General features: G+C 30.8%; 1 long non-coding RNA gene across 1 annotated transcript; it reads right to left on the bottom strand.

Moving 5' to 3' along the window:
* Window positions 1-44,402: 44,402 nt before the first annotated feature.
* On the bottom strand, window positions 44,403-49,024 carry LOC127705727 (uncharacterized). Its single transcript, XR_007983957.1, has 4 exons — window positions 48,966-49,024; window positions 48,609-48,651; window positions 45,766-46,107; window positions 44,403-45,199 (listed from the first exon to the last, which is right to left on the bottom strand). It is a non-coding gene; the product is annotated as an uncharacterized LOC127705727 (long non-coding RNA).
* Window positions 49,025-72,089: the final 23,065 nt, after the last annotated feature.

Below are 72,089 nucleotides of genomic sequence, written 5' to 3'. Positions count from 1 at the left end.
TCGAAATAGGCTGAACGGATCATATAAACCCGAAGGCAAATATAATACAAGCCCAAACGAAAAATATAGACAAGTCTAAAATAAAAACAACATTCAAACCTATGGTTGCGTTGGATAAAAACCGCATTTTTTATACGTGTGCATGCAAAACAAATTTCTTGTTAGAGGGGTCTAAATACAGCACAAACAACATTTTTCAAAAGACCAAAAAAGTGAAAAAGTATATTTTAACAAAACGCATGTGACTAGCAGGTCGAACAACGGATGTTCTTCAATCCTGCTGACTGCCGTCGGCGATTACCAAATAAAGGGATCAGCAGATGTAACAAAATGGATCTTATTTATTAATTTAATACCAAACAGAAAACAATAAACTTGCGGAAAAGATGGTATACCGCAAAAAAAGGGTGCAAAAATTAGTATACCATATCCGGATTTCGACAATTAATGTCTCTTCAGTGATGTTAGGAATCGAAACGGTATTTGAAAGGCCATATAATTTACCTCAATTTAGGATAGACTCTTGAATCTTGAAGAGTCGAAATAGGATGAACGGATCATATAAACCCGAATGCAAATATAATACAAGCCCAAACGAAAAATATAAACAAGTCTAAATTGAAAACAACGTTCAAACCTATGATTGCGTTGGATAAAAACCGCATTTTTATACGTGTGCATGCAAAACCAATTTCTTGGTAGAGGGGTCTAAATACAGCACAAACAACATTTTCCAAAAGACATATATATACAAATAACAAGAAGCTATAACTTATTGTCAGTGAAATGCGAGGTAACTCTTATCTATTTTACGATCTGAAATGAATTTTTTGGACTAATAAATGAAATCTAGATCTGAAAATAGTCCATCTGATTTCTAAATTGAAAACACTTGGGGAAAAAAAGTTAGAACACCTTTACAACTTTATAACAAATAGTTTGTGTACAACAGCAATAGTTTTATGTACTGTTGCTTGTGATTTTATCATTTTTCCCAATTGAGTTGTCTGTTTTTTCTTGATTTATAATTTTTAATTGCTATTTGATCTTTTGTTTCTATTTTCTTCAATCGTCCTTATGGCATGTGAATATTTAATATTTTATCAAAATTAGGAATCAAGGTCTTTTTTGTTCTGGATGACCATTTAATTATTGGCAAAATTGCATATCTACATCTGGTAGATATCTACATTTTAAGTTGTAATTATGCCCCAACAAATCGATGTGTTAAACCATCATGTTTGACCATGACCGCTATTGATGAATGTTTTTCGTCATGACCTGAATCAGTGAAATAATAAATTACTAAGATTGTTATAAAACATTTCAATAACATTTCTCTGTTCTGAAAAAAATCACATGGTTTAATTACAGTTAATGACGAGAAAAGTTCAAGCATGACAAAAGTTTAAGCATGAGAAAAGTCCAAGCAATATAGGAAATGATAATATTCTAAAGAATTAACCACTGATTCAACCATATATCAGACAACGTGATGGCCGTGGATAACAAGGATAGGTGAAACAGGGACCTTTATGAAACATTTTTTTTAAGATACGTTTAAGCTGTATATATGTCAATTGGACTAGAACAGAAACAAAAAAATAAGTACTTTCGACGGCCTTAATTGCATTTTGATTTATTTAAAGTAACCGTAATAACAATTCAATAATGAGACAAATCAAGCAAAAACACACTTGCCAACACGCTTTAGAAGTCATCTTAATAACGTACTTGTTTCAATCTTAAAACTTTAGTTCATAAAGGCCACTCTTGATGTCACTATGATGCCATAATAGATACAAGAAGATGTGATATGAGTGCCAATGAGACAATTCTCCATCCAAGTTACAATATGAAGAAGTAAATCATTATAGGTCAAAGTACGGTCTTCAAAACGGAGCCTTGACTCACACCGAACAGCAAGCAACATGTATTTGGTAATTTTGCGCATATATAGTTTGGGGTTTAAAAAGATATAAGCTAGACCTTTACCCCAAAAGTTTTTTTTACACAGATTAACATCTTTGTAAATTATATTTTGTAGTAATATATTTTTTGGGGATAAGCTGTTGCTCATACCTGAAAATTAAATCAAAACGTGCTTATCTAGCCTGTTTGGTTTATATGTTTAACACTACATGTTAAAAGAAGCGTTAGTTTTCAAATATCTGAAGAATGGTATTTAATAGATTTTCGAATTAAGAGACAAACAAATAGGATGCCTTGTACCTTCTCCATTGCTGCATCTGAAACACTTAAACCTAAATCTTGGAACTTGCATTTTTCAACTTCTATAGAAAAAAAAAACAAATAATCATCGTTTGAATTTATTGTGTCCTCATATGAATATTTATAGATCAAAACAGTTTTGTTCAGTAGTTGTCGTTTGTTGATGTAGTTCATAAGTGTTTCTCGTTTCTCGTTTTTTATATAGATTAGACCGTTGGTTTTCCCGTTTGAATGGTTTTACACTAGTAATTTTTGGGGCCCTTTATAGCTTATTGTTCGGTGTGAGCCAAGGCTCCGTGTTGAAGACCGTACTTTGGCCTATAATGGTTTAATTTTATAAATTTTGAATTTGGATGGAGAGTTGTCTCATTGGCACTCATACCACATCTTCTTATATCTATTAAGGCGAGTACATGACTTCTAAGATTACATTACAATATTTTTTCTTACCTATATTTATAAACATAGAAAAAAAGCTTTTGCTTCAAAAATGAAACACATTCAATTTTACAAATACGACTATACGTTTGTAGAATAAAATTGAAGAATATGCACAATTTGAGGTTAAATGTGATAAAATGAACTGTATGTGACAGGTTGTGATCAAGATATGAGATTCTGAATGATACATGTATGAGCTAGTCAATGCAGAAAGGTACAACCTGTATTATAATCAGATGTCTAGTGTAAATATCTTATTTAGTAAATTGAAATTTAAGATTTATAACCAAACATAATGTTATATATACGATTTCCATTTAATGTCATCATAACTAGCTTGTTTGAAAAAAAATCGCATAAGTTATAGCTCGTGCATATCAAATTGAAACTTGGAAAATACAGTTAAAAGGTAATTAAAGTTAGAGTTATTTCCCCTTAAACGTTTTGCCAAATTTGAATTTTTATACGTGTGCATGCAAAACAAATTTCTTGTTAGAGGGGTCTTAATACAGCACAAACAACATTTTCCAAAAGACCAAAAAAGTGAAAAAGTATATTTTAACAAAACGCATTTGACTAACAGGTCGAACAACGGATGTTCTTCAATCCTGCTGACTGCCGTCGGCGATTGCCAAATAAACGGATCAGCAGATGTAACAAAATGGATCTTATTTATTAATTTATTACCAAATCGAAAACAATAAACTTGCGGAAAAGATGGTATACCGCAAAAAAAGGGTGCAAAAATTAGTACACCATATCCGGATTTCGACAATTAATGTCTCTTCAGTGATGTTAGGAATCGAAACGGTATTTGAAAGGCCATATAATTTACCTCAATTTAGGATAGACTCTTGAATTTTGAAGAGTCGAAATAGGATGAACGGATCATATAAACCCGAAGGCAACTATAATACAAGCCCAAACGAAAAATCACATCTTCTTATATCTATTAAGGCGAGTACATGACTTCTAAGATTACATTACAATATTTTTTCTTACCTATATTTATAAACATAGAAAAAAAGCTTTTGCTTCAAAAATGAAACACATTTAATTTTACAAATACGACTATACGTTTGTAGACTAAAATTGAAGAATATGCACATTTTGAGGTTAAATGTGATAAAATGAACTGTATTTAAAGGTTGTGAACAAGATATGAGATTTTGAATGATACATGTATGAGCTAGTCAATGCAGAAAGGTACAACCTGTATTTTAATCAGATGTCAAGTGTAAATATCTTATTTAGTAAATTGAAATTTAAGAATATTATAACCAAACATAATGTTATATATACGATTTCCATTTAATGTCATCATAACTAGCTTGTTTTAAAACAAATCGCATAAGTTATAGCCCGTGCGCGCGCATGCATATCAAATTGAAACTTGGAAAATACAGTTAAAAGGTAATTAAAGTTATAGTTATTTCCCCTTGAACGTTTTGCAAAATTTGAATTTATTGTCAAATGGATCTTATTTTCATGTAGGGATGGTGAGCTAATCCCAGCATACATTCCTATAAAAATATAACCACTGAATAATTAATAAGGATGTACACCTCTGAGGAGCCAAACATTTCTAGAAATAAACTTTTTTTCTTAAAATTTAGAATGGATTCTTTACCGATTTTTGGATTTATATGATTGTAAAAAAATAATTGGTGAAGAAAAAACCAAAAGGTGATGGACTTCTTTTTTTGCTACGGCCATTTGAAAGTACCCACTTCTGATGATTTTCCAATGTTTCATCAATTTTAACCATTTTTTCGATTATTATCATGAAAAAAAAATCAGTTTCACAATTAAACTCATGTTCATACTTTCAATAAAGATGAAGTGGACCAATCTGAATAAAATTAACTTAAAATTAGGTGTTAATATAAAAAAAATTTATACACTTTTTCGTGTCAAATTTACTATGCTGCCAATTTCGTAAATTTGGGATTTTTCTCTTTTTTTTAAACACAAAACATATTATTTCAACTTCTTTATTATAAATGATTATATAATACATATCTAAGAAATTAGAAAAGAAACATTGATATGGGATGTACAATGTTTCTGGTAAAATAATTTCATATACCCCTCACCTATTTTCTCAACCTTTTGGCTAAAAACTTGAAAATGTTATAAATAAAAAACTCTAAGTATTAATGTTCATTAATTAAAGTTTATGTAAGTGTTTATTTCCTTGCAGCTGCCATTTGTTACTTTATCTCTTAATCTTGACTTATTTATTAATGTCTGCAAATTGATTAACCGCAGTGATTTGATAGTCTACTTTGTCTGATAAATCAGGCATGTCAACTTTGAGGTCACTCCTCCCCAACATCGTCTATAGTTATCAGAAAGTTAGTTTTAAGTAGCAGTTGAAATTTTGTAAAGGAAATAGATATACATGTTTATTTTTGTAACAATTTTATTCTGTATTTATTGACCCGCCATCCTACCTTAACACCTCCGAGATTGTGGTTTGTGCTTTGGCAACATTCTATGAGGGCAATGTAATAATGGATGTTACCCATTCTTTACTTGTCACAAAATTATTACCGGAGTTCTCAGGCAGCCCTGAATAAAACGGGTAACTAGGCAGTCCTCTCGTCGGCTGAGAATCATTTGTTTGTCCGTTTTACAGTTCTGTTGGATACATGTTTTAGTGTGCAATGGGTTTTTTTTCACTCGAGGTTATCCGTCTCAGGTTGCAAAGTGAGCCCATACCCTCTAAGCATGGGATAGGCTAGCGCTCAACATGCAGGTATATAATTTTAGAGTAGGTATTACGTATACTTGAGTTACCTATGTTTGACATGGGATGGTATAATATTTCGAAGTAACACGTGTTCTTCGAATTATGCTTCGAGCTCTTGTCAATACTCTCTATTAAAGTCTCTCTTTGCTATTAAGTTCACATTGTTTGAGGTTTCATCTACGAGTTATGTTTCTGTTTGATGTATACTCAAGAGGCTCATAACTTTCTTCTTATGGTCTAAGCTATTTGAAGTCACAGTAATACATCTACACTCTATCGTCTATTGCAGTTGCAGCGATAGATGCTCGAATAATGTGAATTTAATTTCTTTGATGAGATATGTATTTTATTTATTGTTTAAATACATATCAATCATAAGCATGTTGCCCGTAACGCCAATTTTTATAATTTTTATATTTTTATTTTATTTATTGTGTTTTTAATTTGTTATGTTAATATATTTAATATTTTTCATTTTTCATTTATTTTGATTTTTTCCATTGGATTATTATTATCATTATTATTATTATTGTTATTATTATTATTATTATTATTATTATTATTATTATTATTATTATTATCTTAATTTAAATTACTTTACATCAGTCGTTCTGGGTCTGTTTACATAGCAGGTTTGATTAATAGCGCGGAGATGCTTCTAACACACATTAAATCTTAAATCAGCTAGGGGAAGGTCATCGTCCGTTCATATCTGTCTTTGAAAGAAACACGGCACATAAACTTTGTTGTAAATACACAAATTGTTCACAGAGTTAGGATTAATTAAAATATTTTTTCAAAATTCATTGATATTTTCCATTTCTATTATATGTTTTGGAAATATTTTCAGAACAAGATATCAAACGTCAGAAAAATACATCCTTAATTAGAATTCGAAGTAGTTGACGAAGGTGACAAGTGCCATTTTGGCTGATTCAAACAAAGAAAGCATTTGATTCAATCATATTTCAGTAAACAGAAAGTCAACACAAGTCCTCTGGAAAGATGTGTATTTTTTGAAACAATCAATCGATACCTCCATCGTGTCATACTTTTTTCATATAATGTGTAAGGCTATCCAAAAAAAAATCTAACTGTATTTTTACAGAAGAATTTCGTCCATGTCAGTTAAAATGTCAAGGAACGAGATCAATGCGTACACGTGGAGCAAGCACAGAAAATGACACATGCCAGTCAACATGGAACACTGCTGACCAATGCAAAAGAAATTAACATTGTTTTTATGGGTTGACTATTTAGAACATTTGGGAAAACGCGAAAATATAACACCACGAGTTCGGCTTGAACATTGATAATTTACTTCCTGATTCACATTTTGCTTTACCACTATACAACACCAACCCATTGTTGTCTCCTTGTAATGCGAATATACATTTTTCTCTAAAATCTTACTTTAGAATCTAAATTACTGTGTAAAATATCTTATTTCAGTGCTACAGCAAATAGCCTGAATTTGGGCGTGACAGCTGATATATGTTCGGCATTGGCAAATTCTCCTTAAATCAATTAGAAGTTCGGCGGTTTCATTTAAAGCACAGCAGAAAAGCGAACATAATAGTCTATAGTAGCAACCAATTTGATTGGTTAACATCATTTTGGATTGCTTTTCACAATAAAACGAATCGATCTATTGTATGGTTGACAAAAGTGCATTCTGTTTCGTATGAAATCAACAAGGTCGTTAGTATGAAGTAAGGTGTACATTATTAGTCACGCCTTAAAATCCCTGAACAAATATAAACCATTCACTTAAACATGCAACAACAACACAAGTTCGATCAGTTGCTCAAAATACATTTGTTAAAAAGCTTCCTACTGTGAAATAGTAATACAATGTAATTCAATAGAATGAACGTGTGTACGCTAAACACACATGCAGTAGACGTAATATCTTATTCTACAATTACTTGACGATTAGGTTAATATTTGATTTTAATACGTTGATTCACTGGTATATATTCATAAAAAGAAACGTTTACAGGATGCATACAAAATAAGAGAGTCTCACTAAACATTTCAATTTAAGACACTGAAGACAATGAAAGACTGTTTGCTTTAAAATTTAAAAGTTAGAAGATGTGGTATGATTGCCAAAAAGACAAAAGTCCACTATATACCAAATGACATAATAGTTTACAACTATAGGTCAATGATTATTGAAGCTAATGCAGTATAGCGCTGTTGTTTTAGTGGGTTTATTTATTCAGTCTTTCCATAGTGTAACATACCTCTACAAATACAAACTTATTTCAAATAAAATTATTGAAATAATCATTAAGTCTGGTAATTATATTTGAAATGTTTTACCCCATTTAATAGATAAAAAAAATCTATAATTTAAACATATCCTAAATAATTAACATATTATTATTAATTTTAGAAAATCATTCGTTGACTATGATATTCTCCGAACATTGTTTTCTTGTATGAACTGGCTGTAGTTCATTAATTTTAAGGGTTATTATAATTGTATCAAAGGAGAATTTAGTATTCGTATTTGTACTTGTCTTGAACTAACAATGTAGCAAAGCATCTTTGAATACCCCTTTAATAAATACATTATAGCAGGTGTATACCAAACCAAGCATATTCAAGTTGGTATGGTGACTGTTAATGCATAATGCTGATGAAGGAAAGCAACTTTATGATTTTGCATCTTCATGCAGTATACAATATATTGTTCATGATTCTGTTTTGATCCCGACTAATAAACATATTTCTTTTAAAACTTGCCACGTAGGGAGACTCGCTACTGTGTATGTTTCCTAAATATATATGAATCTATGACTGAAAATCAAATATTAATCTAATCCGGAAGTAGTTGTAGGTAAAAAAACATGAAGTCGATATCTTGCACATTGGTATAACAATTAATTTTCAATTGAACAACTGCTATAAAAAAATATGTATAGGTCAGCTATCCGAGTTGTCTTTATTGCTACAGACATGCACACGTTGTTGGGATCACAATCAGCATGTTTATATCACATGTCTTTATTTCGTTCATACTACATGTGTGTTACTTTAAGGCAGTACATTATTTAATTAACAGTTTATCTTTTGTTTAATTTAGATATTAAGGCTGATATTTTGTTAATATTATCATTGTCCTACAAGCCCTTTAAAAAAAGTATTGCACAATGTTAGCTTGTTTTTAAATTTAATATTTTGCATTGTGAACTGTGTCAATAATGTCACTAAAGACATCATGGTGGATATTTATTGTATTCAATAATCTTAGAGATGTTCGGTACATTGTTAACAAATATAAAAAAAAATATATAATTGTTTTTGATATGCTGGGTTTTCCAGTCTAGGTTTACGCAATGTTTAACAAATAAACGAAACTGCAATAAAACAAGAGAAAGCTATGTCTAAATTGCAACCTGTTAACCATGATGCTAATCTCTGGTTGGTCGCTCATTTCCTTTTAATATCCCTGTTCATAATGTCAGAAATGTACTATAGATTAATTTTCGCTCCTGTTGAATTGCATGCAAATTCCTCCGTTTTTGTTTTTAACTTTTTATATCTTTTGTATTTTGTATCTTTATAATTGATTACCAGGTTATGTCTTCCCCTCCAACACAAAGGAGAGCGCAAAATTAAGTAAGTATAACAGTTGGACTCTCTTACATAAATTATATTATACATATTGACTCATTTTTAGATGAAAATTAATTACACAGCCATTTCATTCGGAAGACAGAATATAGATCTCTTCTTTTATAAAAAAAAAAAAACGATAACAGAAACATCTGTGCCTTGGCCTTACATGATCATTTGATATAACCATTTATAAATAATTAGCGTTGCGAAATCTGTTACTTGATATACATGCTACATATTCTTCATTTAGTGGTGTCATTAATTACGAAGTATACTGATTTTTATACTCCCGACACGGCATTCTGCATTAAGTGTCACCAAATATACTTAAACCTTCTTGATTTGGAAGGAATTATAACAACATTTAGATTGAACATGCCAATATTTTTTGGACGTTTATAACTATAAATTTTTAACTTTTTCTCGAAATGCTAAATGTTCTTGAGACGTGACTCTAAAATACGAATCATGACGACAACAAACGCAGTGTCAAACATTTAGATGTAAAAAAAAATCGGAAAACACTCAAAAAGATTATACGCGAAGCACCGGGTGTGGCACCGTTTAAGTCAACCAATTCATCTAAAGTCCACAACACCGCTATAGTCCACAACAAATTTCCGCTAAAGTCCATAACGCTGCTAAAGTCCACAAACTTTCCGCTTAAGTCCACAAAATGACCTCCGCTAAAGTCCACAAGAAAACGCCGTTAAAGTCCACAATAACACGTTCCGCTAAAGTCCACAAAAAACACCGTTAAAGTCCACACTTTTTTTTATTATCAAAACAATGAATTCTCTTTGTTTTTAGTACAATGCAAAGATGGGAAGTTATTTTTTTTTTATCAGTTTAATACATGAAAAAAGTACAGTATCTGTAGAAGATTTTGTTCCATTAATTTAATCTTTGTATTATTATGATCCTATCAGTGAATAAAACTGGCCAATTTGGACATCATTTCTAAAAAGTTGTCTAGTCATAGTAAATTGGTTAGTTACTACATAATTACTGCATTCTTTAAGTACTGTTTTTTTTCTTTAAATTCTTCTAATTCTTTGTATATAATAATCATTTTTTGACGTAATTAATGACGTAACTAATGTACATAGCAAACGTATCGGGACAAAAATCAGAATAAAGATGTTTATTGAATCTTTTGGAACGCCAATACTGTCTTGTTATGCCAATTTTCATTATAGGATGTACTTTTACCTTTATATGATGTGCACTTGTCATCATATGATGTGCAAATATCCTTATATGAAGTGCAAATATACTTATATGATGTGCAAATATACTTGTATGATGTGCAAATGCACTTATATGATGTGCAAACATTCTTATATGATGTGCAAACATTCTTATATGATGTGCAAATGTACTTATATTATGTGCAAAGATCCTTATATGATGTAAAGTTTCCCTTATATTATGTGCAAACATCTTTATATGATGTGGTTGTGTCATTATATTATGTGCTTGTAATCTCATATGACGTGGTTTGGTTCACTTCATTATATGATGTGCTTTCATCGTCGTTATGGTAAATGAACATGATTACGATTAGAATGATTGCTGTCTACGTCATAACTGATTCCGATCTGCTTCTGCGGAGTAACTATTAATCCGGCTCAAATCTGTAGCTATCGTTTGGAAAATGGTTGAGATTTAAAAAAAAAAGATAAACCTTGGCATGTTAGTACCTAGTTTCAAGATGTAAAAAATCCCATCTGATATTGTTGGAAAATTGTCAAAATATATATGAATTGCAAAGTTTTGTTTTAATCGACGGGTCTACAATAAAAAACATACGGTTAAAGTTATAAAATTTAAGAAATAACTCTTTTATGTCATGCTCTATGCTCATTTTAACAAGGGAAGGAATTATATTTGTCAGTTTCTGTATAACTAACGTTAGCATTTTTTCTACAAATTTCTAGTCTGTTCATTTATGTACATTTTGCCTTGCTGATCATTTCAGCTGTTCGAGTTTCTCTTTATATATTCTCAAGATAGACACAAAAGAATGGCCAAAAATCGGACTTTGATAGAGTAATGGCTCATATAAGGGACCGGTCATTTGTAACCCCAAACGGGGGAATAGGAAGAAATAAAGGGGCATTTTAATTTTATCATTTTTGGAATAGAAAGGTGGCATTCAATTTTATATAGTTATAGATTTGCCGCGGTATAATGTTATGGCGATGTCTTCGTCTTCCGTAGGCATCAATGTTTACGCCTCGTTCCGCTCGCCTCAATTGTTAAAATCAGAATCCTTAGTTTCAACAATTTCTTCTAACAGAGAATTTTTCATCTGAAGCTAATATTGAAAGGAATTATCTAGTATTCACGCTTTATTTAACTTACAAGAACCGATTCGTCATTAAATTGAGGTGGCGTCTTATCAGTTCTGTTATATTTAGTGTATATATACGATCTTTATGCGACATTAAAGACTCTAAATGGAGATGGGTTCTTCTAGGTATCAGTGTAAGCATTTGTCAGACTTTTAGTGAGAGTTTGGCATTCAAGTTTTCTCCGACTAAAAGCTACGTCTTACATTATTCAAAGAATAACAAGAGTGTTTCAAGCAATCTTACTTTATATGATGACATCATACCACTCGTGACGTCTGCCAAACATGGCAGTATTCTTCTGAACTGTAAATTTAGATCAATGGACCAAACATTGAATGCGTGCAGAGTGTTGAGAGCTACTGCTCTTTCAGTTCTAAATTCTGAAAGTCATCCATCATTTATAAACCCTTTGACGTGTTCTAAGATTATACATCAAATATGTTACAGCAAAGCTCTCTATGGTTGTGAGTTATGGAACAATTTGACTCAAACAGAACTTACGATGTTAGAAAGATCTCACAGATTTGTATGTAAAATTATCCAAGGACTTCCGAAACGAAACCGTTCTGATAAATGTACAAGTCTTCTTGGTTGGTTTTCAGTTGAAAGCATTATCAACAGATGTAAACTTTTATTGTTTGGTAGACTATGAAGATTGAAGTCTTCTGCGTTACCAAACCGAATAATGATAAGCAGACTAATGGAATTCAAACATAAATTTATTCCAGAAGAACTTGGTTTTATACCTGACATCTATAAAGCAGCCGAAAAATATAACATGACAGATTATATTGTGAATTTGGCAAATACTGGTTCTTTCCCATAAAAAAACTGGTCAGTTATTGCAAATCGGAATATAAAAGCAAATGAAGAAACATGGTGGTTATACCAAATTTCAGACGATTATGACTTGTATATGTTTAGACATATTCATTCAGCAATTAAACCGCATAAAGCATGGACAATTGCTAAACAATTTCCTGAACTTCGTTTCTCCGCCAAGTATGGTATTGACTTATGTTCTGTAGTACGTTATGTAGATGAACATTTACTTTGTGACAAATTAGGCACGTTCTTCTTGAATATCGTTGAACACTTACTGGTATCCTGTGATTTTACACAAGACAAACGAGATGATCTATTGCAGGACATAATTAACGTCAATTCCATTCAATTCAGTGTTTTATGGACAGTCTTTCAGCACACGAATTCACAACAACAATCCTCTCATGAAATACGTCATATGAATTAGAAAATGACGAATTGACATTTTTGTCTAAGATTTGTGTTCGTCATGTGGAACATATCTGCAAAGGTTTCCACAGTCGATAGACGATGTGTCCGTTATCGCTATTATTGACAGTGCTCATTTTTTCTTATATCAACTTGAAACAGTAACTTAAATTCTTTGTTTTTAATTTCCTGAGTTATATATTTCATGTACACCAAATCTCTATGATAGAGGAAATAAAGTTATATATATAGAAAACAACGAAAAATAATGTGTTATGCATTTCAGAACGGATAAATTCCAAATAAAAAAGAAAATATTCTATGCTTTAAACTGTATTTGTATCGATAAGTATCGAATATTGATGTGTTGAATGGGTGTCTACCAAAATGTCACAATGAAATCATCTTCATTTTTTCTTTGAATTATTAAGGACAAGTTGTTACACATCTTCAAAACGAGTAAAAACAAGATCCGTTTTTTCGAAAAACATCACCATAATATCAAATTCCTTTACAAAAGGAACATTTTGATATAAATAAACTATAAAGTAAAGAGTAATGTAAAAATCATCAAAATAAAGCGGTCGCATGGTGGTCTTCCAAAATCTCACAGCATCGCTAATTTGACGTTCACTAAATATGTACTACAGGCAACGTATGTTTGCGTTATGGTGTTTTTGAAACGTATCTATTTTACTAAGAGAATACATAAAATATGAATTTATTTTTTAGTTCCCTTCGTTGAAATGTGTTCCTCTTTTCAATATAACAATTTTGTTTTCAATAAAACCTGATTTGAGTACATTTCAATGATCGAGACAGCAACTCAACAACAAATATAATACATATTTACTCCATTCCGGAGACCAAAGTGAAAAATTAAATATTATTGCATCATACTTGTATAACATTAATATCTTTTAAAGAATATTGATCAATTTTTGACTTATAATGAATTAACGCAAACTTTGGCACAACAGTGTTTGTGCTGTACTATTTCAACACTGTTCCAGGTTAGGGAAGGGTTTGGCGCCAGCAAAGTGTTTAACTTCGCCACATTCTGTATGAGCCTGTCCTAAGTCAGGAGCCTGTAACTCGTTTGATGTCGTAGTTTCTGTAAAACATATTATTTTCCCATTTATTCTTATGTAATTATATCAGGCCGTTACTTTTCTCGTTTGGATTGTTTAACCCTTTTTTTATTTCGGAATCTTTTATAGCTTTCTGTTCGGTATCGATTTTGCTCATTGTTGAGGGCCACACGGTGATCTATAATAGTTGTTAAATTCTCTGGTAGAAAATTTTCTCATCGGCAATCATACCACATATTTTTTCTATTATTTATATAATTGCCTAGGCCTGGTTTGCGAGCGATCTAGGAAGTGTATCTAAAATGATCACTAGGATGTCAACACAAAGGTTGTAAATTCGATGAACCCCGCTCGAAGCAAGGCCGTTCGACTCCAATCCATATTAACTACTTCTTTATTGTTCCGCACTCTCTTATTTAAAACAACATATTGTTGTCTTATTCCTTACACTCACTTTATTTCAACTTTGGTGGAGAGTTGACCTATTGACAATCATACCACATCTCCTTATTTTTTATACTGACTGTTTACTTTTTCCGTACTGTGTAATGTAAACTATGTATTTGTTTTCGATAAATATACTTGTACTCATCATGGGTAAGACACAATACAAAACCGCATCCGAGTATAGTTTATTCAGTTCATCTTCAACGCATTCTGAAACAAATACATTTTCCTTTTTGAAAACCAAACAAACATGCAAACAAATGAGTGATGGAAATCTGCTTAGCACCATAAAATACGCGGAATTCTTTATCATTATTTTGATTTCAAACAAGAACATTATGGTTTAAAATCTATTTTTGAGATTAACGGACCGTTTTGGCTGTTGCAGAGCCTACACACTGATTGAATTTCTTTCTTATGTTTTATAGATATTTGCAACGGAAATTTCAATGTCAAATATAGGTTTCAAGATTGGCAGTGACCCCAGCATATAAATATTATTAAAGAGAACGCTATGTTGGAGTTCTTGTGGATGTTTAAATGTTTACTAAAACAAATACAAAAAGAACACCATAGCTAGATAACTTTTCAGAAATGTTGTCTGTTTGATTGATAGAAAATCGCAATACAAAGATCAAATTTATGGGGATCAAAATCAGATACTATAATCTTTTCATTTATTAAAAATATAATTCAAGCTAATAAGAAATACTTTCCAAGAACAAAAGTCCATGCTTTTTATTAGATTTATACTATCGGGAGTATAAAAAAGCGAATTGATTTTTTGATAATAAACAAAAAATTGTGGACTTTAACGGTGCTTGTTTTGTGGACTTTAGCGGAACTTGTTATTGTGGACTTTAGCGGAGGTAATTTTGTGGACTTTAGCGGAAAGTTTGTGGACTTTAGCGGCGTTAAGGACTTTAGCTCAATGTGTTGTGGACTTTAGCGGTGTTGTGGACTTTAGATGAATTGTGGACTTTAGCGGTGCCACAAGTTTAATTTCTGAATGATGTTTTTCTTTAATATGTTACATTGATTGTTATAGCGAATATGACATATATATTTGGCATGTGGGGACGGTATTGATTACTGAAAGTTTATCTACTAATACTGCCTCCGGTTTGCAATAATGATTCGTTGTATTAACATTTCTTTTTTTTTTGTCATGCTATTTCAATGACATCCATGAATCTCAATTCAAAATTTCAGCATTTTGAAATAACAGGGTTTTGAAATGTTCCTTTGTTAATGATGGGCTACATAATTATGAATATGTGCGTTAAGGTTGCAAATGAACTGTCAGATATTCCCATATTTAATCAGTGGATTGTTTTTACAAAATCTTGTATCACTGCAGTTGTATGTGTTGAGTTTTTTTTCTGTGAACTGTTGCTATCTATAAATGAATCAATAACTGGAAATTTGTACTTTTATTATGAGCATGCTAGTACTGTTGATAAACTGTCCACTTCAAGGTTTGTGAGTTTTAAACATCAGTAACATAGAAAATCACAAAAAGGTTGGCAACAGGGATAGAGAACAGGATACCTGAACTCCTACTACGAAAAGGGGGAGTCTTGTCAATTTCTAAAAACATTGCTATCTACATCACAAAAGCATAGTATATATCAAAATGTTGTTATAGGTGTCTTTTCCTGGTATTAGCATGAAGTGATTATCTAACCTTTAGACTTGTCAGATGTGATGCATTTGTTTCCATTACGATCGAATACAACTACGTAGTATTTATTCATTTTCGCTATACGGACGGACATTTTGAAAATGTATTGCGTTTAAATGGTTGTATGATATTCATACTAAATGTTCAAACACAGAAAATGACACTAAGAATCATTTCATTTCTACCTGTTGGATATTTATATCGAAAATGAAATTTTACAACTAATTTTAGAGCAATTTCCTATTTAATTGGTCTCATAGCTTCTTTCGATGTTCAAATGCCCCTTCAAAATCACTGACGATTGAATCTATTTTCCATACGACCATTTTTAATGAATTGAGGAGGATTTTACATGCCTTTTTTTCAATACAAATGTTGCAAAATTGTTAATGTTTGATGCATAATACGAGCAAGTAATTGATTGTATATGCATTTGTCCTTGCATATTCAAGATGACAATTGTTATAAGACATCAAAAAACGATAAATGTCAATGTTGTTCTGGCATGACGTTCAAAATACTGATTCAACGGAGTTAATAAAAAGAAGAGGAATTCTATAACTAGTATTTGTTATTTGTTATTTATTAAACATACCTTTAACTTAACTCAAAATAACTCCATTAACTTTGTCTGTTATAAACTATTTATTGCCGTATAACAGAAAATATAAATACATAAACAAACGCTTGAACAAACATCTAATTGGAGACAAGCACAAGAATATTTACATGCACTTGCATTGCTGTCAATATCACATATTTTTGTATTTTATTTTCAAGAAATCGTATACATTTTGTATATAAGTGTATGTCTGCAAAAGTATTGCAGATATTGTCAAATGGTTCTTATTTTCATGAAGGGATGGTAAGCCTATCCCAGCATACATTCCTATATAATTAATCGAATACTGATTAATTAGAAGTAGTTGACGAAGTTGATAAGTGCCTTTTTGGCTGATTTTAACAAAGAAAGCATTTGATTACATCATGTTTCAGTAAAAAGAAAGTCAACACCAGTCCTCTAGAAAGATTTGTTTTTTAAACAATCAATCGATACCGTCATCGTGTCATACTTTTATATAATGTGTAAGGCGATGCCAAAAAATCTTAATGTGTTTTTACAGAAGAATTGCATTCATGTCAGCAATAATGTCAAGAAACGAAATTAATGTGTACACGTCTAGCAAGCACAGAAAATAATACATGCCAGTCAACATGGAAAACTGCTGACCTATGCAATAAAGAATAACATACTTTTAATGGGTTGACTATTTAGAACATTTGGAAAAACACGAAAATATAACACCATGAGTTCGGCAAAAACATGGATAATATACTTCCTGATTCACATATTGCTTTACCAAAAACACAACATTTACACATCGTTGTCTCCTTGTAATGCGAATATGCTTGTTTCTCTAAAAACAGACTTGAGTATCTAAATCACTGTATAAAATGGCTAACTTCATTGGTATAGTAAATAATTTGAATTTGTGCGTGAAAGCTGATACAAGTTGGGCATTGGGAAATTCTCCTAAAATCAATCAGAATTTCGGCAGTGTCGTTTAAAGCACAGTAGAAAACTGAACAAAATAACCTACTGTATAAATCAATTTGATTGGTTAACATAATATTTGCATTGCTATTCATACTTAAATCAATCGATGAATTGTATTGGTGACAGAAGTGCATTCTTGTCTGTATGAAATCGACAAGATCGTTGTTATGAAATAAAGTGTTCATTATTAGTCACGCTTTAAACACCATGAACCAATATAAACCATTCACTTAAACTTGCAACAACAACATAAGGTAGATCAGTTACTCAAATACAATTTGTTTAAAAGCTTTTTACAGTAAAATAAATAATACAATGTAATTCAATAGAATGAATGTTATGTACGCTAAACATGCACACAGTAGACGTAATCATACATTTTACAAATACTTGACAATTTTTGTTTTTAATACGTTTATTCACTTGAATATATTAATAAAAATAAACGTTTGGAGGATACATACAAAAAAGGAAAGAGAGTCTCACTACGTTGGAAATCTAAAAAAAAAAAGATATATTCTTAAATCGGCCTTAAAAAACATGACACGATTATTATGATTATTACTTGAGTATTATTTTCATGGGTATAGAGTTCTCATGATACCTCAAATGATTTCAGAAATCTTTAAATTGATGACGTATGGTTCAAAATAAATGAAAAGCATATTTAAAATTTAAAACATTTTAGACAAGGAAGGACTGTTTGCTTGATAATGTAAAAGTAAGAAGATGTGGTATGATTGCCAACGAGACAAATCTACAGTAGATACCAAATGACATAAAGTTTACCACTATAGGTCACCGTTTATTGAACCTTATGGAGTATTGGGCTGTTGTAGTTATTGTTGTTTTTTTATTTAACCTTATCATTGTGTAAAATGCATCTTCACATACATCCTTGTTTGAAATTAAATTATTGAAATTAATCATTAAGTCTTGGAAGCAATTTGTTTAAGAAATGTTTGTACACAATTTAAAAAAGGGCACTTCATCAATTAGAAAATATCATGAATAGTAAAAACGTGATTATTGTTTTTAACAAATCGTTTTTTGCCTATAACATTCGCCAAAATTGTTTTCTAGTTGTCTACAGAGGAATATTTAGTTTTCGTATTTGTACCAGTCTTGAATTAACAATGTAGCAAATCGTCTTTAAAATCCCCTTCAAAAATACATTTTAGCAGTTGCTTACCAAACTGATCACAAATAAAAAGAAGTGTCGCCAGTGCTAATGAGACAACTCTCCTTCCAATTCGCAATGTATAAAAAGAAAGCAATTATAGGTCAAAGAACGTCTTACAACACGGAACCTTGGCTCACACCGAACAGCAAGTTATAAATGGCCCCAAAATGACTAGTGCATAAACAATTAAACAGGAAAACCAACGTTCTAATCGGTAATCATATTTCAGTTGGTATGGTGACTGTTAATGTGTTATATTGATGCAAAAAATCAAATTTATGGATTTAATGTGAATTTTATGTGCATCCTTCTTGTACATCTTGATAGAGTAAACGTTGTGTTTTCATTATCATAAAAAAAGGGATTCAGTACTATCCCCGAACATATTTTAATTGTCCGTCTGAATGCACTTCTCAAACGTAATCAAAAGATCGGGAGTTTCATTAAAAGCATAACACAAAACCAAACAGAAAAACTACAGTCAAAATGATTAGTTTAAACATGTAAAAAAAATTGTATCTCCGTGACATCAATACGATTGTTGTTTTGTAGTATGGTGACATGATTGATTTTTTTTGTTAAAGATCGATATTGTCTCTGAGAGCGTGTTTTGATAAACAAGAAATATTGTGTATGTACAAGCCATTTAAAAAAAATATAACTCAAACATGTCAAAGTTACCTATCAAATATCCCTTTTTCGTTGTCAACTGCGGTGTTTTTGTACTTAAAACCCAATTATCGTTTTTTTTTTATTGAATTGTAATATGATTTGTTAATTGTATTACAACATTATTAACATATCATTTAGAAATATATTAATATGCTATGGGTTTTCCATTATAGTTTTAATGTAGAAAAAAAGATAGAAACAATAAAATGAATGAATTATAAGTTAATAATCTATACATTACAACCTGGTTAAGCGTGGTGAACGATTTTTTTTTGGCTAATTTCATTGCTACATTTGCTAGAAGATAGTTTCCAGTAAATTTGACTTTCAGTAATAAGGTCAGTAAATGGTACTGATTAATAATCGTTCCTTCTAAATTTCAAATCAATTTTTTTTTTATACACCCCTCCCCCCAACAAAATGATAATAAAAGAGAAGAAAATTATGCATCTAAGATACCAATAAGGTAGTATGTTTCAACACAAAAAGTCCACAATCAGTCTGATTCTAAAATTGAGACACTTGGTAGGTGTTTTTTGTTGTTGTTGAAAGGCTTGATTTTAAGTAACGTTTGCTAGTTTTATGATTGCACAAATGCAAATGTTCCCGACTTGAATAACATAGCAGAATTAACTTGGGCGTTGTAAATTTTGAAGTTATTCATAAAAAAAAAGAACTTTTAATTGTTTTAATCCTCCTGAGTAAAATGTAGGATAGTAACTGATGTGCAATGTTTACCAGCATTAAAAGACTATCACACAGCTGATAAAATCATCCGTAATCTTATCACCACCACATCAGGCCCTGTCAAGAAACATACTGTAGTTATTCATAGGTCACCTGCCATGGGTACAAGACAGGCCAATCTTAAGGCGGGAAAATGTAATACTACTTTTTACCACTCACATGATACTTGTTAAACTTTTTTACTTATATTTTCTGCTAATTTAATGGATTTATTTTTCAACCTTTATTGTTTTACTATGCTGATGTAAATAAATATACTCATGTTTTATTGTTATTCGTAATGCAGGTTTTGAAGCAAGGAGATACTACACATATTACATTTACGCTAAAGTTGGAGTTGGTTTCGTCTGATGTTGTTATAAATCAACTTAAAGAGGAATGATGGTTGCACTTTGGTAAAGGTAAGTCAAAATTTGAATTTCCGTGACATAATGTAAGAATGTTGCTTTCCAAATGCATGGTATCATACATTAAAAAAAAAAAAAAAAAAAAAAAAAAAAAAAAACGCTGATTGAAATCTTCATTGGTGTTAAGTAAAATAACAAAACTCCAAAACGAATATTCCTCTATCAAACGGGAAAAAAGGCTCGAACACACCAAACGAATGGAAAACAAGTATCATATTGCTGACTTGAAAAAAAGTCGTATACTTGAGAGACATCCGACATATATGACACATTAACATGATTTGTTCATAATGTATGTTCTGTAGATTCATTATCATTCGTTGAATTAAGGACTTTCCGTTTTGAATTTTCCTCGGAGTTTTTTTGTTATTTTATTTTAAATTTTTGGATACAAAATTTAGTTGATTTCAAGGGGAATGGTATACCACGAATCCAAATGTTTCAAGAAGCAAACAGTTTATATTCCTTAGCATGTAGATTTTGGCAATGCCACGAAATCAACAAAAAATATGTTTTTCCTTAATCCACCAAAATTGGTATACACAAAAAAAATTGAATTCTCAGTAGAGGTATATAACCACTAATTCAGGCCCGGTCGGAAAGAACATACAAGAAAGTAGTACATAGTTTAAACAAAATAGTTCCTACGCATAGCTGTATCTTTGTCAATAGTGGGAATATTTGGGTAGTTTTAGTATCAAATGAAAGCTTGGGGACTTGGGACAACTGTAGAATCCTTGTTGAATAACAAAGAAGTATATGAAATTTTAATAGGAGGGCTCATTTGGCCTGTTGTTCAGATCAGAAGTTCCTGTTTTTGTACTATCAAACTTCCGGGAACCAGTACGCTCTAATATGCAATTAAAGGTATGTTGATTTTTTCAGCACAAGTCTGCATAAGGTACAGTTTTGACATGAAATAACTGCCATTTTATTTGAACTTAAGACAAAGTAGCCATATATGCTTGAAATTGCAGAATTTAACATAGAAAGCAATGGGGCTATGAATTAGTGGTTTTATACCTAGACACTGTTACTTTTTACAGTCTTTTTAAGAATCATAGATGTAAGCGAAGTAACTGAAACTTAATTAGGGAAACGTGCAAATATTGCTTATGAAACAACTATCCAACAGAACCCAAATGAAGTGGATTGAAGCAAACATTGGTTACTGTAAAATGAGCAAACCATATTCCATCATTCAGACATAAAATACCCCGACTTGAAAAAAAAAATGAATACAAACCAATATATATATATATATATATATATATAGAAAAACACATCCTTCCTGTATGTTAATTCAGCAACTTTTTAAATAATAAAACTTTTTACTCCACTCACAACGATGAACAATTTTTTATCCACGGCTGTCCTCGGTCTAGTTTGGGCACCACGCTCACGGCTGTCTATGGTATAGGGTGGGCTACACGCTCTCGGAGGACAACGGACGTAAATAGAGCGTGGACAGCATGGGTTTGCCGATCGTGACTAAGTCCACCTGGATTGTATTGTACTTCGTTTACAAATAATTATGACATTATTTTTTTTTAGTTGATCATGTGGTTTTTATAAGAAGTCAAAAACACAAAAAAAAAACATTTATTTTCACAGAATTAAGTATGTAGCAATTATTATGTGAAACAATTGACAAATTTTAATAAATAAAAAAAAAGAAATATTCAATAGATATTAATGGAAGTAAAGTATGAATTTTATAAATGGATTTATTTACAAACTAAAGACACACTTTCTGCTTGTGTATCTACATATATGGAATAATTTTCTTTCAGAATAATAGGTCATTATTTCGAAGAATAAACCCGGACGATACCAAGTTTCAGTGAAATATGCTTCAGAGCATAGCATAATAACCTGTATAATATTATTTTCCTTGATAAAAATGCAAACTATAATTTACTTTAACATTTAATTCGTATGATAGTTTGTTGTTACCAATTGGGGAAATTATTCTTGTTAATGTTCCATCTTTTCCTTCATACATTAGATTGAAATACAAAAGAATTAGTCAATGACGCGTATTTTAACTTACGAAACTTAGGAAGTTTTGTTCATTAATCGCTACAATAAAGGGGCCTTATCATATATGTGCGATGAATTTGACAATACAAAACTTATCATAACACTTTTAAAACAAGTCAGATCTAACACATTCGTGTGTAAGATTTTGAAATTCTTATTGATTCACACTGAATTGGCAATCATACTTTGTCCTATATGTATGGATATTCGTTTTCGTACCACGATTTTGTGCTCCCTTCGTGTCAGTTCTTATCTTTTTATATCTACATATACCTTTTGCTCTATCAAATAATCAACTGATTATATATTATTATATTATATATAGAATAACAGCCACGTACCTTGCAATGGGGTCAGGGGAGTATAGAATTAAAATCGTGTTTCTCTGTTCGACAAAAAATGTATTTCCATTAGAAAGAAAATTATTTAGAATAGTTCATTCGTTAAAATTTATTGTAAAATAATCTGCTTTTCGGCGATGAAAATGTCATTACAAATAAGGAAAATTAACAATAGGGAACGAAAAATCGTCTCTTTTGTCGTAAATTTTAGTATGGAGTTTCCCTTTAGAAATTGAAATGTCTAAATCTTGAAAAGGACAACTACTGCTGGTTATGTTAGATTTAGTTAAAGTAAGTTCATTATGGTAAATTTCGGTAGTATATTTAGAGAACTCTGGATTATTTAATGAAAACATATCATCAATAACGGTAGGTATTGTTGAATGTATCAACCAAATGAAATAATGACGTGTCTTTACGGAGTTTGATAATAAACTGATATTCATAGCAATACAGGAATAAATCTGCTATTAATGGGGCGCAGTTAGTGCCCATAGGAATACCTACTACTTGCCGATACACTTTATCGCCGAAACGCACATATATGTTATCCAGGTGAAAATTTAAAGCTTCAATCATATCTTCACATTACCAGTAAGTGTATCTAGCATACTTTCCTTTTTCGTTACAGAAAAAGGCTTTAAACGTGTTACAGCAAAAAAAAAAAATTGCAATGAGATTTTTCAAAAGACCATTTAATTAAATATTAAAACTTTTTCTTGATAAAATTGTATGGAAGTGTAGTGTAGAGAGTAAAAAAAATCATAACTGTCAACAGAATTAAAAGGACCATCAAAAGCATGTATTTATATAAAACCTCTAAAGAATTTTTAACACTCCAAAAATAATTAATACCATTATTTTCATAGCTTTATTACAAAAGTTAATAACTAGCTCTTTGATAGTAGTAAGAGAGGTAGTTAGAAGCACTGATAGATTATTAGTAGAACACTTACTAGATGCGGAGATGAAACGGAAATTAAATAGTTTTTTGTGCAATTTACGTAACCAGTACATAGTAGGGACTTTCAAATGTTCGGAAGAGGCTTTAAGCTGGGTAGCGGCAGTGATATGCATGTTTACAATTTGACTCTCTGTGGAGCGTACGGACCTGAATGTAGAAGAATTGATAATTTCGTTTTTGAGAACTTCCGTGTAGTATATGCGTCACACCACCACTACATTTTTGGCTGGTGTGTCTGCCGGTACGAACACAAACCGCGTTGCGAGTACTTTGAGTTTATTTTTTATTCTAAAAATTGGAATATCATGGACCCTATTATTAATTTCAGAATTGTATTCAAAATGAAATATTCGAATATCAACAGTATTCATATTTTTTTTTCAAATAACTGTTTAACATGTTTAACACGCATGTTTAAAAAGAATTATAGGTTTCATAGCGAGTGAACATTGGATATAGCTTGATATCAACTTGAGTTATTCAATTTTAATATAATGATAATTTGCCTTCGGCGTGTGTTTTGTTACTATTTCAATCAAATAACGAGTGTTAATATCAAGCGATATCCAATTCTCAAGAGTTGTTAAACCTATTTGTTTTATGGTCAACACTCTCTCTGACAAAACACATATTTGGAGGTGAAAAGTCTATATTTTTGTATATTATTGAAGAAGTCCGTTGCCATGGACGAAATGTACATTGTCGTAAACTTGGAAAGTCATCAATGAGCTAACGAATAGCCAATACAAATGTCATAATATCGTCTCGTGATGCTGGATAAGACAATGAAATTTATGCAGTTTTCGTATCACTTTCTCGTATCACACTCCGTGAAGTGTAATACGATAATTATCTCTTGATGCAAGAAATGGATTATAGGCCACAAAAATATGAGGATTACAACCTTTAATTCAAGATACATACACAAAATGAAAATTATCACGAGTGAAAATGGAATATCGCTTGATATCAACTCGAGTTATTTAATTTCAATCTAATAATGAACGAGCCTTTAAATTAAATAACGAGAGTTGATATCAAACCATATCCAATTTTCAAGTTGGTAAACCTATTTCTCGTATGGTCAAAACTCTCAATGTGTTAAATTAAAAATTCCGCGAAATGTTGATCTAGTCTTTTGCACATTCCAGTTTGCCGTCATATGTCTTTTTTCGGTGTCAATCTTTAACATCAAGTGAAATGTGCGGGTGTTTTGTATATTATTATAAAAAAAATCACATATGTCCGTTGCCATGGACGAAATGTACATCATATTAACCTTTAAAATCCACCAATGACCTAATAAATAGCCAATAGAAATGCCGTACTATTGTATTGTGGTGCTGGGTAATCCAATCAAATTAACGCAGATATTTGTATCTATCCATGCAAGAAATAGATAACAGGCCACGACCATAAGAAAATAACAATTAATACATTATTGGAATTTGTCTTTGAGTTTGTATTATTAAAAACGATCATACCCTTAGGATTTTTAACTACATAAACACGTTACAAACAATATGATCAAAGGTGGTCTAAAAAGATAACAAAATCCATTCAATATTAAATTTGCTCTAGAGAGTTGCAACCTTTATGTTTTTTTTTTTTAAATTTCCAAATTAAGTATTGGAGAATCTATAAGAAGTAGTGGATTCGTAAACGATAATCAAAAAGCGTCGTAAGTCGCAAATTGATTATCGTTTCCGAATCCACTACTTCTTATAGTTTGTCTAGCTGAACCCATTTCTGGTAAAACGACTGTCTGTTTTACGTTTTGACAAAAAATCCAACTAAAGACAACAAATTTCGCTCCCAAAGGTATCAACAGCCCAGTAGTCAGCACTTTTTTGTTGACATGACAAATCATTGATGTATTCATTTTTCTAAGCTGTGAATTATATATTTATAAAATGTTAAATATTCTACAGAATAAAGTTGTTCTACCCAATGTTTAAATTGCCTCAACAAGATTTTGCGCAACATTTTGGAAATGGTTGTTATAATTGCTCTTTAACTTCGTATCTGGTATTGCCTACCAACTGTTGAAACTCTTTTTATTCTAGAGTAAGTGAGGAGTCCTTTATAGAAGGACCGACAATCAGGCGTCCAAAATTATAAGCCTTTGATGAGTTTTCAGTCAAAAATGTCAAAACAAATACTCAAAATCCTGGATAAAGATAAACTTACTTGATAAATTCATTCACAGTCCTGATATGTGTCGTAAATACGTTCTGTTATATATTATGTAATAATATCAGCTTCTGAAGTACGAAGTAAGAAGATCGAATTTGAATGTCCCGTTGTTATCTTTAATCTGAATTGATCGGAATTAATAGGCCTCAACTCAGAAACCAATGGTAATGACAAAAAGTACACCTGGAAATCATTATGTGTCCTCTTTTTCTCCTTACAAATATGTGTATTCAATGGAAGAGTAACAAACAGCAATTTGCATTTTTCCTCAAAGATGAAGTCTTATTGATTGATTTGATCTTGAAGACAGAGAAGTGACACTAAAAATTAGGTCTCATCATTTATAATTATATTTAATATACTAGTACATATTTTTATATTGAGAGGAACTTTATCGACTAGGATTGCCAGTTTTTCTATCGAAGGTCGGTGGTTTTCTCTAGGCACTCCGGCTTTCTCCACCAATAAAAACTGGCCGCAAAGAAATTGCCCAAAAGCGGTGCTTAAAAGTGGGGTTAAAAACACAAGAAATAAATAGAATAAATATATTGAGCGGGGAAATTGAAATTATTTGGTTAAACTTATAGTTTTTCGGGTTTTTTTTGTAAAGGCTACTTTAATGGTTTGATTAGTATTACAAATTTATTTTTGAAGTACACTGCAGCCATAAACACTCTGATCGGTGACATATTTTTATATTCCAACTGTTCACGTTAGAACGTCTTGACAATATCAATTAACCTGAGAAAAATATAACATAATATTTCACGTAAGGCAGTATAATGGAACAAAATGATCATTAAGTGAGAAATGTTAAATTACATTGTTTTTAATTTGTTAAAGAGATTCAACAAAGAGAGCTTACACACACCTGTATAACTGTCGGTTCAAAAGTAATCAGATATTTTTTTTAATATATCAGTCTTTAATTTTATAGAAATTAAAAAGATTTTATATGATTACCAAAGATATAACGTTTCACAAATAAGCAAATGACGATGACCAGCCAGCTAAAATTACTTAATATCAGCATTGTCTAGGTCAGATTGAAAATACACTATTGAAACATTAATAAACTAAGGTAAATAATGCAGGCGCAAACACATTTCTTATTTAACAATGTTCAACTGATGCTACAAAATAGTAGTTGAAATCATTTGCATCGTATATTGCTAAGCTAACAGATTGATACAGATTACCAAATTTTTGTTTTTGTTTTTGTTTTTGTTTCGTTTTGTTTTTTTTTTAATTTCTTTTCTTTTAATTTTCATTTTTACAGATTACAAAAGTCAAAAGTTACAAATGTGAAAACGAAGTTAAAACAAGTAAGTCCATTTATCTTTAAATTAAAAAATGAACTCAAAAACATTTCTAAAAAAGCATTGCCAAATTGCTTACAGCTCATTGCAAAATATTAATGACATAACCAGTCTGCATAATTTTGAAATAACCACCATTATCGGTTAAACCATTAGCTATCTATATATAGGAAGATGTGGTATGAGTGCCAATGAGACAACTCTCCATCCAAGTAACAATTTATAAAAGTAAACCATTATAGATCAAGGTACGGCCTACAACACGGAGCATTGGCTCACACCGAACAGCAAGCTATAAAGGGCCCCAAAAATGACTAGTGTAAAACCATTCAAACGGGAAAACCAACGGTCTAATCTATATAAAAACAAGAAACGAGAAACACGTATTAACTACATAACAGACGACAACTACTGTACATCAGATTCCTGACTTAGGATAGGTGCAAACATTTGCAGCGGGATTAAACGTTTTAATGGTACCAAACCTTCTCCCTTTTTCTGAAATAATAGTATAACATCACAACATAGATAGAAAGACACACTATAAAGTATCAATTGGAAGGCTTAACTCAATCAAAAAACGTAAATTAACACACAATGAACGAATAACTTTGATCTGTGATACCTGAATGCAAATACATAGTTAATACAAATTATAAGGGATAAATAACTAAGGTCAAAAGGAAATAAACAGGTTGAAACAAAGGTAAAGTATTATACCACTCTGAAATGTTAAACAATATTTAGAAAATCATCACTTTTGAAAAAAACCTGCGTCATATTATACACAGGTAAATGAAAATAATTTTGTTGTTAAGTATACTTCTTCTTCTGTGTGTATAAAATCTTCCGTTTAGGAATACCAAGAAATTTATTTAATATCAATAAAACTAATCTAACACTTGGTACATATGGGATGAATATCAACAATAAAACTATACAATTAGTGCTAGATAAAATTTCCTGTACAGGTGCAAGAACATTATTTAGGGAGAAATGAAATAATTTTGATGTTCATAGTACGAAGAAGTGAAAATATATATTTTTAAAAATTTCACCCACATTCAAATCTTAATTCAAAGAAATCCCGTAGCCGTCACCAATAAAGTGAAAACCCCTGAACTTTAAATTGATTCATCATGCTTTGCCCTCATGCGATTTTAAATCCTTGATAAAGTTTGTAGACTAGTTAACTATTCATTACTCATTGTGGAATAACTTTATACACACCCTGGTAAGTTGGTTAATTTCAGTTAAAATGGATATGGAGACCGATGAGCTTAACCTTAATATTTCGTTTAAAATCTCAAACGGTTACAGTATCGATAAAATTGAGCCAAATGAATTAGCATTATAATATTAATTCAACTTAAGAAGTTAAGAAAATGTATAAATAAAAATAAATTGGTGTAAAATATCGACATTTAGAATAAAATTTTAAGTTAAAGTTAACATTATAAGAATATCACAACATGTGATGATATCGTCCACTATCCAACCATCAATCATCTGGAACAGTTAAACATTTATCTCTACAGTGGTTACATTTGTAGTCAAAAAAAAAAATCCAAGTACTATAACAATATTTTTGTGTGTGCAAGAAAACTCTTTTCCTTGCAAAATGAACACTATTTTAGTAAAACAAGGGGGTTATCAGAAGCAAAATATCAGAAAAATCACTTCATAGTCGAAAATTAATAACAAACAAATTGTGTTCTTGGGTTGTTTTTTCGTGGACGCATACATACTCCACCAACATTATTACTTGAAATTTCTTTTATATTTTTATACACAGTGAGATTTTCAAACTGAATTTTCCGCTTCAACATTTGCTAGCCAGAAATATTTTTTTACAATAATGATAGAAATTATGATTTGTAAATTTTATACAAATATATCATGCTTACAAGGGGCACTTGCCAAAAATACCGGTTGAGAGGTACAAATGTCAAGAGCCATTAGGCGAGGGAAATATAATGGAATGTCATGCGACTGTCATACAAGTGAGAGGTTTAGCTAGCTTTAACATGTTAAAAACCAGGTTTAATCCACCATTTTCAACATAAGAAAATGCCTGTACCAAGTCAGGAATATGACAGTTGTTATCCATTCGTTTGCTGTGTTTGAGTTTTTGGTTTTGCCATTTGATTAGGACTAACATCTATAAATTGATAATGGGGGTCGGTTGAAAACAAAACTATACGACATAAGAGATGATTTTAACTTCATAGTTGTGACCTTTCATTTTTAAACCAAGAGTTCCAAATGGTGAAGTTTAAATCATCACTTCGTAAGTTTTACGAACGCCATCACGAGTTGGTTGACCGTTATGGAATATCCGTTTCACAGATGATATCGGATATGCTCCTTATGTCGTAACAACAATCCCGTTCCCTTTTCACGAATGTGACCTTCCGAATTAGACTATTTACCGGCTTTGTAAAACATGAGCAACACGACGGGTGCCACATGTAGAGCAGGATCTGCTTACCCTTCAGGAGCACCTGCGAGCACCCCCATTTTTTGGTCGGATTTGTGTTGCTTAGTCTTTAGTTTTCTATGTTGTGTCTTGTGTACTATTATTTGTCTGTTTGTCTTTTTTATTATTTGGCCATGGTGTTGAACGTCGGATGGATGCGGCTATTGAATAAAAAACGCAAACCTCTAAACTGGCAATCTACGCTCTCAGTAAAATCGGGTTATCCCATTTTAGAACTATGTATCTTTCTGAATAAATCGCTAACGTCAAATTAATTTTGTTATTGTAAATATGAATTTTCTCTGTGACCATGGTGACTATGATCATGATGATACGTAGATTTATGAGAATAAAGTTCATTCATTCACTTTTCAATTTATATTTGTTTTATTTTTATTCGATTTCATGATAATTAAGTATATACATCTATTAAATATGAGCCATTAAATCAGCTCCATAATAAATATTGCAAATAATGTCATAAAAACTTTAACTTGATTCAGATTTTGACCCTCTATGAATCTTTGCAAAAAACTTCCGATGATACATATATATGATAAAAAAAAATAAAATATGTAATATCAAAACTGTTCAAGACATTTTTTTATCAACTTGTATATATAAAGATATAAAATAAAGAGGACGACATTTTGCACATGAGTATTTTTTAAAAATCACAGTTTCCTACAAAAGTTCGCTTCATTAACGCCATCGAAATCCTATTTAAAATATATTCAAAACACAGATTATATAATACGTGGAACACATGTGTATGTATCTTTTTATGCCCCATATATGGGCATTATGTGTTCTGGTCTGTGCGTCTGTTCGTACGTCCGTTCGTCCATCCGTCCGACCGTTCGTCCGTTCGTCTGTCCCGCTTCATATTAAGTGTTTTGGTCAAGGTAGTTTTTGATGAGGTTGAAGTCCAATCAACTTGAAACTTAGTATACATGTTCCCTCTGATATGATCTTTCGAATTGTAATGCCAAACTATAGTTTTGACCCTAACTTAACGGTCCACTGAAAATAGAAAATGATAGTGCGAGTGGGGCATCCGTGTACTATGGACACATCCCTGTTTGTATTACACTATGATTCTATTAAACACCTAGATGATCATTCATAATAAAAAATTGAAGTTTTTAAAAAACCGAAAAAAATTCCCTAACACAACAATGAAAGAAATTTGAAAGGGTGTGGATGTTGGTTTGCAGAATAGAGAATATGAATGTAAGAATATAAAGATTAAAGAAAAGTTGACCCATAAAAAAAGAATAGAGAATAATTAGGTGCTTAAACATAATGAATAAAGATTAATGGACAAAAAGACAGTTACTAGTGAAGAGAACTTTTACCTTATCGATGAAAAATGAGTAAAGAACAGATCTGAAGTAGGGATAAGGTAGAGTTTTAAACAATCTACCAATCCTACTAAAGCAATAAACAAATCAAGTTTATACCAGTAAAGGTACCAATTTTACTGCACCAGTTGTAGATACTCATTTCTGTGATTAATGCCTCTTCAGTGATGATTGACTGTTTCAAAATAAAAAAAAAATTAAAGCGTTGAAAATCAGATGAAAAGAAAAGGGACATAAAGTAACGCTAAACCGGAACAACGATGCAGAGCATTGCATTAAGGATAATCAATTTCTTTCTTACAAATGATTTAGAAATTAAAAATCACTACATTACTCTGAAATAATTCCTTTTTTTTTATCCGAGAACCGTAGTGTACTTGCATCTGGATTCATGATACCCTCGGGGATTAACAGTCCGCCATCAGAGGTATCGGTCCAGTGGTAGTACTAACATAAACGTTACCAATTTTTAATACATTACTTGTACAGGTAATTTTAAAAGTTACTTGTTGAAGTAAAGCTCATGAAAAAAAAAAATGAAAATAGATATAAAAAAATGTCAGATATTTATTGACATAATCGTTGTAAAATGACATTTCTGTCCATTGCATGATAGGGGTAAATATTTATAAAATTGGAAGGAATTCTTTTGACAAACTGTAGTTTATACATTAGATAACTACATGTATGAATTTTGATCAGTTTTGTGCACTGAATATAAGGGATTTCCATAAAAATAAAAAAAAATTAATAACATGTTATCAGTCAGGAGTTATATCACTTCTATAAATTGATGTCTGTTTGTAGAAATGTTTTTAGCTTAAAATCCGACACAAATTTGTTTTTAATTTTTAATTTTGAACATTTATTATCTACACATTGCACGATGGCGTTGCTGTATTACATTAATATTGAATTACAGCTATCGATAGTGGAGTGCAGAACTATAGGATTCATAGTATAAATGCATCTGCTTGAAGCGTTTGTTTAGAAATTGATTTCAAAATTTTTTTTTTTAGCACAGTATCATTTCTTGACATCTAGTTGTCTGTTCGTGTTTTTGTGTAGTATGAATGTCGTCTTATCAACACTTGTATCACAACTTTTTTTAATTATATCGAATGCAGATGAGAGAAGCTGTGCAGAAAACTGGAAACTGACATAATTGCAATTATATATTTTATTCCTGTTTTTTTTTTTTCATAAATGCAATTATGCATTTCTATTTATTTATTACGCGTTATGCAAAAATGTTGCTATCTACATGTATACTAACACTTATTATTTCTATGGATTTATTCTTTCTATCCTTGCTATTGTATTTTTGTATTTGCTTAAACAGTAAATGGAAATTACCAATTCTTGATACATTCAAACAAAATATAACAGGAATTGGAATGTATAAACAGCGTCTTTAATTTTGAATAGGTTAAACTTGCCCTTTCGAAGTATGATCAATCAAATAAAATCTAAGACAAATACCACGACGCAGATATATACAAAGAAATGACAGGATACAAAGCAATACTGAATGATAAATGTTGAAAAATGATTAAAGATTATTAAAACAAAACTTCCAATTTTGGCAAATTATTACAATGTCATATAAAAAACAATAATAGATAATAATGTTAATTCAATCAATGTTCAGAACCATTTGTCAACAACACTTTGTCCACACGTCTATATCAAGCAAAAGAATACGATTCTAAAATCCACATACTTATACATGAAAACAAATTAGCTACTCCGGTTATCACATGGTCATGTCCAGTTGGTCTTTTTTCAAGTTCATATGGCTTGCAACAAAATGCACAAAGTCTCATGGCGTTGTCATGTTTTCATATGAAGTTAAAGCCAAGGTCAAAATTTAGAATGTCAAATTAAGCTGTGACCTTGACCTCAATTTCAAGGTCATCAAGCAAAAATCTCAAAACAAAAAATTATAGGTCTCTTTAATGTACTGTTAATAAGTTAAATTACAATACATCTTACTTTTAACATTCAAGGGGGAAAATCTCCTGGTGAGTTTTACCGCTTCGCTTCGAACACAAATTTCCTAGTGTGACAGATCACAACGAACAATTGAGTGAACATTTTTTGTCAATATTTTAACAATGTCTTATTAGAAGCATGCACAATCAAAAACAAAAAACTTAAACATGACCTTGACCTTTGACCTTCATTTTTTATTGACCCACGGCTTCAAACCAGAATACACTAGGTTTCTATCACTTATGGTTTATGAGTTTTTATTCCATTTTTTGTTTGTGTCAAATACATAAAGGGAAATAATTCTCATATGGAATGTTCAGATCTCTTCGATGAAAATTATTCTTGGCAACCTGAGAATGTACCGCGTAATTTGGTAGAATAAATCTGTCCTAAATTTTTACGGTTGCAAAGGAGTAATACGCACAAAAAAAGTTTTCGGTTAAGATGTACCAGTTTCAAAAGCGTTTAAACTGTTCAATACCATATGCAAATATCTAAGCGACATCTTTTGAAATAACAGCGCATGAAATAAAACAGGCGGAAGAAAAAAATAATCAGATCAAATCCTTAAGATCTTTCCACAGAAAAGTGGAAAGACCTTAAAAAAATATATTAAAAACAAATTGCAAGTCTTTCCACTTGAAGCGAAATATTTTGATACGAAAATATTAAAATCAAGTTTAAAATGTCATTCCCAGTGTCAAATGACAGCTTTTTGTATGCTAATTTGAAAATATATATATATGGTTTATATACCCTTTGAAATCAGGGATATAATTTGTTACTTTTGGTGTACAAAATTTTACTTCCGGTTTTATTTGATAGTTTACTTGACATTGATTCCACAAATATATGGTTCTATATACTTTTACGTTAAATAAGTGATTACAATAACTACTTCTGGTTTACACAAGGTCATTTCCGGTTGGATTTTTCAAAGTAGAATAGCTAGCAACCTAAGGCAAAAAGACCTACTATGTTATCAGGTATAAATATGAAGTTAAAGCAAACATCAAAATCTAGAACGTCAAATTCAGCTTTGATCTTTACCTCAATTTTATGGTCATAAACCAAGGACCTCAAAACAAATGACCCTATGTCTTTATTTTATTTGGTGAATGAGTTATATCATAATACATGTCATTCTAAATATAAAAAGGTTGAAAACTCCCATTTAAGGTCAAAGTACTCTTGCAACCAAAACGTCTTAAGACATGTCGCAACTAACAATTAAGTAAGAATATTTTGTCGATATCTTATACAACTCTTGAAAAGAAGTGAAATTATGCAAACATCAAAATTTAGAGCATGACTATAACCTTTTACCTTGATCATATTTTTATTTTTTTTATTTTTAAGGGGACCGAAGACCTCAAATAAACAAAAACCTAAGAATCTATCAATTATGGTTTACCAGTTACAAATGCATTACACTTATAACAAATGCATAATGGAAAATAACTCTCATATGGAGTTTCCAGATCTATTCGTTCAAAACCAATCTCAACATCCTGAGGATATAACGAGCAAATTTGTAAAAGTAATTTTATCTTTATCTTTTACGTTTGCGAAGGCGTAGCAAACACAACAAAAAAAACAGTAATCGGGGAGATAATTCTTAAAAAGAAAAGTATTCGGTTAAGCTGTGTCAGTTTCGAAAGCGTATAAACTAATCGCTATTGCATACCAAATATCAAATCCACATCTTGGAAAGCAATAACCAAACAGCGATAGAAAAAATTAGGCGGAAGGAAAAAATTTATAATCAGAACAAAAGCAAACAAATTCTAAAGGTCTTTCCACGGAAAAGTGGAAAGACCTAATAATAGTGATGAAACATGTTGATCTATCGTTCTTTGATCATTAAACAATGAAATTGTGAATATGTCTATCGACAGCTGGCAATTAACATGGAACATACTCTAAAAATATAACTTCCACAAAAAATAAAAATGAAACTAATGAGCATAATTATTGAAAGAGATAATGGGAGCGTTAGTTTTCGGCAATCAACAGCAGAATGAACTGAAATTTCTAAAATTCACAAGTCTATAAAGAAACCAATCATAAATCATTGGTACAATAAATTCATAACAATTTTTGTCTTTGTCTAAATGTAAAGAACGGCAATATTACAACCAGTATAAAGATTTTTTCTCGATTCTCCAGTCGCCAAATAAATACTTTCAGTTATTCAAAAATACTTTTAGGATTGCAATATTATGCGATGGGTAAAATGTGTATTTGAAGTTATTGCAATATGTCAATAAGTTTGAAATGATCCTGTAATCTACTCAAATGAAGATATTATGCGATCTGTCACTAGCACACCAGATGGTCATTCTGAATTTTTATTTATATATAACGTGTTAATTATCCGCGGTTGCAGCGATTTATCTTTATCTAGCTGTCTTTAAATGACATTGTTCTGTTCTGGCATGGCCATTTAATAGTTTATTAGTACTATATTACCAGATGAGTTGGCTGCGAAATTTTTGTCATTGTTTGTATATTGCAGCTGCTTAATTGTATTCATTATTCATTGGTCATATATAAAGCAAATACAGCGAAATATATGCTGATTATTTCAATCAGGATTTGCGAAATGAAGAGTATGTTTAACGATTATAGATAATTGATGCAAAAACAAATATAGCATGTTTACATAAGACGTGTATTTGTTAATCATTTATCTAAAATCATTATATCAATAATTAAAATTTAAAATTAATATATCTTCTGTAGGTTTTAACTGAAAATATCGAATACTTGCTGCTCAAGATATTTTAACCGCTACCTGATGGACAAGAACAGCTGAGTTTAACTGAAACAAAATAAGCTAAAACTATTGATAGGTTATGGAGCTCCTTTTTGAGATATTTAATTTTAAAAGCATGGCGGGAAAAGTCTGACTCGGTCATTGTTATCTGAACAGCAATCACATGTAAAAGACTGAACAATAAATTAATAAGTAATTTTCAGTCTAACAGTCATTGTTCAAACTCATCCTTTTCGGTAAATTCAGTACCTTTCAGACAATTCGCGTGCATTAGTTGTTCTTTACCTGTACACATAAACAACATTGGTTGTCTGAAAAGATATTGAAGTACTGAATTGACTGCATGCCGACTGTGAGAAACAGTACTGAATTTAACTGAATAAGCCAGGAAATTGACTTCATGACTTCTTAATTTATTGTTCCGACTTTCGAAACCATGTTACGATAAAAATGTGTTTGAGGCATAAATGTAGTCACTAGTTTGCATAACTAAAAAGGACCTTAAATATATACAAATTTATTCCAGGTTAACATTAGTATTAAACGGTGATGTACGCTTAGAATGTAGGACAATTTTTTGTCTATGATCAAAAAATCGAAAAGGGGCCACGTTAATCAAATAACGATTAATTTACCAGTTAAAATCCATTGGCAGAAAAATTGTATGTATGTTTTACAACAACAACAAGACAGAAAGTATCAAGCAATCGATATCAAATATCAAATAATAGTTGTTCTCCCTCTTTGCATCAATGCAGTCAGCAATATAGAAAGTCGTTTATAATTTTCAAAAGGTGAGTTCAACTTCTGGCAAGAAATTTGAAATTGGATCCAAGAATTTGTTACATAATGAGAGTCAAACAGCCTGTTATGATTGTGCTTCTTTTTTAAATATTTGTTTATTTTTATTGTTATTAAGATACTGCAGGTACTTGTACATCCTGTCATTATTGTTTATGATATTGTCGTATTCTTGTCTTCCATTTTTGCTAATGTTCTTTGTCTCTATGCCTTTTGGTGTTACTTCGAGAACTTGTTTGTTGCTTGTCTTTCATTTTTGATATGTGCTTTGTCTATATGCCTTTTTGTGTTACTTTGTTACATATATGACGTGGCTCTGTACTTATACATCCCGTCATTGTGTAATTGTATTATCATGGTAAAATTGTGTATTCTTGTCTTTAATTTTTGCTTATATGCTTGGTCTATATGCCATTTTGTGCTTCTTTGTTACATATTTGTATGTTTTTTTTTGTTTTAGTGATTAAGATTATAACACAATGTTGACTGCCGTATTTTTGACATTTTTACCTATTTTGTCTGTTTGTATTGTTCATGCATCGTTGTCAATATAATGGAATTTGATGCGACTGTCATACAAGTGGGAGATTTAACTAGCTTTAAAACCAGGTTCAATCCACCATTTTCTACAAAAGAAAATGCCTGTACCAAGTCAGGAATATGACAGTTGTTATCCATTCGTTTGCTGTGTGTGAGCTTTTGGTTTTGCCATTTGATTAGGGACTTTCCGTTTTGAATTTTCCTCGGAGTTCAGTACTTTTGTGACATTACTTTTCATTTCTATTTTTTTTTTTTTTTTTGCATTGGGAAGATCTGTTTCTCTTATACCTCTTTTTTTTAGGTGTTTTAAACGACAGAAGTACATAACAAACATGGCGTCGTATAGTCTAAATGAGATTAATTAATCTATGAGTGCAGATACATGTATGATATAATGTGAGCTGTGAAATGAACGTTTTTATGGTAATGCAGCATTAGGAGAACATCCCTGTAGGGACAATAAGCTGGCTAAATATAAGAAATACATGGACAATAACAGTGAGGGGACGACTATTTGATGTTCTTGAGAGGGGAGGGAGCAGGGTGATTTTATATTTTAATAGGTCCCTAAGGCAAACAAAATGTCTATTCAAAATCCTCATGTCCCCCACCACAACAAAAATAATACGAAATGATTTTCTCTTTATTTGACACGAGTTTAAAATGATTGATTGTTTGTTGCTGATTTTAACGTCCAGGGACACATATTTTTTGACATACATTTAGTATGCAATAAATGTTAAACATTTTATATGTTATATACTAACATGGCAAACCCTATCCTTTTAAAGGTGAGTTTTTACAAGCACCATACGTGAAAAAAAAATGTTTATAACATTCACTTTGCGTGCCTTCACTAATAAATAGTGTTCATTTCTATTATGTATAAAGTTGACAATTATTTGTTCTATACGATGATGCTTGAACTTCAACCATTTCGTCTAGATAAAGATTGTTCTAATCCATTTGTCACATTCATAGCAATTATAAATTGAATTGCTATACATGTATAAAGTCTTTACATTCTACAGAAACGCACATCGGACATATTAATAAAGTGGTGTTTTCAAGTGTTTAACTTACTTCGTTTATTGACTAAATAAAATGTGTGTGTTCTTCTTCCATTTTTTTATTATGAAAAATCAACTTTGCTACAAAACCTGGTGACCCATACGTGTACTTTTTTATGATTTTTTTTTATAAAAAGAATGAAATAAACTACATTTTGACAAATTATTTAAAAAATGTTTGGATTTTAATTAAGATCCCCATCTACCTTAAAAAACAAATCTGCCAAATATGAAGATAGATTATGTCAGAAGGACTCTCTCAAATTTTAAAAGGGGGTAAAGGAGTCAAATACAAGATCACACATTTGATTTCCAAAGCAAGTAAAGGGCAACAAATAGTTGTTTAAAATATTGAAGCGGCAGAACATTTTATGCAAGATCCACATTTTTACACATATTTATGAAAATATCAATTTTAAACATACTAGTATAGTATAAAGGGCTTTAAATGTTTGTGTGCAGAAAAATATCTAACAAACGTAACGATGCGTAAAATCTCATTAAAAACAGCTGCTACTTTTCACTTAGAGGAGTGTAGTGTATCATAACAAGGGTTTTAATGAGATTGCAATGCATATACGCAGAGCTTAATGACCCTTTCACGGATGAGGTAAGTTTATAACATACAATTGAAAGTTTTATTTTAAATTACAAAAAAGATTATTGAATAAGAAAACTTCTGATGATAATGTCTGCATCTTTAACAGTTAATTAGTTTTACTTCAAAGAGGTACACCATGATACTTGTTTTAAGAAAACATGTTTCACATTGACAGTATGAACATGATCTTAAATCATATCATGTCATTGCTTAATGTGCTATCTTATATTACGTGTAAAACATTTAATGATGACATATAAAAAGCCATGGTTAGAAATGTTACCGACAAATTACAACAATCATATCGGACTATGCTTTGTTCGACTCTCATTGTGAGATAAATTAATGGATTCGATTTCAAATCTCTTGCCATAAATCAAAGTTGAATTAACCTTTTGACAATTATAAATGAGTTTCTATATCGCTAATGTTATTGTTGCAATAAGGGTGTACAAATATTATTTGATATTTTATATCGGTTGCTTAATATTTTCTTTTTTATTGCATTGTAACTGGCACATTATCAATCGTTATTGGTTTAACGTGGCCCCTTTGTGATGCGTTGATCAAATATAAAAAAACATACCTCATATCATAGGCGTACATCAATGTTTACTACCAACCTGGAACTGATTTTGCTATATTTGAGGGTCCTTTTAAGTTTTGTACACTAGTGACTACATTTCAGGCATTAGGCAAATTACATTGCAATGTAATGCATTATATTACAATTACTTTGACAAAACCATGCATTAGATTACAATTATATACATTTATCAAGGTACTGCATTAAATTGCAATTACTTTTTCAATGTAGTGCATTGAATTACAAATTACATTTGTAAATGTTATTATTAATTGAAAAAAATCAAACATTATGAAAAACAACATGAAGTTGCAGAAGATTCTAGCATATGCAGTAACTGTTACGTATACATATTAAAATTTAAGTATCAAATACAAAGTCTATTCAATACAACTATTACATTTTAACTTCATAAGGGTTTCAAGGTATACATCTCTACGTTTTCTCAAAAAAGAAATTACAGAGATAAAGTTTAATATTTATTCTAACTAATGTTAACTTCACTTTTATAAATATATACATTTCTTTTATTAATTCCAATCAAAAATATTCACTGAGAAATTCTTTCCTAATCAAATAATTAACGAAGAGCTTAATGTATGACCAAGTGTAAAAAATGGTGAAAAGATTGAATGTAAAACAAACTAATTAGTGTTTTATGACAATGGTCAATTTTCTGTTATTTAATCCAGAAATTTTAAATTCTGCTTTAGCTAAATCTCAATAATCTGTGAAAGATATATACATGTAGTATGTGTATAAAAGTAATGCCATGCAATGCAATGTAATGCATGAAATTACACAACTTTTTTCTCAAGTAATGCATTAAATTACAATTACATGTAATGCAAACTTTGCTGCATTACACATTACATGCAATTACTTAGAAAAATGTAATTCATTACCATGCATTACAATTACAAATGTGCATTACCCCATGCCTGCTACATTTATGCCTTAAACTTATCGAAACATCGTTTTGAAAGTCGGAACAATATATTAAGTCGTCAAGAAGTCAATTTCCAGAATTATTCACTGCGTTAAATTTAGTTCTGTTTCTCACAGTCGGCATGAAGTCAATTTAGTACTTGAATATCTTCTCAGTCAATCAGGTATGACTGTATGATGATTATGTTTACATGTAAAGAACAAATAATTTACTGTACCTGCACGCGAAATGTCTGAAAAGAACTTAACCCACCGAAGATGATGACTTTGAAATTTGACTGAAATATTAAAAATGTCTTATTACCTTATTGTTCAGTATTTTACTTGTAAGTGCTGTTCATATAAATTTACCGTGTTCAGATCAAAATGTTTTTACTAGGTATAGCTCTTCATATGCTTTGGTTATTTAAAATCCAAGTTTCTGTCTCGGAGCCCATATATTTGATTCTGGCATCGCAATACGGATATTTAGAAAAAATCGAAACCTATAATCACTGTCATTAGACTGAGAAAATCTTGGAGTCAAGGATGTATCTCAAATGTATATAACTTTAATTCCTTGTCCTACCAGGGCTATCCTATTCATCACTTTCAGTTATAACAGAAGTTATTTTGTGTTAGGTGTAAATGTTTTGGCATCGAATATTACTTTAGGGATATCATTTCTCAAAACGCGCATATTGTGCCTTAAAATTTATTACGTTGAAAAATAGTTTTACCATTTGGGAGATACATCTGTTGGTAAATTGTTTCTCCTAAAGGATATCACCAGCCAGATGAGTACTTAAATGAAAATAGGGATAATGCTTTAATGATACTAGAAGTTAGAATAATATAATTTGGAAAATAATTTGAAATGAAGGAACGTATCATCTACTTGGATATCTCCGATTTCCTTGTTCGGTAGTGTTTTTTTTTTTCTCGGTAAAATAACCATTTAACGTTTACTATATAGCAGAAAGTAAAGTTAAAAGATATTGTTAACTTCTTGTCTTTCTTCCTAAGAAGTTCCTGTATGAAGTCAGCCTCATAAGAATTAAAGAAAAAGTCGGTAAGAAGAAAGGCACAATTAGTTCCCATGGGAATGTCGATAGTTTGTTGAAAAACACGTCCTCCAAAGGTAACAAAGAAATCAAGCATCTTGATAATGTCAGTTTCAGAGAATATTTTGTTTGAATCAGAGTGATTCTTTACAAAGTAGAATTTATCCCTCCCTACGACAAGATACTTGTATCTACGTTGGTCATTTTTTTATGAAACAAAGCAAGCAATACCAACTCTTTCTTATAACACGTTATTATGATGATAAACAACGTCAGTACCGAGAATCGATACTTCAAGACCATCGTGTATTATTTGTGAAGTTGACACGGAATATTTATCAACAAGGTATTGGTATTTTTCGATGAATTTTTTAAGAAGGGAAACTGACATACCACTGGTTGATCAACTTTTTACTCAGACACTGGTGACGTTTTACAACTCGTAAATAATAAGCAACACGACGGATGCCACATGTGGAGCAGGATCTGCTTACCCTTCCGGAGCACCTGAGATCACCTCCAGTTTTTGGTGGGGTTCGTGTTGCTTAGTCTTTAGTTGTCTATGTTGTGTCATCTGTACTATTATTTGTCTGTTTGTCTTTTTATTTTTGGCCATTGCGTTTCAGTTTGTTTTCGATCTATGAGTTTGATTGTCCCTCAGGTATCTTTCGTCCCTCTTTTACAAAGTCTGAGTAGGAGCTGCAAGATCTTGAATACAGAATAAGTTGGTAAATGTATATCCCATATACAGGTAAAGTTGGTAAATGTATATCACATATACAGGTGAAGTTGGTATATTGCTACTTAGGTGGGAGGAATTCGAAATTTCAAAATTAAATCGTCTCGTTTGTCATATACTGGTACTGAGATGACCGTGTATGTCAAATTCGAGGTATCAGTGTAAAACTGAGGCGGAGGAAGCCGTGATTGTTGTTTGTTTTATTATTAGTTCTCGGGGATATATTAATGAAACCCAATCAGAAAAGTTTGAATTGTTAATGGAAAGAACATATCAATACCTGAATGCGAAATTGAATGACCTGACTTCTTTGATCTTCTTGTTTTTGACAAGTGTCTGAAGGAACTCCGATTCACATGAAAATAAGAAGATGTGGGCAAGGAGAGGCGCAAAGTTCGCTCACTGTGAACGATGTCATCTGGGACAACCTGGTTTCTGAATATTTCTAAAGCATTTGTAAGTAATAAATGTTAAGCCCTAATGCATATCTATGATTTGTTATTCGGGTTTGGCTTTACTTTTTGTTCATTTAGTTTTTATCTAATTTCCAACCTTTTTTAAAAACAAATTTAATGTTCCTAACAGTCAATCATCACAAAAGAGGCATTGATTGTAAAAAAGCATCTACAACGGGTGCAGTAAAATTGGTACCCTTATTGCTATAACAATAATATTGATTTGTTTATTGCTTTAGTATGATTGGTTGATCGTTTAAAACTGTAACTCTACTTTACCACATCTTCTTTTCTATATTCATTTTTCATAAATAAGGTAAACGTTCTCTCCGTGGCCGTCTTTTCGATTGTTCAAATCTCACCACTGATATCTCGTTGCAAAATGGAGTGATACAAATCCCGGTGAGCAATTACAGTAAAAAAAATAATAATGTGTTTCATGATCGGAAATCCGCAGAGGGATCCAAATAGTAGGAGCAATTATACGAAAACTACAAACTGTCACTAAGTTATATTCAAATCCAGATTTTGCCTTGTTCGAGTAATTGCTCTTCGGGATTCGGATCTTTCTGCAGATTTCAGATAGGGATCCTCGGTGTGAATCTATGAATGTGAAGAGTATAAGAAGTTATGACTGTTTATTTTTATTTGTTCCAGATAATAGTAACAGTCTGTATAAACCAATTCACTTCGTCTTATAACACGAATTTTTAGATTCCACGAGTTACCAGATTTTACAACCAAGATATCGGTAAGGGTAATTGATTTAAAACCATTTGTATTTTATGAAATATCGTAATTTAAAAATTGCTTTTAATACCAATAAAAACCAATAATCGACTTGTCTAGATTATAATAACTTTAAACGTGTTTACTGTCTAGCTGAGAATTTCGACACTTACATTAACAGATTTGTGTGAAACATTTCTGCAATTTGTTTTTAGTAGACCGTTATACACAAATGCCTGGCAATGATAACCATGACATATCTCAATATGTTGTCTATATAGCCATTGGATATCCTTTCTAAATCTCCCCCTTTCAATCATTGAAGGCACATTGAAATTAGCTAAGTGTTAAAGTTGTACAATGCAAAGCTGACTCCTACACCCATCACCTGATCAACATTACCCTTCAATAAACCGCCAGCGTATTTTAATAACTGTTTAACTCCTTCTTTACATCCCTTATGAATTATTTGCTTTCAAAACAATCTAATTCAATTAATTTAAAACTGTATGCATGCGATCTTCAATTTCAATCTTTCCAGTTGGAGATAAGTTTCACATGTTCTTTAATTGAGATAACATTAAGAAGTGAAATAAGGTACACTGTAGTTAACATGACGAAACACATCGTAATCTTCGAAATTGGCCAACAAAAATCATTCTGATACAGGTTAAACGATGATTTATACATTTTGTAATATATAACATAAACACAAAAGAGCAAATCGTTAGTATATGATTGCACGTGCATGTCAATTTTTATATTTTCATATTAAATGATTTATTATGTAGCATCTATTTTTTTTTTAAAAAGATGCGGAATAATGATAATTTATAACTAGTCCGTACAATGTTAACTGTTTCTTGAACATGACAGCAAGTGACCCTTTAACGGGAATGTTTGTTTGTGTACTTCAATGCCGAGTTATAGATCGATCTAGCCGAAGAATAAGCATTTAATATTGTCTGTAAATTGCTTTATTAAAAGTATCTCCTTAAGTCATATGCTATCGTTAATTGGACTAATTTTATCATACAAATAGTATTATTTGTTCATTTGTTAAATTATGGTTATCAGTATAAAGAAGTAGATTTGTTGATACATCATGCCACTTGATTGTAATAATTGAAATTGTGATGGCTGATTATGTTATAATTGTAATTATAAGTTTAAACTACTGTATACTGTCGGCAATGCTTTATTTTACTACAAAACTTATGTTAGAAATAATCCATTTTTCAGGTAAATATTCATTTCAATATGTTCATTGTTATGCATAATACAATTGATAACTGTTAGTAAATATTGTTCAAAGTAGGTGGATACATTGGCTTAATATAACTATGAATAAAAGTATATAAATATAAGCGTCCAAACATATAGAATTGTTCACGTTATCTCTACAGATATAGGTAATTGTATCTAAATAACAAATGTATTCACTTTTTTTTTATTTAGTCTGAAGGTGCCTTTTCCATCTGGACTTTCATAATCCCCTTGTATCATACTTTCCGAAACCATTGCAATGACAAAATCTGTACAGTCGCCTTCGCATTTGGGTTGGCGTGCATTGGGAACACACAATCTCATCTCATGTTTGTGGAAATCGACCATACGAAGTATGATAACTATTTTAATGCCAATCAGGACTCCATCACCAATAACACCATTTGGTTGTAGTTTAGTAATGTCTATGTTAAGCGTCATCGTTTTGCTCTTATCATCATCGTAGCATTCAGTTCATTGTCCTCTTAGCCCAATATTGATATTCTATAAAGCATTAACATTTTAGTATGAACAGTATACTATATTGATATTATTATAGTATAATAGTATTCAAAGACATCTAAAAAGTAATAAAGGAAACTATATCGAATATGTGTTTTATCTGTCATAAATTCAAGTGTAAAAAGTATTGTTTTTTTATCTCTCAACAGTCATAACTATAATTATGAAGCGAGTGCATTTTTTAAGTTATTTCTTTTTAGCATTCAATTGATCAATATTTCTAATAACTGTTAGTCGACATTTCAAAAAAAATTAATTTTTATTCTACAGCGTTTATGCAAATTAATTATTTAAAAAACACAAGATGCAGATTCATCATTTGCTATGTGACTCTTGTAACGCTTAAAGACTATTTGAAATATATCAATTTACATTCACCATGTAATGAACAACTGAGAAATGTATATTTCACAATATTTGTTTTATCTTTTTTGAACAACATGTAACCTATCATTGTAATCCCTCTGTCAACCATTAAAAACTGTTTAATTAAATTTGAGATTGATTTTACCTAGATAGAAACTATAAGTCTATTTTTATATACATACGTCCATTGTCAAAAAAATCCTCTTTTCCATTGTGAAGGTGCCGACAGTTTGCCCGTCTTTCTCATATATTCCTACAATTCTACTGCCTTCTACAGAGATAACTCCTTTAAAATCTTTACATCCATCTCAGCAATCTTTTTTCCCTTTGTCATTCACCAAACAGAAAATAACATGACGTCTTCCAAAATCACTTGATTTATTAAGTCTAGTGTAAATTTTGCTTCCATTTACATCAGATCCTTCAAGTGATTCGTCTTTTCGTTCTTGGTCCAGACTTAGCCAAAATGTGTTTTCCTTGTCATCGTTGTAGTATCCAGTCCATCTTCTAGATATATCTACTTTCTTTTAAAAAGAACATACAATGTTTTCCTTATTTTAATTATATCAGATGTTCATCAGATATATTATTGGAAACATTTTAATATACAAGAAAATTAAGATTACTGCACTTTAAAAAATAAAACGGTGTATTTTTCTCTTCGAAAATCAATGTGAGAAAATAAAGAAATGTTGTATTTAACTCTTGTATAATTACACTTTGGTAGTTTATTGCATAATATTTTAATAGTTTCGACATTTAAAGAGAAGTAAATGTTTAATGTACATGATGTATTTGAAGGAAGGTTCTGGAACGCCAATTATTCATTTCTTCATTGCATGTTAAATATAAATGTCAAAACAGAAAATATCCTATGTCAACAACTAAATATAAGACTGACGAACACAGTGATTTAAAAGTATCATATTTCTTGAATACTTAATTTCAGTTACAGACAATAGGTTAAAACTACCAAAGAGACTTTGAAACTCGTAAGTCGAAAATAAAACTTCAGAAGTCTTTTGATACCGATTGCCGAGCGTAGAAGATGTGTCTCTTCCATCCATAAACGGACATGTTTACAGATACATTAGTTGATGACTGATCAAACATTTAGGTCACTTGAAGAACGAAAAACTGCAGTAAAATGATAAATACATTTTTATAATAAAAGATATTCAATAGATAAAAAAGTTTACTGAATATTAGTGTTGATGTCTTTTGATTATTGCTATGTGATACATGTAATTGTAGTGACGGAATTTTTTGGGAAAAGGGTCAACTATGATTCAAATCAGAACACAAGAAGTATTTGAGGAATTGAAGAGTCTTTCCATATTTACCTCGCTGAAAATAAATCTGTCAATCTGATTGAAATCCGTAAGCTCGTTTAAAATTTAAGAATGGTTAATTCATATAAAACTGTTTTTTATTATTTTAAGTTTAAGAAAAAAAAACGTTGAATTTCAAATGACGGAAATTCTTCATATACAGGCTTTGGTTTTCACATATTTACAAAACATGAGGGACAGTAATAAAACTCATCATGTTAAATAATAGCAATACACATATCCATATAAGGTCATTGTTCTAAACAATAATTTGTAAAAAAGAGTCATATGCCATGGTATAAATCAACAGAAAAAAACATATTTTATCTCACTAGTTCCTTAAGTTACAAGAAAATACAACGATAGCAATAGGTAGCATAAATTTATGTTTTTTTAATAACGTCAAACAACTAAAATCACATGTTTTACTGTAGAAGAAGAATCAAGTAACTATAGATTTCACAAAAAAGTAAGTTGTCTGTATATTCTGTGTGCTTTTATCCCGTCATGGCTTTTATCCGTGTGACTTCTTAGAAACAAAAAAAACTCAAAAATTAAACCTTATTTAATTAACAAAATTGTAGTCGTTCTTAAAAGAGGAAGAGAAAGGGTCCAAAAAAGTGTATACAAACTTATATGTCGGTACACAATTCCAGAGCAAAACACGAAAAACCGACCGCAAGACAAACACTATCAAAGGGAATAGATGTTCCGGAATGAAAACGAGCAACCAAAAAGAAATTTTCTGATTGTTTGCCTACAGTTTTTTTGGAAACCAAGCAATTATATTTTCGCTACCCCTTTCTTTTCATACAGTGCAACAAACATTGATTGTAAACGTTCTCAAGAAAACTGTTACTACAAATTAATTTATTTACTCAAAAAGGTAAGTTGTGGTACTTAATAGCACTGTAAACATTCTGTATATTTCATATAATATCAAGTATAAGTAATCTTCTGGTCTTTTCAAATACAATCTTACGATTAAAATTGATCGTACGTTAAACTGAAATTTTCAAACCTTACATCTTCATCTTTTCGTACTATTATTTTTGAAACGAAAGCAAATGTGTGATTATTCATATCATAAAGATTTTTTTTATGATGCAGACAACAAGTGCCTGAAGCTTCGCCAATTCAGGTAAAAATGCTATAGATTGACGGGTCGAACGCACTTTTTCACCAACACATCTGTTGAATATTAGGCTACTGTACGATTGTCCAGCAGTAATGGTAATGCATATTGTACACATCTGCAAACTTGTACACTTCATAACTTAATAATAAATCTTAATATTGAATAAAAATTATATTCATGTACATCGAGCTAACCGGCACACCTCAGTTTTGTAAAAATCTTTTACAATATAGAAAATTGATTAATGTATTTTTTAAAGAAAAAGCTGGGATAATTTTGTTTTGTTACGACTCGTTTGAACGTGAACCGCAATAAATATTTGGCTTGTTGATAAAATATTATCATAATTTCAAAATTGATTATATTCATTTGTGTATTTAATTTTTATTTACAATTATTATTCTTTTCTTGTTTATCTTTTTTCCCTCTGTTATATTCACGCGTTTGAACTTTTTTACTACTCGTTTGTAATTGGTTTTTTTCCAAGTATTTCATTTTTATTTTCTCAAATCCTTTTTATCATATGACAATAGTTCTAACATTTTGAAATACGTACCCCATCATGTCCAGCCATAATGAACGAGTGAATCTTTATAAACCTGAAAAAAAATGATCATTTAAAACAAAAGAATCCGGAACATTTGAATTTTTTATATTTTTTTTAGATGAAGCAAACTGATGGTTAAAACAATACAATCAAACGCAGAAAATTAAAACCAGACATAGAAATGGGCATCTGTTATCTTCTTTTGAAATAATCAATTGTTAAAAATTGCATTATGTTTATTTTGTTTTTGGTAGGCTAGATTATAAACGAGAACACTCGTATCGTTACATTAAGACCAAAGAAAAAATCAAATATTCAAGAAAACGTTCGGCAACATTCAAAAATGTTTGAAATAATACAATATACCTTATATGTTATGCAATCCACAGAACGTCGCTGTATGCTAATTCATCAAGGGATTATTTTTATTTATACCTGAATTATGGGTGAATGCGATTAAATAATTGGATCTTTTTAAATATGACACTGTAGATGTTTTGTAATATTTTGATTATTTGTAAACGCTATAATAATGATGTTTAATATGCAAATTCAGATAAGCTAGAACCCTTTTCTGTCTTCTAATCGTTTTAATTATTTTGACAGTTTCAACAGCTTTATATTGTACATAATATTAACCAAATTGCATTCATGAGGTTTTGTTCCTTTTCAAATCATTGGTTATACTGTTCTACCAAATAATTTGTTATATGATTTATATAAATCAGGTTAACATGCATTTGTACACGAAAAATCATGGTAGCCACTGGAAGTAGCCGTTGACGTTTGAAAAAAAAACTGTTAAACAAGATAGTTTCTCAAAATTATGATATTCTTTATGAGAGTACACAATCATGGAGTCAATATGACATCATTAGTGTTTAGATATGTAAGAACTTTTGTATTTTGCATGATTCAAATGTGTTTACACTTTTTGTCGTGAGGTATTTACTTTAATTATTGAAGGTGAATTCGTATAGATTATAACATGCCCTTTTCCATATTGGCCCTGGTATCATCCCGAGACTCCCATTTCGGCCTCGAGGCTTTAGCCGAGGGCCGATATGGGTCGAGGGATGATACCAGGGCCAATATGGAAAAGACATGTTATAATCTTTTTATCACATATTTAAGTTCTGCAGAAAAGAGAAAAAAGTTCAATTATAACAATTTAATGAAATATAACAGGTAAAATCTTAAAAATTTTATCACAAAAGTTTTATCACATTTTTAAATTTAGTTTTTATCATTTACTCCATAGAAATTTATTGTCACATTTCCACTTATTTTGGAATATTGCAATACACAATTGCGTAATTCTCCGGCACTTTTTAACCACTCCATTATAATTTTAATGTCACTTTCAGTTTTTTTTCTTGTGTTAGCGTTTTGCATTTGCTCTACAAATTCTGCCGTATCGCTTTCCTCCACTGCGATGAAACGAGCACCCTCATTGTTCGCCATTGTTATTAATGACGCAACGACTTCACGTCATTTGGAATCAGGGCACAATAACCAATAACATCTTTTTTGCCCCGGACAATTTTGAAGTTATTACATATGCAAAACCCAACGTATTTGTAACAAATATGTGATAAATAAAATTATAGATCCAATATTGACTCTTTGCGAACCTGCTCCTTTGAAATTATTTGTTTTTCAAAATCAAATCCATAATCACTTTTATGTTTTTCTATTATATTTGTTGTATTGACGTTATATTATACCCTTAGCAAAAGGGAGACAAAATAGCGGAGGTTGAATACAAACACAAACTGACAATGCCATGGCAAAAAATGAAAAACTATTCATTGCCTGTCCTAAGTCAGAAATCTGTAATTCAGTTGTTTATTGCTGTGTTACATATTTGTTTCTCGTTTAATTTTTTGTAAATAGATTAAAATAAATTAAAATAAACAACACTGATCATCATTGTCAATGTCTAGGTGTCGATTAAGATATGAGGCAGACTTCATATGGTTCAACAAGTTTAACCCATACGCATTTTTGCGCCTGTCCACAGTCAGAAGCCTCTGGCCGTTGTTAATCTTGTATGTTTTTTAATATTAGTTCATTTATATGTTTTGGAGTTTAGTTTGATGTCCATTTTCATTGAACTTATACACGTGTTTAAGAGCTAGTTGAAGCTTGCCTCCCGATGTGGATTTTTCTGGCTGTGTTGAAGACCGATTGGTGGTTGTTTCTGCTCTTTGGTCGGTTTGTTGTTTTTTTTTTACATATTTCCCATTTCAATGTCCAAATTTCTTTATTGTATTTGTTGTATCGTTTAGGTCATGTTATTTGTGACTGATGCGTAGAAAATAATCAACAAACTTCAAATTATTTAAAAAAGGACATCATCAATATAGCGGAATGTGAAATTAAAACATATTGCTAGCGGTTTTTTTCTTTTTAATCCTATTTGACTATCTCATTTATGCGTTATATGAATGAAGCGACATACAATCAAACCTCTTTGGTCAAAATATATCAATCACCAACAAACGTATATAATTCAAAAAGGATTTCTGAAATCAAATTTAGTAAGAGAAGAGAGGCGAACGATACAAGAAGAATTCAAACTCATAGATCGAAAATAAACTCACAACGCCATGGCTAAAAAAGGAAATAGACAAATATACAAACAATAGTACACTAGACACAACATAGAATACTAAAGACTAAGCAACACGAATAATTATCAGTAACTGAAATCAATTTATTTTGGATGACAGAATTTATTACCAGTTTAAAAGTTTCAGTAAATGATTACTTAATACTATCACTGATGGTCCTAGCACTAGTTATAAACGACATCTGTTTTCCGTGTATATTAAATAAAGATTTTTGTGTTGGATTTTGTGGCAAGATAAATTTATCGGTTTTTGTTTCCAACCTTGGAAATATGTTTAAGTGAGTAAAATATTAACAAAGTCAAGGGAGTTTATACAGTATAGTTCAATTAGTTCAGCCGATCAAACTCACATGAAACCATTGCCAAGCTATTTTCAAACCAATACATTTTATAGGTTTTTTTTACGTAAAACAGCCTGTATAAAAAGTGACAAAAATTCCTTGATTATATTAAACTCATCATAATCCTCTTTACTGGAAATTTGACTGTCTACCTCCATTCTTATTCGTGTAGGTGTTATTTAATATTGTGCTTTCAGTATACAGTAATTAAGTTATACTAGAACACACCCTCTACATCGCGGGTCCGCGAATGAATTAAGTTTCTAATTATATATGAAACTTATTTTTAGGCTTGATTTTTAGTATAGGTATTGTCATATGAAAAAGGCATGCTGATTATAAGATTCACGATTTTCTATGCTTTTATAGCCTTTATGTTAGAACCCGTCGATTTGGAAATTATTAATTGTAAAATATTATTTATTTGTAAAACAAATAGGCCTTGAACATGTTGAATAAGGTATGTTTTTATTAACGCCATTGTCCGATATTAGTTATATATAAAGTTGAAATTTCTGATTCGCCATTTTAACGTCATGCCAGCTTACAAATTGATAACTGTGCTAACGCTTTATTTTAAGACTTGATTATTTGGTATTCGTTTTGTCATCTTATAAAGTTATGCTGAATAAAATAATACAACCGGATGCAATGTGAAAATAATTGGATTTAGTAGTGTCTACCCACAGTAAAGACGAATTTTAGGGGTGATTATTACCCATGTATACAGCAAATCCAAAATACACCGTTTGGTGGTTGGCTGACAGATGCATAACGTACAAATAAGGTAAAGTATATGAATCAGATAACAAATACTATTTAGGTATAGAACCACTAATGCAGGCCCGGTCGGAAAGTACATTCAAGAAAGTAGTACATATTTTAAACGAAATAGTTCATAAGCATAGCTGTATCTTTGTCAATAGTGGGAATATTTGGGTAGTTTTAGTATCAAATGAAAGCTTAGGGACTTGGGATCACTGTTGAACCCTTGTTGAAAGTTTTATTTGAATAACAAAGAAGTATATGAAATTTTAATAGGAGGGCTCATTTGGCCTGCTGTTCTGATCAGAAGTTCTTGTTCTTGTACTATCAAACTTCCGGATATTAGTACGCTCTAATATGCAATTCAAGGTATGTTGATTTTTTCAGCACAAGTCAGGATAAGGTACAGTTTTGACATGAAATAACTGCCACTTTATTTGAACTTAAGACAAAGTAGCCATTAATGCTTGAAATTGCAGAATTTAACATAGAATGCAATGGGGCTATCAATTAGTGGTTTTATACCTATTACTGAAAGGCATGTGACATTCCATTTTTAGAAATCATACCCTTTACAGTGAAAATTGGTCACATTTGTTGTCAGAAATCATGTTACATTGTCAAATTGCTATAATAAGGTATTTTAGCCTTTTTTGGTCATTTAGCATGCACACAGTTAAGATTTTACCTGAAATTTAATTTTTTTAATTATCTAACACTGAAACCAATAAAACTTGTATATTTTGACTAGTTTATAGCATAAGTATTGTTTTTGGTCAAATTATCTAGTGAGTGTTCATTTTTTTATTGTAATTCTTATTGAATAATTTATGTCAAGGATAATTGGTGTGTACTTATATAGAAATTCCAAAATCTCACTTGAAATGCATTTCATAACCATTTGAGCAAGTTGTCTAACTTGGAGATACATAAATTGCTCTTTTTGATCCATGTTTATACATAAAAGTATGGTTTTTTACCATATCACTCTCCTTCTCCAACATGTAGAAAAAAGGGGGGACACAATTATCAATTATATTTTATGTTTGGACCACTGTATTTATATTCAAGGAAGAATCTCTGATAAAAATAAGACATATAGGTAAGAACACTGTTATTTGAGTAGATATTAACAAATCAGAACTGGTAAAAATTGAAAAAGTGTCATATCTGTCACTATTAGTATCCATATGTAGTTTTCTTTGTTTAACACATATGTTACTACCAGTCTAATTTGAGCTTGAATTCAGTGATATAGTATTTTGACAAAAGCTTTGTGTGTTTTTCTATGCTAGAAATAGATCATAAAAGAAATTAAGTCAAGCAGAAGTCAATATAACAAGTTTGGTGCTGTTATAGGTATAGAACCACTAATTCAGGCACGGTCGGAAAGAACATACAAGAAAGTAGTACATATTTTAAACAAAATAGTTCCTAAGCATAGCTGTATCTTTGTCAATAGTGGGAATATTCGGATAGTTTTAGTATCAAATGAAAGCTTAGGGACTTGGGATCACTGTTGAACCCTTGTTGAAAGTTTTATTTGAATAACAAAGAAGTATATGAAAGTTTTATAGGAGGGCTCATTTGGCCTGTTGTTCAGATCAGAAGTTTCTGTTCTTATCAAACTTCCGGGAACCATAACGCTCTAATATGCAATTAGAGGTATGTTGATTTTGTCAGCACAAGTCAGTAGAAGGTACAGTTTTGACATGAAATAAATGCCACTTTATTTGAACTTAAGCCAAAGTAGCCATTAATGCTTGAAATTGCAGATTTAACATAGAAAGCAATGGGGCTATGAATTAGTGGTTTTATACCTTTAGATTCGACTCGGAATTTGTTAATTGGTGGTAATACTAATCATGTTGAAAACAAAAGGGCCTTGAATGGTGCAATTTGTTTAATCAACACCATTGTCCTATATATATATATTAGTAACATTGAAGTTGAAATTTTTTATTAGTCGTTTTTTACCCCATGCCGCCCTACGAATTAGACAACATTATTTTGTAATATATATTCTGGTAATCCTGTAGTCTCGACATAATTTAAAAAGAGACTTTTTGCGGGTTGATTTGTGTTGTATGATTTATGAACATTATTTGGTATGATTTTGTTTAACTGACGAAGATTAATGACGAATTATAATTACAACCTATTTATATCTGATTAAACAACGGCAGGTATGAAAAGGAAACAAACAATCACTTTAACTTTTGTTGATACGATCACCTTTCAAATTCGGTTACGATATGCATTTTATTTTTGTATACTGATTTAGAAAACAAATGGCAGTGATTAATGCATCTGTTTACTCTAACAGGTTGACCATGTTTACAATAAATGTCGCCTAGATATCCGCCAAACAGTAATAGACATGCTATCTTTGCAAAGGTCTGACCGAAATATATAATTTTTTGCTTTCAATATTCACAAAAACGTCAAGTTGGTCTTTTTCATCATTAAAGTTACTAATATATTTTCAAATTTATCATGTTTATTGATTGTAACACTTAAGTCATTGTAAGTCTTTCATATATTTACATATTACTAAAAGCGTTTTATTTCATAACATGTTCACGCGTGTATATAATTGTCCTTGATGATTTAGTCCTTTGTCTAATTCGGAGAAATAGATCTTTGTGAAGTAAAAATGGAAAACATAATTTTTTTTTTCTCAGCGGCAAGTCCATACATAGTTTCATGTAATCCTATTTAGTCTCGGTGACACAAATTTAGAAATAAACATGATAAACTTAAGACTACGTGAGTTTATACATGATTGTTTCGATTCGTTAGTATACTTTTCTTAGGTATCATGATAACAATTATGAACGACAGACGCTCGGTTCATCTACAAAAGACCCATCAGTGACGCTCGAATTGAAAAAAGTCAAAAAGGTTAAATAAATTACGATGGTCAAGATCTTGAAGATCCTCAATTAGGCGTACTTAAAGAAATAATATTTATACACCGAACCTCGTCATGTCTTTTTTTTCCAGAAAAGAACCCTTGCGCAAAAAAGTATGAACACTCATTTGTCATTTAATAAAGATCTTAAAATCACAATTTTTAATTTGTTTCTGTATTCTATACAACAACAAAAAATAAAAACAGCCCGTTTTAATTACCTGTATATGCAGCGTTTTTCTGGATTTACAATCAGCAGGAATATTAAGAGTCAAATAATTAAGAGGCCAGTTGATGTTTATATAAAAAAAAAATAATAATCAAAGCAATCGAAGGTCAATTTTGCCTGAGGTAACTAAGTAATGTTGTACAGTTGATTGTGTAATCTTTTGAATAACTTTAAATAATATGTAGAATTTCCAATAGACGAATGAATCCAGTAGCTATGAGAAATAAATATTGTCTTTTTGTCAGATGCACTAAGCGTTTTTTTATATTTTGCATCGTGAAATGTATTCGTCATATTCTTGAGTTTTAAATATGATGATTTATACGCAGAAAATTCAAGCACGCTATGTAGGCTAATTGTATCAAGAGTTTTCACTAAGATTTCAAAAAAACTTAAGGGGTGTCCAATATAATATGTATAAGTTCACAAATTTTATTTCCACAGCATTTAGCAGGCACATACAAGTTGTCAAAGACATTTTGAATCTGCCAAACTCTCTTACCAAATGTTTAGACTTTTTGTTGTAAGATGTTTACTTTAATTACTGTAGTTGAATGCACAGAAATATAGAAAGAATTTGGTAAATGTTTCAATTAATTTGTACAAACAAACTCCCTCGTAATAATGTTGTAACATTTATGCACAAATTAAGTACATCTAATCTAAAAATTAACTTAAGACACGTGCATCGTGTACAAGTTATGAAATAAACACTCTGTTAGAAAATGCCAAAGGAACATCAACGTTCAAACATTGAAAATTAACAATGCGTCGTGTGAATCTTATAACAATGTTCTTCACATTTGGTCATAGTAGTAAAAATTTGAATTGAAGTTTAAAACGTAATATTATGAATATTTAAATATATAAAGTCATTAAACGTTCTATAAGAATGGAATTCACATACATGAAGTGTAACAAATTGTTCGATGGTTTCTTTTATAAATACAAGCAAGTTAGATAAATAAAGCAACTCCTTTTCTTTACAAATAATACTACAATCAATGCTGTTTTAGAAATTCATCACTAAATTTCTATTGGAAAAAAGTAAAATCACAAAAATACTGAACTCCGAGGAAAATTCAAAACGGAAAATTCCTTAATCGAATGGGAAAATCAAATGATAAAACACATCAAACGAATGGACAACAACTGTCATATTCCTGACTGGGTACAGGCATTTTCAAATGTAGAAAATGGTGAATTGAACCTGATTTTATAGCGCTAAACTTCTCATTTGTACGACAATTGCATTAAATTCCAAGAGGAGAGGGACCATGATTTTTTTTAGTTGTGTTATGTCTACAATTTTATACTGCTTGATTTCCTAAAAATTACTCATAGATTGCGTTTAAAAAATGCAAGCAATTTAAGCATAGCATTACAACATTAGTTTCCTTGGATAATTTGTTTTCAGTACAATTAGAAAATGCTTGATTATTTAAAGCAAAGCTATCATCAAGGTAACGGTAAGTGTTTTTAAATTTATTAATTAAATGCATTTTAAACGAATCTTTTCTGTTTTCACAAAAAGTAATTCATTTACAGTGCAGGACTAAGTCTGCTATTCAAGGGACGCAATTGGTGTCCATGTGAATACCTACAACCTGGTCCGGGAACACAGTTATCGTCCTTTGATTTTCGTTGACCACGAATATAGTCCCTAGTGTGGACAGTGTGTTGCTTGACCTATTTTTGTATAGCCCTTCTAAATGTATGTCTTCATGTTTTATGCCTCAAATAGCAAGTAGGGGGATGAAATTACACTGTAAAAAAAATTGGGTCATGTATTTTACGGTAAAGTAGTGATTTGGTCCAACTGAAAAAGGTTAAAATTAGCACTTCGGAAGCTGTTAAAAGATTTCAAGACCCCCTTAGCATAGAATTGTCCATATTTTGAGTTAGAGCCGATGAAGTTTTCTACAATTTTTGATACAATTTGTCCCAAAAGTAGTACAACACACTGTAAAAATATTATTGAGGAAGCGCAGGTGGGATTTCTTTTATTTTCATTTATTGTCTAAAAGAAATGCACTTCGAAATAACTGTGTACTCGGACCACATGTCGATGAAATATATACATGAAACGTACATATATGTTTTCAAATTGAAAATATAAAGCTTGAATTATTTTAGTAGCGTTCCAGTAAGTATATCAGCATTTCTTTATATTTGTTTTATTACAAATGATTTGATATGAGTTGCAGCAAATACTTTGACAACAATATGTTTTAAGGACCTTTTAATTAAATAAGAGAACTTCTATTTGATGAAATGCATGCATGTCTTACAATTGATTGTTTAAGATGTAAAACAATGAAACTGGAGTACACAAATATGTTTCACATGGACAGTGTGAACATGACCTTAGATCCTATCATGTCGTAGCTTAATACTCCATATTAGATTTTGTTTAAACAATTTAATGATGACATATAAAATACCATGGTTAGAAAAGATATGAACGATTGAAACGCTTTTTCGGCGCTCCCGATTTGAACAAAATATTGATCCGATTTCAAAACGTTTGCTATAAATCAGAATAGCACTTACTTTTTTTGTTTTAATTTCTTACTTTTCTGTTGTGCTAAAATTAGTTTTCAGGCAGATTTCATCGAGATTTTACATATCAACCTTGTTTGACACCTTTGTTAAATTTAGATTGTGTTATTATGCCTTGTATAATTCCTAAATATTTAGTTTGGTATTTTTTTTGTGTAAGTATGTGTTAGAACAGTGAGATGTACTTTATGATGTATGAACTTTTTTCTTGATGATTAATTTTAAAAACGATAAAAACAGAAATAATTTATGTTGATACACTTGCAAAAAAAGTGAAGATAGTATCATTCCCTAAACATGATGATACCAACCTTCCCATTTCGTTAAAAGTAAAATTTAAAGCATTTTTTATTAGAATTACACCACATTTTTGTAAATATCCACCAAAGGAAGTTTTCAAAGACACTTTAGTTTTAGATCCATGATGGAAAAGGATTGGATTATCCGCAAATTTGATATAATTTATATTTTCAATCTTAAACTGAGGGAAGTAATTCAATCAAAATGTCCAATGTTACGTGGTGCAAATTATATGAATAAAGTACCTTTGATTTTGCCACATGCTTTCAAGTTTAGTACTAGTGTGACTGACGCGTATAACATAGTCAACAAACTTTGCATTTTTTAGCAAGAGAACATCAACTTTATAGCGGAACGTACACGAAGATAATATATACTACTAGCATCTGTTCATTCTTCTTAAGAAACTCATGTGTGACGTCTGCCTCACACATGTTATACAAATAAACGAACAATTTAAAATATTTTACACGGTCAATGTTGATGTAAAAATTTGGCAGTTAATTAATTTTCTCTTTCGAAGTAAATAGACGCAGATATATAAACCAAAAGACGACTGGATGCAAAGCAATACTAAATAAATGCTAAGAAATGATTAAAGCGAATTAAAATAAAACATTTAATTTTGGCAAATTATTACAATTTCATATGAAAAAAACAATAATAGACGTTAAAGTTAATTCGATCAATGTTCAGCACCATTTATCAACAACACTTTGCTCACATGTCTATATACAGCGGGTAACAATAAATCTGAAATCCACACGTCTGAATCCATTGCGAATTAATCCGAATCCAAATTATCAGTTATAAACTATGTTGCTCCATCGTCCTCTAATCACTTAATAACATTGTAAATTCGTCTATTCACAGTAACAAATCAGCAAGGAACATACGCTGAAAAATAAAACTTCCACAGAAACTGAGACTGAAACTACTGATCATAAATTTTGGGAGGGATAAATAATGGGAGGGTTAGTTTTCGGCTATCAACGGCAGAATGAAAAACTTGAATTCCTTTAAATCACAAGTCTATAAAGGAACCAATCGAAATTCATTGTAATGTTATAGAATTCATAACAAGTTGTATCATTAGCTAAATGTAAAGAACCGAAATAATTCAAACAGTATAATGTCTATTTCTTTAATCTCCAGTCGTTCATTATATATTTTTAATTAATTAAAAATAGCACAATTGTCGTGCTTTGAAACCGAAGTTTACCGATAATCACCTTTGTAAACAATCAACAAAGACTATTAAGTATGGATGTTAAGGTCAGCACGTGTATATTATGTACATTAATATGGCAATGACTGAGCGATGTATACTTTTGTGATTCTCTCAGGCAATATTGTTTTCCCTTCCACTTTTGTATTGCGATCACCAGATTTTTACGAGAACGGTCACGCTGCGGTAACTGTATACAGAGAACATGTCAGCGAATTATTGGCTGGGAGGCCAATAATTATAAAAATCAATTTCGTCTAAATTTGGACAAATTTAAGAATATGTACATAAGTTTTATAATAAAAACTAGCCATTTAGTTATAAAAAAACATATACATCAATATTTTTTAATTTGAAGTTTTATATGACTTTAATTCAGTTACCGGTCACGACTTCACTTCATTTCACTTCACCCATATGTATCCTTCAAACGATGTATTTTAAAGCTACTTAATCATAATTTAGTTTGAAAAAATAAAAATAATGGAATCTGAAGCGAGATCATATTTTTATTTGTTATTTAAAAAGTTATAAGATTAAAACAAGAGTTTCAATCACGCCGGAATGAAAAAGGTGTACACGACTTGCTTATTCTTTTTCTTCTTCCTCTTCTTTGTATAGCTTCCTCCGTAATTTATACTTTTGTCAAAGGTAGAAATTCAGATCACTGATGCTTCTTTCTAATAGCACTTTGTCATCATTCCGTAGAACTTTATCAAATGAAATTGAAGAGGATGCATCTTCAGGAAAAAAATATGTCTTATGACCACACAGTCTTGTTGTAAATGTTTCGATAAATACATGTTTATATATTCATGTATGCATCTTCAATATTCATAAATACCTTCTTGGTCTTACGGTAGCGCGCTCACCTCAACAGTAATCCCTTACTAGTGATAGGGGAATAGAGATAATGGTAATTTTTGGTTTTGTTCCGATAGGCAGTTAAACCATTGCAAAATTGGGGAGTCCATCAGGCTGTGCATGATGTTCAAGTACGCAGTTCTGTCCAGCCAGAATGGGGACGTTAAATCCGAAGCATGTAGAGAGAATGCCACGCTCTCTGTACTTTAATTCTGCATAACATATTTGCCACTAAACTTTAAGCAACCAACTATCAATCAATCGAATATGGCGTTAAAAGATATGAATCAAAAACATATGTGTAGGTGATCATATATACTGTTGATAGGTCACACACTAAAACAAATCTCCTGTAATATTTCTATTAAATCAATATATTTAAATGATACTGCTGGTTGAAGGTTTAATTATCAGTATTTAGTTACAGACAGGTCCTGATCACAGCAAAACAATTGTCAGAATAAAATGTATGACCTCCTCTAAAATGTTTTTTTTTTACAGATTTTGGGATATTAAGTTTAAGTTCACTATGTCTTTTGACTTTGTCAAAATATATGAAACATAATCACTTGGTGAACTATGAAGTGTGGCTTAAATCAACAAAGATGGAAGAGAACTACATAGAATGTAGGAATACAAGTGTCTTTTGAAAATTATTTCCACCAAAAGTAACAAGTTTGTTGTAAAAAATAAATCAAGTTATATAACAGTTTCACAGTTATGTCCTCTTGTTTCAATCAGTTTTTTTTTTTTTTTTGCAAGGTTAATTTTGTTTGTTACTTATAAACGACATTTGCATCTACTTTGTTCCTTTTATGAAAAAAAGTTTTCAAGATGTTAATAATGAAGAAAGCGTGACGAAAAAGCAGTAAATTGTTTGAACCGTCGTCACTTAGTATACTTTATAGTATGAAGTACACGGTATATAATTCTTTTTATCTCTCTTTTTTAAGGTAATTAATTTGCGTCAATGAATACTGCTCGAGTGTGGGACGTCTTTGGCTCGATGCTTGCTCGTTTCACATCGAAACTTTTATGCCCCTCAGACAAGCTAGAGCAAAGATTGGTTGGTCCGGAGAAAATCGTGTGTGCGGGTAGGATGACAAGTCTAGTTCATATTCTTCTTTTCGTCCTAAATATGCATATGTAAAATACAAAAGCAAATAAACTCATCATAGATACCAGGAATAAATTTTGTATTTACGCCAGACGCTCGTTTCGTCTACAAAAGACTCATCAGCAAAGAACACTGATATGCATGACACTATATCCTATTTATACTAATATTTTATTTCCTACTTCTAATGAGCAAATATCTTATGTATTTGGACTATAATCGATAAAATTCCCGTTTAACAAAACAATGCAGAAGAATCCCTTATCGAACACAACTTCTAAAAAAACAATCTATATAGGGATATATTTTTTTTATCAATACATGTTATAATAAATGAAAAATACCTTTATTTAGAAATGAAATGGAAGCGATAGTTGTACTCAATTTTCAACCTTTATATATTGACATATTCTGACAAACTCTGGCTTCAATATTTCTGAAATTGTCAGAAACATATATTTGGTCTAAATATTTTTCCAGCAACAAATTTGATAAAAAGAAAGACAGAAAAAAGTATGATGGGGCCTTCATCTGCAAAGTATATTGAAAAAAAATGTCATAATCAAAACCATGAAAGATAACTCAAATCGTAAGTATGAAAGGTATGAGATACTTGTGGTTATACATAATTTTATGTCAGTGAAAATAAAGGCGGGAATCTGGAAAAATACGTGATAATTAAAAATGCAAGATTTCTATCATTTTTACGTCATAATCAAATTATTTTATGTGTACGAAAATTTTAGTCAAGTCTTTGAATACTTTGTTTTAACTTGACCGATGTATTTAAATAAATTTAATGGTTGATAATAACCAGTCCAATTAGGTCCGTAGAGTAACATACGTATGTCATTTTAATGGAAATATCTATAAAGCGTTATGTAAGGCAACTGTTTTTTTCTTAAATTAAGTTTTTCATTCTTGCAAGATAAACATTTATATCGTTTTATCGATGATATTTGTTTTAATACGGTGATAACTATGCCACGTATGTATATTCCCGACAAATAATGGCAATTACCAAATTTATTTATTATGTTAACATGAATTAATATTGTTTAACCATTACAAGTGTATATAACGCATTATATTCATAATATTAGTCAACAAATTTCAAATGTCCATGTGATGTTTACGCCACAAACTGCTTTTTGTGTGCAGACCTTCAGAATTTCTTTATGGTTTTAATGAACATTGTAAATGGTCACAATTTTGAACATTTTTATAAAATGAAAAGGTAGTTATACAGCATTTGATCTTACAATTATATCAGCCGATCAATCTGTCTCCATGCTTTTTTTTCAAATGAGTTTTTTTTTCTATAAATATAGATGCCTGTGAAAACAGTTTATGATTGTGATTAACCCTTATAAAACTAGCTCCTGATTTTCATTAAATGCGAATAAATTCTGAATTTACCGTTATTTGTCGCTCTATACATTTATTGATATTCGTGCAACTGTTTTTTAATGTTGTGCTATCTGTGAAAAATACGGAACATAAATAGATTAGTTTTGGCTGCGTATGAACAGTAAACAAACATTCAACTTCCAAATTCGATTATCATATGAGATGCCAAAGAATGATAGACATGTCATGCGATATCCACCAAACAACAAAAAACAAAGTATTTTAGCGTGGATTAAATATCAGCTTTTAGAAAAAAAATTTATTTCCAATTTTTTCATATTATTAGCACGTATTGTAAAGGTCTGACCGAATTAGTTCAAAACTGTTGTGTTCTGCGCTTACTTTTTTTTAAAACTTCAAGTTGGTCTTTTTCCTCATTTAAAATTCTACTTGCATCTTCAAAGTTAGATTTTCTTCTTTAAGATCCGTATGTATTGTTCGTAAATCAAAAGAAGCCACCGATCAGTGTTGTACTTAAATACATATTAATAAAGATGTTTTATACCATAATATGTTTACGCTTTAACGTAAAAGTCCTTGAGGCCTTTGTCAAATTTCTTTTCGGAGAAGTAGTTTATATTGGATAAAATTGGAAGTGAACAATGTGAGTGTCTTGCATAATTTATAATCTATAAAATTTTAGTAAAGAATACGTAGAATGTATTTATGATAGTTCCCATTCGTGGAGCGTAATACGAGGGATGATATTTTAAACTGTAAATTTTATCATCTCTGATTGTGATTTCTTCACAAAAGGGTTTTTGTACAGAAAAGAAAAATCCATCTTTATTTATTCAAAAGACAATTTGAAATCACTGACATTGATTTCTATCAATCTATTAAAATCTAGTATCGTACTTTATATCATATAGTCTATACATCTACATGTATGTACTTGTTATAGTGTCAGATAATTCTGGAAATTTATACATGACTTCAGTAATGACTTTGACGGTAAAGTTTTCTCTGTTTAATCAGAGATAAAAATGTGTATAACTAGAAATTAATAGATTGATATACCTGACATCACAAACCAAACTGCACGTTACTTGACCTTATGCATTGATTGACATTGTGCACGGGGTCATAAATTGCATGCGTTTTACTTGTGTTAATAGTCATTTCGTGAAAGCACATATTTTAAATTAAATGAGATCCTAAGAGTACCTACCTTCCAAGATATAAATCGAAGGAATCTCCTCCAATTGTTTTCGCTCTCGTTTAAGCGGTTTTATTATTGTACGTAAACTTTAAAAGGAAAAATGCATATTTGTATTGTTATATTTCAATAGGAACACAATGTTTATAATTAATGTCGGCTTAATGCCCGCCAAAACAATAAAAGATATGATATTTTGAACGTAAAGAAAACGACTTCTTCTATTTTGTTTGCATATTATCTGCACATAATGCAATTTTCAAAACGAAATACATTTATCTTAAACATTTTTCTGTTTCCTTTAAATTTCTTTAAAATTGTCTTCTCATTATTTCATTATGCATGCATAGTTAGTACTATATAGTCTCTGTTGGACAATCTCTTGTATTTCTTTTCTTATGGCTTGATGTCCACCAAACAATTAAAATTATTGTATTTTTAACGAAAATTTTATTTCAGCTCTTGAAAATACAATATCCTTTCTTATTTTGTTTGATGGATGAAAAAGGTCTGACCGAAATATATTTTCGAATAAAGTAAAATTGAACTGAACTCTAAGGAAGATTCAAAACGAAACGTCCCTAATCAAGGGTTAAAATCAAAAGCTCAAACACATCAAACGACTGAACAACAACTGTCATATCCCTGACTTGGAACAACATTTTCTTATGTAGAAAAGAGTGGATTAAACCTGGTTTTATAGCTAGCTAAACCTCTCACTTGTATGATATTCTCATAAAATTATAATAAATTGACAGCGATGTCTCAACAAAACAAACAGACATAATAGGTAAAAATGTCAGAACAAATGTTGTTTGTGCTGTATTTAGGCCCCTCCACCAAGAAATTTGTTTTGCATGCACACGTATAAAAATTGCGATTTTTATCCAAAGGTTTGAACGTTGTTTTTAATTTAGACTTATTCTTTATTTTCTATTGTTAATAATTTATTTATATATATCCGGATACAATGGTGATGTTCCCTTGTCACCATCTTATGGTGTTTATATATCTCACCTTGTACGATTCGCTCGTGTATGTAACAACGTATTAGATTTTTAGCGAAAGAAATATATGTATTACTGAAAAATTATTACCAGGGTTTTCGATATCTAGTGGGGAAAGATATGTAAAAAAAAAAAAAAAAAAGAACCCTGCCATATTTGACCTTGACGTGGTTGGTGGGTTTTCAAACTAACAGGAGACCATAGAACGTTGTAGCTTATATTAGCTTCGATCATAATTTTCTATTTGCATTTGTTTTTTTTTTCGTCGTTTTTCCTGTTTTAGTCATGCTAAAAAACATCGTCAGATCTTACTTATAACGAATTGAATATAAAAATTCCAAATTTTGGAATTGAAATGGGTCTAGGTCACTGTCATTTAACAGATGTTTGAAATTTTCAAATTTGCACCCTATAGGTAAAAACTATCTATCTAAAGTCATGTTTGGCGATAACAATATAAAATAAGTTCTAAATGTAGAAACAAAAGATATTTTTCTATAAATTAGTTGTATTTATTTTTCTCCAAACACATATATGTAGTAGAAACAAGCTATCTAAATGTAACTTTGCATTTTTCTGGAATTTTTGCTTTGACCTTTGACCCTGATTTAAATAAAACTTGACCACTGCAGACAACGACGACAACGGTATTTCGATGAGGCTTGTTCTCCCCTTTCCTATGATAAAAAATATAGCCGTGTATTATTAAGATAACCCAAATTGATCAAATTCGTTGATTGGGCACCCTACTATTAACCGACAATTTAAAAAAAAAACACTTTAAGTTGGGGTTTTTCTTCATTTAGGTTTAATTTTATCTTCAAGGTAATAATTTCGCAATCCGGATACTAGTTATTTACTCTAAAGTTTCCATCGTTTAACTTTGTCGCTCAATATATACTTATAAAGATGTTGCATTTCAAAATAGGTTTACTCTTTAATTTAAAAGTCCTTGTGGGTTGTATCAAATGTTTTTTGGAAAAATAAGATTTATGGTACTAAATAAAATTGGGAAAAACAAAAAGTTTCAACAGTGACAATCGCATGGTTGTATACTATTTTAATCTCTGTAAGACATTATATTAAAAATCAAACGAACAAATCGTTTCCGTTTTCTGCAAAATGGGATTATTCTATAGAAAGTATAAACAATACACAAACGAAATTTTCAAATCACGGGCAATGTTTTCTCTCAAAGATGTGTACATATTTCCTTACATATGTTCTTAACAACTAACTAATGGTGTCTGATAATTGATGAAACTAATGAATAACATGTACTTGATGTATATTTTGAAGAATTTCTCTTAGAACGTAATTCATCTTTGTTAGACGAATGAGTCGCATTACTAAGCGTGGTATATGCTGGGTATTTTTCTCATTTAAAAATGCACTTTTTTTCTTACACATTGGAGATTATTAATTATGACTTTGACGGTAACGTTTCTTTTGTTAAATAAGATAACAAAATACGCATAACAGAGATTATTACTCGACAAAAACAAACCAATTTAAAAGTTGCTTGACCTAATACATTGAAGCATTATAGAAGGAGTTTGAGACTTCATTTCAATTTTTACAAACCTGCTTTGTTTTAATTCTAAAATTGTAAGTTTCAGTGATAAAGGTGTAATATGATTGATTAATACATATTTTCTGTCTGAAATAATGTTTGTTTTCAGCTATAACCTTTTTACTTGAATATATATTCCAGTTACGTAAAATCGAATACTTCCATCGTTATTGAACATAACACTTGACCTTCTGTTATGTTCAGATCATTGTTTAAATTGTAAAAGCTATAAAATACAATTTTGGTCTTAAAACATAAACGTTATAGAATCTGAATCGTCTGTAAGATGACACGTTTTGGGGTATTTATTTTAAATTATATACGGTTCTAAACATGCCTAAATATAAACAAGATACAGGTATGTACGTCAAATTTACCTCCAACTACAACACCTTTTTTGTTTGCCTCTTTGTTCGATGTATTTGTATGCTTGTTGGATTTTTTCCCCGTTGTGTTTTATGTCTGCGGTGTTTTCCAAACATGTTAAAAGGCTGGATCCCAATTATTGTGACATTAATCAAATATCATACATACGCACCCAATTTGGTCATATCACGAAACTATAAACAATTTTCATACACTTAGCATGATAAGCTAGCTAGAATATCAGGTTAGACCCACTATTTCCTTCGGAAAATCCTGTTCTAAGTAACGAATTAAACGGCTGTACGTTTGTTAATAGGGATTGATTTCGTCAATTTTTATAGATTTTCCTTTTGTTATAATAATTCTATAATATTTACCCTTTCCATTCCAGAAGCCGGCCTTTTCTGTAACAGAATGTGAAAAAAAGATTGAAAATTTGAATTCATTAATGCACCCTTTTTTTGCCATTCCAATAGTTATGCTTCATATCGACTGTTTATCCGTCAAACAATAATAAACAGACTATTTTTAACAAAATGGGTTTTTTACTGAAATCATATTTCCCCCTATTAGAGAATTAATATAAGAGTGTGGAGACGAAAATTTGAATCAGTGTATATCTTAACAAAATAAATACTGCATGATTTTCACAGTATATATGACCTGTCTTTTCCATACAAATTTCCTTATTTTAGTCGACAAACAATGTTTAGGCATATCTTTCAAATAAAATTGAGAATGGAAATGGGGAATGTGTCAAAGAGACAACAACCCGACCATAGAGCAGACAACAGCCGAAGGCCACCAATGGGTCTTCAATGAAGCGAGAAACTCCCGCACCCGGAGGCATCCTTCAGCTGGCCCCTTAACAAATATGTATACTAGTTCAGTGATAATAGACGTCATACTAAACTCCAAATTATACACAAGAAACTAAAATTAAAAATGATACAAGACTAACAAAGGCCAGAGGCTCCTGACTTGGGACAGGCGCAAACATGCGGCGGGGTTAAACATGTTTTTTGAGATCTCAATCCTCCCCCTATACCTCTAGCCAATGTAGAAAAACAAACGTACAACAGTACGCACAGTAAAATTCAGTTTAAGAGAAGTCCGAGTCCGATGTCAGAATAGGTAACAAAAGAAAATAAACAAAATGACAATAATATATAAATAACACATACTACTAGCAGTTACTGACATGCCAGCTCCAGACCTCAATTAAACTGATTGAAAGATTATGTCTTCATCATATGAATATCAGGCACAATCCCTCCTGTTAGGGGTTTAGTATTATACCATCATAAAATATATGACAAGAACATAACCCGTGTCATGCCAACAACTGGTTTTAGAATAAATATGTTTAATTCCGATGCAAAGACCCTATAAGTGAATCAATATCAAAGCCAAAATATGCAATCTTTAATGACCTCACAACAGTATCGTAACTATATCCCTTCTTAATAAGTCTGTTTAAAGGTTTTGTTAGCTTTTGAGGTGAATACTGACACTTTTGTGCTTTGTAAAGAATATTATCATAAAAGATTGGATGTGAAATACCCGAACGTATGAGATGTCTGCATGTTGAGTTATATTTACGAATGATGTCCTTATACCGATGATAAAATTTAGTAAATGTTTTGACTAGTTTATGATATCGAAAACCCTGGTGTAATAATTTTTCAGTAATACATAAATTTCTCTCGCTAAAATCTAATACGTTGTTACATACACGAACGAATCGTACAAGTTGTGATATATAAACACCATAAGATGGTGACAAGGGAACGTCACCATCTATAAATGGATAATTAACGATAGGAAATGAAAAATCATCTCTTTTATCATAAATTTTTGTATTAAGCTTCCCGTTAATGATATAGATATCAAGATCGAGGAAAGGACAGTGGTCATTGTTAGTATTAGCTTTATTTAAAGTAAGTTCAACAGGATAAATTTCTTTAGTATACATACTGAAGTCGTCATTATTGAGAGCCAATATATCATCCAAATATCTAAAAGTATTGTTAAATTTTTGTATCAGATGTTGTTACGAAGGGTCTTTGCTGATTTTAGTCATAAATTGTAACTCATAACAATACAAAAACAGGTCCGCAATAAGCTGTGCACAGTCAGTCCCCATTGGAATTCCGATAACTTGACGATATACGGAATCTCCAAAGCGAACAAAAATGTTATCAAGTAAATATTCAATGGCAGATATAGTATCAAAGCATGTCCAATTGACATAGCTCTTTTGTTTGTTGCTACTAAAAAATGACCTAAAAGAGTTTGAACATATGTATTCGCATTCCGACTTTTTAAATGCCCATTTAATTAGGTGTGTGATTTTTTTCTTAATAAAACTATGAGGCAAAGTGGTATATATGGTAGAAAAAAAATCAAACTTTGAACAGATTCAAAATCACCAATATATGCATGCAAATTATCAAGTACTTCCAACGAGTTTTTGACACTCCAAAAGTAGTTAATTCCACTATTTTCAAAGACCTTATTTGAACAATTTATTATCAGGTTTTTGATTGTACCAAGTGTACTAGTAAGTAGAATAGACAATTTAGTAGTGGAACAATGACTTGAAGACGAAATAAATCTATATTTGTAAGGTGATTTGTGTAGCTTCGGAAGCCAGTACATAGTATGGACTTTCATTGTATTTGGTTCTGCTTGTAAAGAAGTAGCTAATAGTTTATGTTTGTTACAGATATCGTTTTCTGAAAATGAAGTCAGTTGGAATGTTGGTGAATTGGCGATATCCTTTTGCAGAACCTCAATGTAAAATTTACGTCAAACTATAATGATATTATTAGCAGCTTTATCAGCCGGGACAAAAACAAATTCCTTGGCTAGTTCTTTTAGTTTATGTTTGATACGAGAAATAGGATTTTTATGTTTGTTGTTAAGAGTAAAATGTTCTTTAAAATGTTGTATACGTATATCAACTATCTTCATTACTGAATTAAAAAAAATAGTCCAAAGATTTTTTGTCAGCTTTTTCTCGTTTTATCCATTTCAAACAGTAAGCACGAAGTGAGTCGTGGATGATATTACGACACTCATTCCAATTAATAATTGACGGGGGACGATATTTAGGTCCTTTACTGAGGAATGATTTTAACTCTCGGTCGCGAACGATGTTAAGGTCTCCTGTTATAACATGGGAAATGGGGCCATAAGTGTATTCGGAATTACTACAATTACATGACGGAGGTGTATTTTCCCTGATATTTACATCTTTACAGACTTGGCTGTAATTAAACACAAATTTTCGGGTAGATTTCTTGTAAATATAACAAATAAGAGGGAGTTCAGTAATATCAAAATATCCAGGAATTTGTTCTTTAACAAAATAGTCGTTAAAAATACCGGCAATATTTACAAAATCAAAACCTTTATTGACATACTTTATTTTAATAAAATGTTTATTATGATCTTCAGGGCGATAAAATTTGGGAAACAGTTTAGAATAACAATATGCCATTATAATTTGAACGATTTCATACTTAGGACTGCAATATGAAATTGTGTTGCAATCCTCTAAAATTTTATTTAATTTATTTATAGGTAAAGAACAGAGTTTGGTTAATAGATAATGTCTGCCGTTGTTTTTTTAAATAGAAATTAGGTCCGAAATATTTGTATGGTTGGTCCGAAATTTTCTTTGATAGTGAATTTTTCTACGCCCATGAGAACGGTTTTTACGAACAGTTTTAGAAACTATATCCAAATTTTAACATAATCGGTTCTTGATATATTACCAATTCCCATGATATTATCATTAAGACCGAGAGGGTAGACTGTCTGTAATTTTTTAATTCAATTTAATTCAATTATTTTCCGTGATCGTACAAACTTTGAATGAGATTCACCAGGCTGCTTATTTACTACTTTTAAAGGTTGAACTGTTAAATATTTAATAGGATGATTGTGCTTTTTAAGATGTTGATAAATGATACTTTTGAATTTATTGGGTCTTTTAAAACGATACAGGTGTTCTTGCGTGCGTTCAGATAAATATCGTCCAGTTTCACCTACGTACTGAATACCGCATCCCGGTTTGTTTCATGTGAGTAAATAAATAATACTGTTTGTTTTTCAAGTTATATCAATTTCAAAATTTAAAGAAAATGTGCGATCATTAAACGTAGACCTTACCGTATTGTTGGTGGAAAGACGGGGACATGTAAGTCATTTTTTGGCATGACACTTATCGGTAGAAAGGTAACCACGATTTTTATTGTTAAAAATGTTAGCAGTGGTAGTATTTTTAGATAAGCCATTTTGAAGATTGAGACGTGTAGATACCCTTTGAACGAGTTTAGTATTTAATATTTTTTCATTTCTAAGCTTCATATTTGTTTTTTGTTATGTTGATTTTATTAGAAAGGAGAAAAGACTGGCGTCCAGAATATGAACCAGCACACAATAAGTTTAATTATGTGAATACGATAAAACTTTTCGGCTAAAGACGTCAAACGCTATCCGTCATAAATTACCCGAAAAATAAAACAAAAAATAGGGTATATCAGGGTAGCGACTGACGTCTGACTAAATAGAAGAATGGGGCTGAATGTGAAATACTACTTTTTGATAAATATTTCTAAAGTAATGAACATAGAGAAGTTCTCGCTCGGACACACACTCCATAATCTAGTATATTATAAGAGCATAAACCTGAAGCACGGGGAGGCACTCTACTGTCTCCACACGGCACTAAAGACAAAAGTTTGACTATATATATATGTATACATGCCAAGGCTCCGTGTTGAAGACCGTACTTTGACCTTTAATGGTTCAATTTTATAAATTGTGACTCGGATGGAAAGTTGTCTCATTGGCACTCATACCACATCTTCTTTTATCTATATACTTAAAAGTAGCACCAATTTTTTTTGACAAAAAACACAAAGTTTTAATCAAATTGTACGAAACAAAAATATTTTTCTTATTTAAACAACATGATATGATATCGTGCAATTTTTGTTTATATCATATA

This window comes from Mytilus californianus, unplaced genomic scaffold (assembly GCF_021869535.1).
Source record: "Mytilus californianus isolate M0D057914Y unplaced genomic scaffold, xbMytCali1.0.p SCAF_6, whole genome shotgun sequence".
NCBI classification, from domain to species: Eukaryota; Metazoa; Mollusca; class Bivalvia; order Mytilida; family Mytilidae; genus Mytilus; species Mytilus californianus.
The sequence above is the reverse complement of the archived record's forward strand: the minus strand, read 5'-3'. Positions and strand labels throughout refer to the sequence as shown.